We start from the raw sequence: 72089 nt of genomic DNA, 5'->3' as shown, positions 1-72089 counted from the left end.
GAAGTAACAGGTTTGATCTTGAGATTTCATTTCACCTGTTTTCTTTTTCTAGATCCATAGTGAACAAAATTAAATACATCATCTTCAAATGTCAGCTTCACCTTGCCATGAAGTCTTTAAAAACAATTTCATATTACCAAGTGATTTCAGGTGTTGCTCTGAAGGTTTTAGGGTGTTGGGTGTCACCAAACACTGCACTGTTGAAAAGGAGACAGATGGCACTTGAGAAGGCCAAATCTGAGAAGTGGACCCTTCACCCCTTTATACCAGCTCATCCATGGTGTTTTAAAGGCACATTTACAACAACTTGTGGCATAAGCAAACCATCAGGAAATACTTCCACTGTATCTCACTGATCTCTCAAAGACTTGCAGGAACAGTCTAAGTTAAAGACAAAGCAACCGGTTCAACTTTTTAATTTCCTGGTTGTTGTCAGGAGGAATCACAATCATGTCGCTATTTATTTTTTTTTTCAAAATGTCATTTCTTTGGGAGAAGTGTGCGAGATAGCCGTGCAATATAGAAGCAATCTCAGGAGAAAAAAGAGGGGATGTGGGATTTGACTTCTATTTTTCCTTGTTGGTTTTACCTGCAGCAGGAGGCCTCAGAGACTTAAAATACTGAGCTTGTGTCCTCTGGTCTCAGAGACTTCCCTGAGACCATGTTCAGTGTTAGAGCACTGGTTGGAAGTCACAAGGGCTAGACGATGAGACTTAGGCCCTCATCACTCAGAGCCATTGGGAAGGCGGAAGAGAAAGGTACAGAAGGGTCCTGGGTCAGGTAGGAATTTTAGGCATGGATTGCACCCCCTCCCTGTGGACCTGCATGCAAAAGCTTTGAAAATAACATGACCCACAAATACCAACGGTTATCTGTGGATTTTAATTCTCTTTTTTAAAAAATTGTGTTTTAACAACTTGGGATGCAGCATTCAGAGCTTCAGAATTTTGAAAAAAAATAGGTGATTTTAAAAGTGAGGGAATTTCAGCTTCAAACCAGAAGCGTTTGCAATTTAAAACACTTGATCTCTATCTATCTTATCTGTATCAGCTATGTGTCACCTAGCTAGAGATCATTTCTCTCTAGTTATACACACATTACAGATCTATGCACAGACCCGGGGTTAGATGACAACAGGAAGTTGTCTTGGGTGGAAAAAGCACACAGGTACTTTCTTTCCCTTTGTTTATATTTTGTATTTTTCTGTAATGAAATGTTTTGCATCTTTAATTAGGAATGTGGCTTACTTTAAATAAAGCAGAGAAACAATTTTCTGTAAAATGATCAATCTAACAAAGGATGATAGGATAAGAGAAGATGGGAAGAAAATGGCCCCAGGACAGATTTTTAAAAGGGTTGTAAAATGTTTTCACTGAAGTGGCTGCAAGAAAAATAGAAATAGATGGTCACTTCCTTATTTATCAAATTTGTCGAATGATTTTCATGTTCTTAAAGGGCTAAGACGGGGCAGGGATGACAGAACAGAATAAGAAATGGTTCTTGTTCTGAAAGCGTTCACATGCAATTGGTAGAGATCATAAGTGGACACATAAAAGCTCTTTGATCACCGTCACATTTTAAAGGACAATGTATTCTCATCAGCACCCAACAATTCCGCCCACCCAGGTAGGTGCCTGTCTTTATAAAAGTATGCATAGGAAGCTAGGAGGAAAATAATTTGATTATGTGGACACAACACAGGATTCTAGGAGCTTAAAGGTAATAGACAAAGTTAATATGAAAAGACGGAGAGATTTGTTGTACTTTAATTTCTGTCCTTCAAAAAAATTGTCTTAAAATTAAAAGAAAAAAACAATTTTTCCCCCACAAATAGGGCAGAGTTGATTTCCTTCATGTAGAAAGGTTATAGAAATTGACAAGAAAAAAAAAATCAAAGGATCATTTAGGCACTGAGAGTTGAAAAAAATCTGGAAATTTTATTCAAACCCCTTAATAAGTAACTATAGAAGTGCTACTTAAAGCCAAAATTCAATCCTGTTTCTTCACCTGTCCAAACAGGAAATGCCTAAGAAATGGTAGTCCATTAGAAGTAGAGAGACGCTGGAGAGATGTACGCATTCTCCTTTGGAAAGAGGCTACTGCTGTAGGAAAGGGAGTGGGGAGGTTCAGGCCTTTACAGGCATTTGAAATGTTTTATTTCTTTTGCTGAGGTGGGTGCACGGTTTTGACTACATTCTTCTGTATAACTTTTCTATAACAAAAGGAGTTCATTTTTAAAAAGAAGAAAGAAAAGAAAAAAATAGAAACCTAGTATTTCTCCATGCTGGTGGCTGTGGTGGTGGCACGGATGGCAGGACCTTCCTCAAAGTCCTGGCAGAGCATGTGAAGGGCGGTATAGATGGCTCTGCCCATGTCTACCACTGGGGGAAAAAGCTGGTGCAAAAACCAAAATTGAAGGGCAGCAGTGTTGAACAAAGTATTATTCCTAATAGTAAAATATTTAAAATACCCTAAAATATTTTAAATACTCTAAATGTCCAAGAATAGTAAATTAATTACAGTAAGACTTCAAAGAGGGAGTATCATCAAGTGATTAAGATAATATTCTTGACATTTTTATATACAGAAATGATCAAAATATGATGTGATCAAAACAAAGTCCAAAAATCTATCGATATATACATATGTACACAAAGACATACAAACACTGTAAGAGGTCAACAGTGTGGAAATATATATGTAATGTGAAATTTGGAGACCCTTATGGATCACTTGGGAACTTATATCTTGATATTGTTATTTTCTTCTCCTAAAAAGGGATCAATTCTATTCCTTTCTTTCAAAGAAGTTTTCCCTTGAAAGTGGCTTATGTGAAGAATTGGCCCAATTTTAGGAAATGAGACTAAAGGGTAGTTTTTTTTTTTTTTTTTTAACTGGAGAAAGATGCAGTCATACTGCAGGCACCTCAACCACTAATATTTAATTATGAAAGCCTTAATAACTCCAGCCTATTTTCACAGGCTTTTTTTTTTTTTTTTTTTTTACAGATACAGGTTTTGCAAAGTATAGATTTTGTGTTCATAGTATCAGCAGGATATTTAATCCTTTTGTATGTACAGATACCACAAGAAAGAATGGCATGCAGATATGTCCTTTGAGTTCAGGAATGTAAACACTCCAATGCTCCTTGGGTATTAATGGATGAACTTCCTAGAGGAAGCAAGCCCTTCCACATCACTGAAGGTAGCACTTGTAAGAAAAACTAATCAAAGTGCAGGTCAAAGAAAACCTTGGCAATGAAATAAGCTATGTGGTTTCTGCTTTCCCAGAATTATGTCCTTTATAATTTGTTGAGTAATTTCTCATAGATGAGCAGTTTAACTATAAAAGAAATAATTTGAGGTGATTGGGAGGGGTGGAAGATGTAGAGAAAAAAACCTCAAACTTGAAAACCATGGTGTTTTATTCCTTTGTGATCTTTTCCAAAAAGAAATTCAGGTACAGGTCTTTTTTTAGTATAATTATAAAGGTAAGGGACTGCCTCTTACTGGTGGAAACAGGCACATGTCTTGTGCTAGCAAAGGGCTGTGTAATTTCCTCATATTTCTTATTTCCTGAAGCCAGGAGAAGATGACACTGGATGAGTTGGTTATTGAGATGGTTGGTAATGTCCCAACTTTCTGCCAGGGGCATGGGGGATCACATGCCACTCGAGTTCCCAGAGGCCCTTTCTCTCTCTCTCTCTCTCTCTCTCTCTCTCACTCTCACACACACACACACACACACGCCATGTACATGCATACATCCTTCAAGAATCACACAATGTTCACAATCTGTGCACTTTATTCTCTGGCAAAACACAAACGTGAAATAAAGATATATGTAAAGGATGTTCAATGACAGTTTGATTTTAATTTTTCCCTAACTGAAGATCAACAGAGGACTGATTTGATGGATGGCAGGTAAATGATTTAAACTTAGGTCTAATTTTTAGAAGGTCTGACAGCTTTGTATAAAATGGATCACCAAGGAGCAAGAATGGAATTGCCAGTTAGGCATTGCAGGTACTTTATCTAACAGGATGTTTTTTCCTATGACTTTTCAATATTTAGAGGTGGTATGAGGTCTTTCACTTTTACTTTGTCCTAGGCCTTTAAATGAATTCAAATGCCATGAGTCCCCTGAAGGGTCCTATTTTGCATGTTAGCATCTAGTAGACCTTAAACAAAATTGTCCTTTAATAAATATTTGTTAAATAAATTAATAAACCCCTATGATAGCACCTTTTATATTTTGTTGTTTTGTTTTTTTTAAAGTTAGGGTCATTTTTTTTTTACTGGGGAAAAATGTAGCCATGGAGAAGGCAGCTCAACCACTTAAATTTAATTACAAAAGTCATAACAACTCCATTAACACTAATTGCCAGTATGTTTTCTCAGATATTTTACAGATACAGAGTTTGCATGGATACTGTGTTTACACCATCAGCAGGCTCTTTATCCCATTTTGTACATATAGATCCTACAGTGAGAATCTGGCACACAGATGTGTCCTTTGTGGGGTCCTCAATCCTCCACTGATCTCTAGTTTGAGAAAAATTAAAATCAAACTGTCATTGAGCACCCTTTTACATCTATCTTTACTTCACATTCATAATTAGCCATACCAATAAAGTACTTGGAGTGTGATCATTTTATGGTTCATAAAGACTATGTGTGTATGTGCATGTATGCATATGTATGCGTGCATGCATGTGTGCATGTACGTGTCCTATGCTTCTTACTAGAACATTGTTCTTTGAAAGAAGAGGTCAGTTGCTCCCCATCTCTACACCCCCATCACCAAGCACAGTGTCAGGCACATACACAGAAGTCAACAAAGGTTTGCTGAATAAATGAAGCAGGAGTTTAATTTCTTTCTCCTAAGATAGACTATGCTAAGTTCCAAAATGTTGTCTTAAAATAAAGGCATTTCAAAGTAGATCATAGTGTATGGGCTTTACCTCTGATAAAAGTTACTGAGGCTTCTGAACAGGGGAAATCTAATCAGCAATCTGTTAGATTTCTAGGTATGCAAGTAGGTGAGCTTGTGCTCCATATCATAGAAGACATACAAAACAAACAACAAAGAAATAAATCCCGTACAATGGTCCTTTGCAGGAAGGTGGAGAGGAAACTCTGTGTCTACTCCACTCCTTTCATCTCTAGGAACCTACTGGAGAACATAGCATTACCTCTGTCAAGAGCCTAATCAAGGCCACAGTTAGCAGAGTTAGCATCTGTAGCCATGGTCCTGTCTAAACCTGCGAATACCAGCTCCCTTGCTCAGATACATTGTGCTGGAGTATTTTTTATCTTCTTTATTTCTTTCGTTGTTGTTTATGCAAGAAAATCCACTAATATGTTTTGGAGAAGTTAAACCCATTTGTCCACAAATAGAAAATTCCAAACCAAGAATCTCTAAACTAGGGTTTACGGTCGCCCCAGGAGGCTCCCCAGTTGCTGGAGATTCTTTATTGGCATGCTCTCGAGAACAGAATGGTTTTAATCTTATCCTTTCATGAGAGTTAATATTAAAACAGAAACCTGCCATCGCACTGGCTGTGTTTAGAGTCAGTGGCAAGGGCAAAATGAGAAATGAGGCTTTTTCTCTTCTCTTAAGGCAGGAGTTTCCCTGTACAAATCCGAAGGCATTAAAAGCAGGTCTAAAAGCAAAGCCTCATCGACTTCCACTTAAACATGGTAGATTGAACATGTGTTTATTTCTGCTTCCTCTCCCAATCCCACTGAAGTAATGAGAATAAAAAAGAATAATAAAAAAGGAATAATAATAATAAAATAACAAAAACCGTATAAACCCATAAGGAAAAGGAAACAGGAGAGACGATTGCATTGAATGAGAAATGTCAACGGTTGTTTGGGAAAAAGAAAGGTAAGGTAGGAGCAATCACTGCCCCAGCAGAGCAGATGAGGCTGAGCCAAGTCTTCAGAGGGATGAGGAGAACGTGGGTTCTCCATGTAGAATCCCAGAAAGGTTAAAAATAGGACTGCTGAAAGTCTGTAGAAGGAAGAGTCAAGGGTCCCATGTCCCCTCCCCAACCACCCCCACCAACCCAGTTGAATGCTAAGAAGATAAAATTAATTTCCCTGAAAGCAGAATTAAAAAGGCAACATAGAAGTGAAGGTAAGAAAATGAGAAACTACATCCAGGTACGTCCAACATTTCCTAACAAAAGTCTATGCTAGAAGAAAAAAGAACCAGAGGTAATGATCAGAGAGCTATATCAGGAAAGCTTCTCTAACCCAAAAGATATAAAACTTCAGATTAAAAGATCGTAACGGGTGTCCAGCTCAGTGAATGTGAACACACCCACATTTAGGCACATTGTTGTAAAATTACAAAATATTGGAAATGCAGAGAACATTCTAGATGTTTCTAGAATGGAAATGGTCATAAAAAGCAAGTGGAACCAGAATGGCATACGTGCTCTCAGCTAGGCAACATGTACATACCTTAAATAATCTGAGATAAAATTATTTTCCAACTAAAATTCTATATCTTAAGTATCATGCTTCAGGGTAGAATAAAGATCATTTCAGATATTTTTAATGTTCTCAAAACATTTACTTTCCAATACTTGCTGAGGATCCAACCCAGGGCCTCGCAAAGGCCAGGCAAGGGCTTTACCACTGAGCTACAATCCCAGCCCTCAAAACATTTTTCTGAGGAAGCTACCAACAAGGTACTCCAAGAAAATGAGAAAATAAGCTGAGAAAGAAGAGAGTTTAAAATCCAGGGAAGGTGACCCCAAATTCCACAAGAAACAACCAAAAATAGCCAATAGGGTATGGTGTCTTCAAGATGATGAAAAAAGATTGAGATCAAAGGGACACAATTGTGAAGGAGCCATAGAAAGTAACTGCCCGTGCTGGAGTGGAAATGCAGAACGGTCATAGATCCACCACCTGACAGGTCTGAACTGGTGGAAGATTTTAATAGGAAGGGGTTGGAACATACAGAAAGAATTGCCGAGAAAATTAAGCAAATGCAAAAAATAAAAATACTGTGTAAGGAAAGTAAAATAACTTTCACAGAATAAATTATTCCACTCAGCCAAGAGAGATGAACCTTCATACGGACTTCGGAGGCTGGGCAAGGGGAGGCCACGGTGATGTTTGACAGGACTAAAATCCTTATCCACTGAAATGGAAGCTGCGATGGAGTGGGGTTTGAGGTATCCTCCAAAAGCTCCCGGGTTAATACAGGAATGTGTTTGGGTTAAATGATTAGATTATGAGAGTTGTAACCTAATCTGTGGATTAATCCATTTGGTGGATTAATTTGAACGGACTAACCGGGTGACAGTTGTAGGCAGGTAGGCTGTAGCTGGAAGAAGGGCATGACTGAGGGTGGGCTTTTGGGTTTATATTTCATTCCTGGCACTTGCTCCCCCCCTGCTTCCTGGCTGCCACGAGCCGGTGGCTTTCCTCCTCTCTGCCATGATGTTCTGCCTCAACCTGGGCCCAGAGCGATGGGGTCAGCTGATCATGAACTGAACCTCTGAAACCATCAGCCCCAAATGAACTTTTCCTCCTCTATGTTGTTCTTGTCATATATTTTTGGTTACAGTCATGGACACTGACTAAAACCTAAGCTCAGTGATCATGTCTCAAATGGATAAACTGAGGAAGAGTGGCATTACTTGGAAACACAGAAATAACAAACTAGACAAATGAGAAATAGCCTCCTTTCAGGGATAGGATGAGAGGTGGATTAGGGAGGTGCTATTTGCATGCATCCATAGGACTTTTAGTGTGATTTGATTTTTCAAAACTATGTGCACACATTACTTTACAAAAATAAAAATCAGTAAGCAAAAATCAGTGTCTGCAAATTGGTCTCTCTACAAAATCTCCAGATGTAGATGAAGGAGGTAGGGCTGGTTCCAAGCTTGGGTAGAGAAAGGGCAGGTCCACGTGCTCCCCCAATGCCTTTTTGCAGGGAGTACGGGATTCGGGCAGTGTCGGGGAACCCTCCCACCTCATTTGTTCCTCCTCTTCAAGGCAGCTGCTTAAGTAGGGAAGGTGCTCCTTGGGCCTGGGTAGCCTCGGGTCACAGTGATTCATGAACTCAGAGTTATTTCAAGTCTCTCATGAAAGCAGCTCTGACTCCCAATGAAACTCCATCCTCTCTGACTTTATCAGGCAGTTCATCAGACTTCCTACCCTAGGCATGATCCTTTGCCTGCAGCTCTGTGCAAAGTCTTTGAGAGGCGACCGTGCCTCTCTGTAGCTTTTCTGGTTCCTACCTCCTCATCTCCCAGCTTCAAGGATCTGCACTCTCTCTCTCTTTGTACCTCTGCCGTATTGGTGTGCTCAGTGATTTCAACAGGAAAGGGATCTATCCACAGGAGGATGCATGAGGGCACAATCAATGGATATACCCCTCTGTTCATTTAGAACAATTTTGTCGCAGATGTGTTTGAAGATAAACAGCTGTGTTAACATCCATGCAAAATATTCAGATATACCAAAATATAAAATGGCATATAAAAATACAATGCACACACTATTTGGGTATTCCTGTATGTGACAACGTATCACATAAATACCCTATACCTCCTGCCCCCAGAATCTAGATTGAGTGTAGGGCACATCTGCTCACTTCCATGCAGGCACCCCAGAATAGAACAGCCTGAACAGACGCTGTTTTTCCTTCCTGACAAACGGGCATGAAATAACAGGCTGACATCTGCCTGTGCAGGTCATTCAAGTCAGCCTGCTACATGTCAGATTTCAAACTGCTCCATCCATCAATGGCAGACCCAAAATTAACGTAGCTTGGAAATTCTGCAGCAAGACAGTAACAGTCCAATTCAAAGTCTGACCTTCGAGGAATGGTGGGGTACGATGGAAAATTATTTCGTGCCCCGCACTGAAGCCAACAATACGATTTGAAGAGATTTTCAGTTAAATTAATTTTAAAGAAAAATCCCCCCGAGGAGTGGTTTAACTCTTAGGGTCACATAAAAGCAGGAAGCCCAGAGGTTCTGCTACCTGGTAGCTCTGCCAGCACCTTTTGCAAAAGAACTAAAAATAATATTTTAGGCAAAAAGAGTTTTTAAGGCATTTATGCTGTAGTGCAGCAAAGAAGTCATCAAGAGACTTAGTTCTTCCAAGAAGTTTTGGAAAATGGCTGTTAGTTAAAATAAAATCCTAAGTGAGATCAGCCTTTCTAGATTACAAATACAAATGAACCCTTTTCTGGAAATAAGTTTAAGAGTAATGATTTTCTTCTGTTCAATTGTAACAAAATTTGTGTTAGAAGATTTTATAACCAGTACCAAAGGTGACCACCAAATTAATCAATAAGCCAAATGTGATGCATAAAATTATTTTACCTACTACATTGGCTAGATACCAGGCAAAGTGTAATACTTAAAAAATACTATTCATTTTTAGCCAGAAGCACATTGAACTCTGCTTAAATTGATGTTTTCTTAAAGCGAAGTTTTGTTTTTCCCCTACTGACAGATGCTTCAAAACTCAATCTCTTCTAGTGTTCTTGTCCACCAATTCCAATGTTTCCATTAACATGGGGTCCAGGTTAAAATTGACAGAATGTTTCATAAATTTGTTAACAGAACACTCAGAGTCTCAAAGTCCTCTCTCTCTCTGCTGGGTCCCTTCACCACCTCTTTTCTCTGTAGCCCTTTGTCCAGAAACAAGTGTAAGATGGCCCCACAACAAAAGTCCTTCTCTGGTTCTACCTTTCTCTTAGTCGAAACTTATCTGCCCTCCAACCCTCTTCACTTGTGAACTGCCTGAAAGGGTAATCCACGCCTTGTCCCACCAAGTCTTCTGCTCAAAATTGTTTTGTTATGTGGCTTCTATTCTTACCACCACATGGAAAAAAAAAATCTCCAAGTTGTCTAATTCAATTTTTAGACCTGAGGTTAGCTGATCTATCTATGAATTGGAGCATTATGTTCTTTTGTAAAGCTTACCTACAAATCACATCCCTGTTTTTCCTGTTCTAGTTGATCCTTGTTGCAGGGAGGTAGGGGGCTACCCTGGGATTCTGGCCTAATCCCCTTCCCTCTTCTGTCTTTCCGTATACTCTTTTGGGTGCAAGCACAGACCAATGACTCCCAAGTCTTTTCCTTGCTCTGAAGCTCCTGAGCATATTTCTAGGAGTACAGCTCCATTTGGTTGTCTTACAGGTACTATAGACTAAAGATACTCCCAGTCTACACAGCTCCTCCACTGTCTAGTCACCAACAGATTGAAAGGGGCACAGTTCCTTCCTAACATACATGCCCCCACATCCCCATGACTGCATGCATTTCTGCTTGTGACCATCTTCCAAAGTACCCTTGGCCCTTCCATGTGGGCAGACATGCCTGTGCCTGTGTTCCTAGCATCTCACACAGACCTGCGTGTGGCACATATCGCTGGAAGTAGTGATCACATGTGTGTGACTTGCCTCACAAAGACAATAAATAGTGTGTTCTTTAAAGAAGTCACAGCAAGAGATCATCAGGAGGACCTTTTAGGAAGAATGACTAGCTGATGACTGAATTGTGCTGAATCCATTAAATCAACCAAGAGTTTGGGGGAAGCAGGAGAAGGCAACAGGATCAACCGTAAATTTTGGTACAGCATCTCTTGGGTCTCAGAGGGTGGGTTTTAGTCAAGCAACCATGATGAGCAGGAAAGCAGGTGAACACAGAGGTTCCCGTGATAGAAATTCTTGGTTATTTCTCTATTAATAATTAAAAAGAAACACCTTCTTGAGGATTTCAAATGTAGCATTTGAATGACCATCTCTAACCATAAATTTACCTAGGTATTTGTCAATTTTACCTAGTTAGCATCCAATAAATATGTGTCCGTGATCAGTAGATATATACATATGTCATGTTTTGTCTTCATAAATGTCAATAACATGGTTAGTGTAATAAGCACCTATTAAAAATTATTTGAGAACATTTATTCAATAATTTTGGGGGTAAAATATTAAAAAATATTAAACAGCATAAAAAGCCATTTGGTTGATTGATAAAAATAAGGCTGCTAAATGTGTTTTCAGGTCAACATTTTATGATTTTCATCTCACTCTCTCATAACCCTATCAACTGTGGCATTAACAGCAACCCCATCAAGATGGCCATACTTTAGCCTAAAACCAGTCTTTTTCAGTGTCCTGGATATAAGGAAATGAGCAAGCATTCCCATAGTATGCAGATATCAGTTTGAAGGTCAATATAATCTTTCTATTGAGAAATTTTGAAATGCAGATTACCAAAAGACTAACTCTTGACTGTGTACATACACTGAATTTTCTGCTATTGAAATAAATGAAAAGTGAACAAATAAACTTGTTGTACCTTTTTTTTTTTAACTACAGAGAAAAACCCACAACAGTCTCAACTTCCCAAATGTGGGGATGGATGAAAGAAATAGGGGCAGGTCCTCACAGTGGAATGCAATGACGTTTACTGAAGTGAAAAGATAGCCATGAAGTGTTAACCATTTACAAATGAGATAATGTGAGAGACCTGGCAAAAGCAGTCCACAGGTCAAACTTTATGGTTTACGTTGAACTTTGGAGAAAGTAAATAGAATGACTTATTAATGGAACATTCAAAATAAAAAGCTAGAAAAGATGACAAAGAAAGCAGAGTTGGATGAATGACTAAACAAAAATACGTAACATTTTATAAATGAAATGAAAAAAAAAATCTGTAAGGTAGAGAAGTGTCTGCCCCAAAACGAAAAAGATAATTTTAGGAAATAGAAATGGGACTTATCCACGCAAACATAGGAACTGAAATGATACTTACAATGTCCTTGAAAACAGATGTTTGTCCAAGTGTATATGGATAGATTTCAAAACCTAAGCGAAATGATTTTCTAAGAAAATATTTAAATTTCCAAGTGTATTGAAAAATCAATTATATAAAGATCTTAATGGACAATGACCACCATAAAGAAAAGAAAAAAATTGTGAAAGACCCACACACCCAAATACCTCTGGCATGGCTAGCTCTGCAAATAAATTCATCCCACGGGGACCCTAAAATTTACTGTACAAACTGGGACACTTTGGAGAGTGAAAGTCAGTGCTATTAATAATTAGGATGGGACAATATGAGGAAACAGGAACTGTTTAAATCAGGAGAAATGGCTACGATGGCTGTATCAACTCTCAAAGGAGATATCATTCTGAAGTTATGGAAATGGTATCCTAGTTTAGAAAAAGAGGTTTCAAGTTCATGGTCAAGAAAAGCAGAAAAGAAAAAAGGAGAGAAAAGAAGAAAATCTATGTGTACTGACACATGATTCTAAACAAACACACTCTCTCTCTCTCTCTCTCTATATATATATATATATTATATATACATATATATATAATATATATATTATATTATTATATATATTATATATAATATATATATTATATATAATATATATAATATATATATATATTATATAATATATATATATATATTATATATATACATATATACACACACACACACTTGTGTTAATTAGGAATCACTAAGAAACAAACCAAACAATGAAAATGGTCAAAAAGATGCAAAATCAGTGTGTGTGAAATAAATATGAACAAACCCTAAACATATGAAAAGTATGCTCAAACCCACTAGTCATGACAGAAATGAATAATAACGTGGTATTTTTTGCCCATCTGATTTTAAAAAAACAAATGTTAACAGAAATAGTAAATATCAAAAAGTGTGGTCTTTTGTGATCTCTGGATAAGAATAATAAATTGGTCCTACCCTGTAGAGGATAATCTGACAACTGTTTTTCCAAAGTTTAAATATGCATACCCCTTGATATAATGTTTTCCCTGCTAGGAATCTACTACACTACACTTGACCAAATGCACAGAGATATGGGTGACAGTCCTCAATGCCACGCTGTTTAATAATAAAACTGGAAACAACTTAAACCACAAACCTTTTCAGGTAATAAAACAGTCTCAGAGATTAAATGATTTGTTCAAGTTCATACCCTTCAATGTTTGGCTTATAGGACTTATAAAAGTTAGGCATAAGCAAGGGCTTCAAAAACCATGAAATGCCAGGCATGGTGGTGCACACCTATAATCCCAGTGGCTTGGGAGGCTGAGGCAAGAGGATCACGAGTTCAAAGCCAGCCTCAGCAACAGTGAGATGCTAGGCAACTCAGTAAGATCCTGTCTCTAAATAAAATACAAAATAGGGCTGGAGATGTGGCTCAGTGATTGAGTGCCCCTGAATTCAATCCCCGGTAACAACAACAACAACAACAACAACAAAAACCCCACAGGAATAAAACATGCAATGGTTTATTACTAAAAGTGAGAATATTAGTTTGATTTGCCCAACATTATAGAATTTTAAGATTTCCATTGGTTGTTCACAGTCCCTTAATTAGAAACAGATAGTCTTCTCTCTGTATCTATGGTTTTTGTATCTATGGATTCAACCAACCATGCATGAAAAATTTATATCTGTACTGAATATGTATACTTTTTTTAAACCATTAACCCCTAAACAATATTTGACAAATGCGTATGTGACATTGACATTGTATTATACCAGTCATTAAGAGATAACTTCAAGCATATAAGAGGTCATATGCAAATACCACATCATTTCCTATAAGGGACTCTAGCATCAGCAGATTTTGGTATCCACAGGGGCATCCTGATCATAATTCCTTGTGGGTTATCAAGGAACAATTGTACTAACTCTGCACCAGTTAGTTCTTGGCCTCCAGAATCATTTCCACCCTTAGGAGGACAAACTTTGCCCTTCAACATTTTCTGATTGTCAAATGTCTAATGGAAATAAAGACTAATTTTCCCTGGGCTTTTAGGTGCTATGTTAAAAATCTCCCTAGATGCAAATATCTTTGCATTTGGATATTATGGTTATCATTTTCAATGTTACATGCTTTGAAATAACTACTGTACTCAGAAGGAAAAAATCAACAGGAACAAAATGTCACAATAGCCTTAGCCACATGGGACAATACTTTCTAGGTTAACCATCATAACTATCTCTGCTTCATAAAGAACAAGTGTTTTTATATCAATGTTCCATAGGTAAGCAATGATTACTGCGTAATATTAGAAAACACTTAGGAAAATGAGATATCTTATGCTTTTTTTTTTTTTAAGTGAAGCTTGCAGTATTTTAGAAAAGGTTTCTGGTCTGGCTTCCTGTTGGTTTCTGGCTTTGGTTTCAATCTATACTGTTTCCTACTCAACATATAATCATCATTAAGTCACATGACACAATTCAGGCAAAACCTAGCTACAAAACAGTATGTGTGGCATGATTCTCCTTTAGAATATAAATGTAGAGTGTATGTATGCACATGTGAGTTTGGAAGAATTTCCAAGTCATTGTCTTTGGGTATGATAAAAGCTGTTCTCTATTTTCTCGGTTTTGCTCATTTATGTATTCTGATTTTCTGTCATGAATATGTATGAGCTTTGTATTTAAAAATTTTTAATAAACTTTGTGCTCATTCTACCTACAGACTTTAATGTTTACTCATAGAAAGTCTGAGTCAGCAAATCTGATGCATTCATTGTACTTGTGAGGACAGTTTTCTTCTTCATCGTATCTTTGTAACAGAAATAAACTTTCTGAATGGGCTAGTACTCACATTTCTGAGGCCAGAATCAGAGAACTGGGAAAGCCCCCCCAAAACATCAGCTCATGCCTAGTGAAACTGTTTATAGTAACAATTCATGATTCGTGAGGCAAAATCAAAAGGACAGTTAGAATAATTTGGAACCCAGCAAGAGGAAGCACAAGGGTGGTTGCAAGCACAGGCTAGGGATGGGACAGAACAAGTTACACAATGCTCAACAATGTGCCTGGGCCTCAGTATGCTCATCTTTAAAATGAGGAAAACCATCATGACCATACCTATGAGGACTAGGATTCCCACAAAGGTCGGGTTGAGATCTGAAAATAGTAGCCGTGTAGTCTCTGTCCTTGGTTTGGATTTTCTCCAGAAAAACCCTGTTGAAGATCAAGATTTTTTCTTCACAACCTGAATGGTGGTTCAAATAAAAAACCTCTTTTGAAAAGTCAAGCTTGATGCACTGCAGATATAGCTCTATGGTAGAGCACCGGCCTAGGATGCACAAGGCCCTGGGTTCCAAGCATTAGCCCCAGGGGAAAAAGAAAAAGGAAAAAAAAAATCGTGCTTGGCACTTCACTTTCTGTGCATACAGCAGAGTGGGTTATGTGGATCAATTCTACCAGTGAAAAAAATCACAAATGATGTTAGACATCTTATTGAAGATCTGATAAGGGAGTTAAAGAACTCAGTTCGAAATATCAAAGAAAGCAGAAACCCAAGGAGAGAGGGGACAAGGCACTCAAGTTCTGCTTGCTATAAGGGCATTTTCCAAACAAGCAAAACTCTCCAAATTAAACTGACCTCCCAAAGGATCATTCCTCAACTAAGAGTAAGTCAGAAGCAGCTCACCAAGCCCTCCTCTACAGTCAGGGGACTGAATTAAAGTTGTCTGGGCACTAAAGAGGGCAGAGGGGTGGGCAACACCAAGGAAAAAAAGTAAAAGCCAAGCTCACTGATTTGTAGACTACATTCACAAGTGAGTAACCCCCAAATAACATCAAAATGAAAACTCAAATCTAAGGTCAGAATTTGGTTTAGGATGGTCTTGAAAGACATTCTTAAGTTGCTAAGTTGAAGTAAACTCAAATCTTCTATGGAGGGAACCATCTTTATCCAAGTACTCAATTACTTCCAAGAACAGTAAATAGCCCAGAATTTAAAATCATCACTATTCAAGGGAAATGGAAAAATCCACAAGAAAAATAGAAAAGGACAAATGACATAAAAGAACTACATTGGAATTATCAGACACAGCTTATAAAACACCAATGCTTATCAAGGTTAGAAACTACAAACTGAACTTGAAAATACATGTAGGAGCTGGGCACCATGGCACACATCTGTAATCCTAGTGGCTCAGGAGGCTGAGGTGGAGGTTTGCAAGTTCAAAGCCATCTTAGCCAAAGCAAGGTGCTAAGCAACTCAGATAGAGACCCTGTCTCTAAATAAAATACAAAATAGGGCTGGGGGTGTGGCTCAGTGGTTGGTTGTCTCTGAGTTCAATCACTGATACCCCCTTCCCACAAACACACACACACAAAAAGAAAAAAGAAAATACATGTAGGGCACTATAAAAATATGTTCTAACACATTTGATCAAGTTAAAAAATAGAACTTCTAGAATAGGAAATATAATAAATTAAAAACACAACAAATGAGTAAACTATCAGATTAGAAACAGGTGAAGAGAAAATAAGTAAAGAGGAATATAGATCAAGTGAAATTATCCAAAGTATAGCACAGAGGAAAAAGAAAAATATCAAAGAGTTATAGGATGATATAGTGACAAGGCCTAACATGTTTTATGGGAGTTCAAAAAAGAAAGTAGAAAGGAATGGCAAGAAGAAAAATCAAAAGATAATGATAGAGCGTTCCCTTGAAGTGATCAAAGGCAACCATCTAAAGGTTCAAATCTCAAACACCAGTACAAAAGGAGAAAAAAAGCAACACAAGGTGAAACTACAGAGTACCAAAGACTGCACTATTCTTGTAAGCAGTTATACATTCATAAAAAAGACAAATTGTATCCCAAGTGTCAACCACCAGGTGACTTGTGATCTCAGCAGAACTAAAAGCCAAAAGAGTAGACAGAGACCTTCCCTGTGACGAAAGGAAAAACTTGTAAAATAATTTCACACCCAGAAAAAGTATCTTTTAACAGTGTTTTAGAGGCTCTATGGAGAGGCAGGATAGGCCCCTCACCAAAAACTTGATTTTAATGTTGAGACTGACGATGCCACATTCTCACCAAGAGGGTGTGTAAAGGTTTATTATTACATAATTGAGGCTTTCGGGGGAGAACAGGGCAGGCCTCCCAACCTGATTCAAAGTGGCTTCAGATAATATCAAGGAGAGAAGATGGTTGGCGGGATGGCAGGGGGGTGGGGCTTTAATTGTGGCAAGGAACTGGGCCCTGAATGGGCACTTCCACATGTCAGGAAGAAGCACCTGGGCTTTCTCTTCAGTGCCCAAATGAGGACCAGTGGGGAAGAGGGAGAGAGAGAGAGTCTCAAAAAGCTATTTGCCATCAAACATTGAAAAATAGAGGCAGAATTCTTACTACAAACTGAGATGGGAGAAATTTTTTTTTTAATTCAAAAACTTTGAAGGCTTACCAGGCACTCAGGAATGGGCAATCCCACCAGATATGGCCTTATGTTCCACAATCATTTGCCCCCCCCCACACGCCCCCAACCCCTGGTATGGAACCTAAGGGCACTTATCCACTGAACCACATCCCCCTTTTTTATATTTTATGTTGAGACAGAGTCTTGCTGAGTGGCTTAGGTCCTCACTAAGTTGCTGAGGCTGGCTTTAAACTCTCAATCCTCCTGCCTCAGCCTCCCAAGCCCCTGCGATGACAGGTGTGTGCCACCAAGCCAGGCTCATGATCATTCTTGAACCTAAACACTGGAACCAGTTCCCTGGGCTAATGGACCTCTTCCCTGGACAGCAGGGCCGGTATGTACACATCACAATGGACATTGAGTCCTGGGGTGAGGTAACAATGCTGTGGGAGATAAATGGCTGGAGCAGGGTTGGCACAAGCTCAGTTACTCACTTTGACCTATTATGGCAAGCTGAGCAGCAAGCCAGCAGCATCTTCTGAAAATGATGAGGAAGCTGCCTCTAATTCCCACCCCCAAGCCCCAGCCTCGTCCTCCTCCTGTTCCTTCCCGCTCTCCCCACCCCATCCGGCTTCCTCTCCTGTCTCCCCACTCTTCCAGCCCTCGGTCTCCTCTCCAGCTCAATGTGTCCCTCTCCTCCCTGTGTCCCACCCATTTCCTATCTCTGACTAATAATGTCCCTTCCCACTACCATCCCTTGAGGGTCTCCTCATCGAACTCTTCCTTTGTTCCTGCCACTCACGGCCAGGTAAGTCTAGTTCCCTTTCTTGTGACTCCTACATCTTTGCCCCTACTCTTCCTCCTAGTCCTTCTCTTTGGTGCTCTATTCACTAGTCCTGACCAATGGACAATCCAGCCACCCCCAACCAGACCTGATGACCGACAGATCTTATCCTGGGGGTGGTGTCTTTACATCTTGTGCAGCTCAGGAGGGTCAGGCCTAAGGTTTCCTAGCAGCCTGACCTCGTGGACACAAGGAATGCAGGACAGTGGCAAGCCAGCCTTCATCCAGGATCACCTTCCTGGGGCTGTTCCTGTTGGCTGGGTCTCTGCATGTGATCTCCACGGAGAAAAGGAACCCAGAGATTTTGAGAACTATCAGCCCATGTCTTGGCAAGGTAACTTTCAAGAATCTGCACATAGTTTTTGAATCTCACCCTCTCCATGTTGCCCCCCCCCCCCAGGAACCAAGGGAAAAACACCCAGAGACAGGTGCACGGAAGCCAAAAAACTGGAAGGGTTTCAGAGCCTTTGAGTAAAGGCCTGGTTCTCCTAGGTGCAAAGTAAGCATGTGGACATGCTACATGACAGACTTCCAGGACATCACCTGGCAAGCTCAGCATGAGTGACAGGAAAGACAAGTACAGCTGGCCCAGCCAGGTAGCCATGCACAGACCTCCCAGGCCTTGCAGATAAGAGACTGCTTTTGTATTGGTTACAAGAGGCCTCCAGATGCTATAGAACTTCTCACCATTGTAAACTTGTGAACAATGCCATTGCACGGTGCTGGTGGCATAGTAAGTGTGTCCCCCTCAAAAAAAAAAAAAAAAAAAGGATCCAAATGTTGGTGAACCTTGCTAGTGTAATAAAGCTGGAGTTCCAGAATGACATGGTTGGGACAGAAGAGCCTGAGCCTGGATTGGCCCCAATGTGTGGCTCCCTACACTGGGGGGAAAATTTGGATGATTTTGTGGCTTTTAAAATGTTTTTCTCAGAGTATTAAATGTTCTGTTAAATGCATAAGAAATACAAAGCACAAAACTAGAAAATAAAAAGAATAAAGATATTGATTAACTTCAGATTTTTATATGTGTTGCAATTTCTGGAACAAACAATAAGGCAATGAAAACAGAGTGCATTAGTTCCAAACTGATGCAAGAAATAAAGGTAATGATGAAAATAATTAATCCAAAAGATGTCAGGAAAAGAGAAAATAAGCATATAATTGGGATGACAAACAGAAAACATAAAATGTTGGCTAATATAAGTACAAATCTAACACTGATTACATTAAATGTAAATGAACTGACAGTGCTCATTAAAAAACAAATGTTGGATGGGACTGAACAAAAACAAAATTTATGTGCCGTTTATAAGAGACATTAAAAAAATAAAGAGGTAAACGGCTGATGCTGGGGAGACAGAAAAATGTAGAACATGGTATATGAACCGAAAGAATAGTATATTAGAAAAAATACATATTTTATAAAAGGATCGATAATGTTACTTCATAATGATAAAGATGTAATTCATACTTGTCTAGCTAATTACTAGATGGATAGAAAAAGACAATAAGAATACCAGAGGATTTAAATAGCATGATTTACAAACTTAACCTAATAATCTACATGGAATGATGGTCTCAAGAACCACACTATGTTTTTTTCCACACTCCCATGGTACATATACAAAAGTTCATATGCTAATCCATAAAATAAACCTCAAAAACTTCTAAAAAAATTAAAATGCACATAGAATGTTCAAAATTGCAAAGCATTTAGCAATGTACATGAAGAAAAGGTAAATGTAGCAGAGTTACATGAAGAATGAGCTAGAACATGCCTGGATGCTACAATTGTTAGGAAGATAAAAAATGTTATGAAAAATTATCTCTGTATCTTAGATGTCTAAACACCCCCAAAATTCAAAATAATTTAAAGATTAGAAAAGAAAATTAAATTGGGTAAACCTTGCATTGTCCAACTACAGAGAAAATTGATATGGTACTGAAAAATGTTCTGTCTCACCTTGGACCCAGAGCAATGGAAGAGAAAGATGGATTTCTGAATATGCTAAATTTTACATTAAAAAAACCCAAGGATACTGCTGACATTTTATAATTTCAAAGTGAAATTTAATGTACAGTGTTCTAACTACTTTCAAATGTAATTGAAAAAGGCTTAAAACCATAAACATTTTAAACAATTGAATTCTAATTACTCTTTTCTCATTCTTCCTAAATTTCAAAAATAATCTATATCAAAATGTTTAAGACAGTCAATGAACAAAAAAGAAACACATTTTCAGAATTTCACTCTCGAAGAAATTATTTCTTTTCTAATAGAAATGCAATTTCTCAGGTAGAATTCCAATAAGCATAACATTAGCTCAAGTTTTTACCTAAAGTTTCACTCTAGGCCCAGAAAAGAAATACCTTTAAGCAAATGATAGTTTCCTGTTTCAAAAGCAATCAGATGACTTTCTTTGCTTATTAGTATTTAGTTTATCAATATATGATTTAATATTTTCCATGATAGCTCTATTGAGGTATAAATTGTATACCATATAATGCACATAAAATGTACAATTCAGAATCCAGTGGATTTTAGTAGATTCAGAATTATACAACCATCACCACTATCAATTTTAGAACATTTTATCATCCCTTAAAGAAACTGGGTACCTTAAGCCATCATCCCAAAGCACCCCCTTATCCTAATGCCCCAGGCAACAGCTAATCTGCTTTCTATCTAGATTTGCCTATACTGAACATTCACCATAAATCAGATGATATGTGTTATTTTGTGTCTGTCTTCTTACCCTTAGCACATTTTCAAGGTTCATCATGTTGTAGCATGTATCAGTACTTCACTCCTTTCTATGGTTGAATAGTATTTTAATAGACACACACACACACACACACACACACACACACACATCACATCACATTTTCTTTATGTGTTCATCTGCTGACATGCATCTGGTTGTTTTTAAATTTCAGCTCTTATGAATAATGCCACTATGAAAACTTTGTGTATTGTCAATGGGGATATGTTGGTATTTCTCTTACGTATATCAATAAATGGAATTAGTTCTTACATTTTAATATTTGATTCATGCCTGACTTTAACAAGCTATTTCGAAAACAAATAACTTCTTCATAGTCTGTAGGGAGTACATTTTGTGAAATAAACTTATTTTTCTAGAGCTGATGACCACATCACTGAAAAGTATACATAACTTTCACCATGAGGATATAATATTATGATTAACATTATGTTTATTTTTCTGACTGCTATGATTAAATTTGTTCAACTAGAACATATGGATTTCAGGAAAATACTAGTCTTTTAAATTTATGGAAAGTTTCTTAAAATGTTCCAGGCCAACAAGAAAACCCTTCTAATTTACTTTGTTGAAGACTTTTTATGATCTATTAATCAGAGCTCAAGTAAATAAGTCCAATTATGTTGCCATTTTTAATGATACCAAATGTAATGCAACCCTAAAAGATTTAAAGAAGGCTAAAACAAATGAGCAGTTTGAAAACTGAATACCAAACCTATTAATCGAGACTTTTTAAAAAACTATTCCATAAAACTACACCTTTGTTCTAAATTTCCCTCTCTGCTTAACTATCTACCAATCTAAACATTGATTCCCAGCATTACCATTATGATTTTAAAAATAGAAATAAATGGATAATTGGGTATTTACTATGATGTTAGTACTAACTGCCCCTACCACCAAAATCCACATTCTAAAATTCGAAAATGGGTAACCAAAAATAAATGGATGAATTCTCAGCTTCTGTCTTTGAAAACATAGATTTTAGAACTAGCAGCTTCCTCCTGAACATTCAAAGAGAAAAAGAAAGCAACAATAACTAAGAAGAGACAGGAATGTGCAAGAGAGGCCAAGAAGAGTTGAGGTGGAAGGTGGTCCAGAGATGGGGGGGAAAAGGCAAAACCACTGGGGGAGGTTTGGGTGGCTTTCTTTAATGGTGAGGAAGTCTGCCCCAATACCTGTGGTACCCACAGGGTGCAGCAAGCCCAGGTATACAAGTAAGGGATGGAAACTCAGATGGATGATGCTACAAAACAACTCAGCATCCCCTGGGGCCCTGGGCTCTAATGACAGACATGACATCACACCTGCAGCCACACTATAGGGAGGTGCAGAGAAACCACCTCTTCTTGCTGGAGGACTCAGGAATAGGAAGGACTTAAAGAAGCCTCAAAGAAAACACGCATCTTTCAGTTTAATTAAAACCTACTTTTGTTGTTTGTTTAAGGGTGTCAGGTTTGATTAGAGGTCACAGATAGTTTGGCTCTGGGAAGAATGGCATGGTGGCTTTCTTTCATGAAGAGAAGCATGGGGAGAAGAATGAGTTCTAAATGTTACCATGGGAGGTTCCCAGGCCTCCTCACAAGCTTTTAATGTCCCTGGGAAGGGGGCTAAGGGGTCTGCTGTCAGAGGATTTCAGCCTCCCCTGAAGTAGAAATAGTTAATTTCTTAGTTAACTAGACACCCAAATTCATTAGGCAAGTAAAGAATGGCAAATTCTACCCTCCCTTTAAAGTTCTGTGCCCCAAAGGGAGAAGAATGTAACTGTACTCCCTTGGGGTCCTCTTTATCTGTGCACACTCATCTGGGTGTGTATCAGGAAACACTCCTTGCTGCACACAGTTCCAAAATACTTAATGCAGGTTTTCTTATTAGCAGCAAGTGGGTCTTGGTGAAGCTTAAGAAAGCCGTTTAGTAAAAATAGAGCCACCCAAATGAACGTGGATGGAAAAAAAAAGATTTAGATTGATGGAGCGAGGCTGGTCACTGTAATTACGGAAGGTGTATCATTTCCTAAGCTCTCTTTGCATTAAGTGTATGCCATACATTTATCAGGCATAATTAGCACTTTAGGTGACAATGATTTGATTTCTTTCCTTGTAATAAAAGCCCTCTGTGTTGGCATATACATTCAGAATGGGAAATTGAATACTGTTGCTGTTTATTCCCCTGGGGGAAAATTTAGGACGAACTGGGGAAAAGAGGAAAGAGGGCTTACAGAACAGCTCTTTGTGAATTTTGCAAACAGAAAAAGAAAATAGTTCAATAAAGGCTTTTAAGGATCACAGTCAAACGTGTGCTTTTTGAAGGCAAGAGATATCTATGGAACGTTTCTCTACTTTCAAAGTCAGCATTTAACTTTCTTTTAGATGTGAACAAACCCACGCTAAATTGATTCGTAGGCACAACTGCGAAACTGGACACATTTAAATTACTGTGGATGAATCAGGGGAGTATTTATGCTGCCTTCTGGGAGGGGGCAGAAGAAACTGCTTTTTAAATTCTTTCAAATAAATAATTGATCTTTTCTGTTACAATTAAAAATCATATTAATTCATTTTTTCTGGTGGATTAAAGAATTTATATAAATGGTAAAGTTTTGATTGAAAAAACAAAAAAGAGGACAAACTGAAATTCAAGTTGCTGATCTATTATATACGGGTCAGGAAAAGGCCACATCCTCTTGAAATCTGTAGCTCCACGCGAAATGCTGTAACACCTCTTTTGCATGTGTATCCCCTTGAAAAGCCATTTCCTTCTCTTTTTCAACAAAACCAAAATGTGACAGATGGCATGGTTGATTCCTTTGATTACAAAGATTAATTAGAAATCAAGACCCAGATAATTATGGTTAAAACAAGTACCTCTAATGCAAATCTAATGTTATTAATTAACTTAATACAAACCTTCCCACTTACATCAAACCTGCAGGCTTAACCCTAAGATTTGTTCTATTGAAACCCTGCTACATCAATGGAGCTGATCTGTTAGAGGAGGACTTGCAGAGAAGTCTCTCAAATCCTTGAAGTGCCACAGAAGTGAAGAGTCGATGAGAGATGTTCCAACTGTGTCTTTCCCTGAGGATCTTCATTTTATATTTTCTTCAACTTCCATAGACCACTTACTGACCTAAATGACGATAATTCTAAAGAAGGGGTCCTGATTTTAGGAAGGGCATAAACAATAAAGTGAAACGTACAATGAGAGCCTTTTGAAAAAAAATTAGTATGCAGAGCAAATTAGGGAATAAATGTATTTTGCCTGTGTTGTAAGTAACAATAAAAATACGAATTAACTCCTTCAAGTTTGTCAGAGTGAACTCAGTGTAATTTAGAAATCTCTTAAGTAAAAGGAGCACAGCAGTCGGATGCACCATACAGTTTCCTAAGTAGAGATTTAAACAAAGGATGGGTAAGGCCTTAGTCATGGGTTAAAAAAAAAAAAATTTTTTTACCAAATTTTTAATTTGAGCCAGGTGGAGGTTAAGGCCACAAACAAAAATAGTGTGTTTACAAATTCTCTTCCCATGGATGCATATTATTTTATTTTATCAATATAAGAAAGATTTTGTCTAGAAATTCAAGTTTGATTTTTGTAGGTTTGCACCTGTAATCTAGGACCCCTCCCACATACCCCCAGGATAGAAATAAAGGACCAGAATTAAAAAGCAAAAAATGAATTGTGTTACATGCAAACTTGGGGTTACAGGGCAAGACCGAGCTTCATGGAAGGCTGCTACAGGTGACGCCAGTGTGCAGTCTGTGAGCCTGTATTATCATGTGAAAGAGTCATATTAAAGTCCCAGTATTCCAAGGTGATGCACTCACACCTGTCACAGAAATCAGCTGGTTCCTAAACAGGTTTACAGCCGATTAATAGTACCCATGTGTGAATGCAAAGCCTTTCCCTGAGATTCTTTTTCCCTTTAATGTATAATTTTACATTGGTGATATGAGATTGTTTTTCCCCTCTTTTTCTCATGTGAAAATATTAAATCAAACATCCATGACCCATGATCCTGAGGTTCCTCCTATTATTTCTCATCAGATGGATATCTTTTACCTTCATCAAACATGTGCACATATATACATACACATACGGGATGTCAGAAAGCACTTTCAATTTTTCTCCCATACCCCCCCCCCGCCCCCCGCAGGATGATGTGAGAACCTCATGTCAAAAACCCTCACTTTAGAACAATAAATAAATAAACCAGCCACAGTCTTCCTGAGGCCGGCCAACTCTAGCATAAGTAATTCAAGAGGCTGAGAGATGCCAGATAAATTTGATTACTATAAAAGATGGGAATATGTTTCTTTCCTTTGAGAATTCACAAAAAGGGGTCAAAAACAAAGCAATGCTGAAAGCGAACAATTTCATTTCGCCTGCAATTCAAGGCGAAAATTCAAAGGCAATTTTGCAGGAACATTTTATCACAATTTTATAGACCCTCATTTCCTGCACACATCACAATCTTTAATTTCTGAAAGAGGAAAGCAAGAAAAGGGAAAATGGGCGGGGGAGAGAGGGTGAGGAGGCTGAGCACAACCGTGAGGGGGCTTTTTCTTCTTCTTCTTTAAGATATAAATGCAGATATTTATAAAGCAGTGAGAGATTTGTAAATCTTTCTTCAAAGCTGAACCTACTGCTGGGATCATGATTTGCTAAAAGCTGCTATAGGCATACTCCAAAACTCAGCAGGGTCATCCCTCCCCATCCAAAAAAATAAAAAATAAGAACCAGAAAGGGTGGGGAGGGGGAGAGAAAGCCACTCTGATCAGTAACGTCTCGACAGACAGAAGAGTTTGAGAAAACTGTTTTCGTTTTACACCTTCTCCCTGAATGATAGTTGTGGGTTTTTTTTCCCCAAATACACAAAAAGAAAATTTAAAAATTCAATACCTTGCCTCCCATCTTTTGGGTCTAATTGGCTCTCCTTGATGCTGTTTGAAAATGGCACATCTTTCCTCAAGAATAAGCTGCTAGGAGGTCCTTTGGAAGGTCGCAATGCAAAGACAAATTCAACAGCCACCAATCCAAGGGTACCTTGACCACCGCCGCACCCCACCCCGTGATCTTGCCTGGTGTCATGGACCGCGTGGTTGGCTGGGAGCACAAAGCTCTGTTTTTCAGTCCCCATCTCACCACTAACTTCGTGTGTGCTCTCAGCAGAAAGCCACAAACTCCATCTCATTTCCTACTGGGAAGAATGAATAAAAGTTGCTCTAGTTTCCTGGGGTGGTGAGAATAACAGGAAGTAACAGGGCTTGAAAGCAGTTGGCTCCTTTTGTACATCATGGCATCCCCCAAAACCCTGCTCATGTCTGGGATGGAGGAGATACTGAGCAAATATCTGTTAATGAAGAAATGTAGGAAATGCAAACCACGAGGGTCAGACTAAAACTCTAATAGCAGATGCTACATGAAATCAATAGTGCATGGTGCTGAAAAGCTCATTCTCTCAGGTGGAACTGGACTGGCTTACAGTAGGGTGGGCTGTTCTTCCTCACGGGGGGCAAAGACCCCTGTTTTTAACCCCCACCTAACCTCCACCGCAGCCTCAGGAGCATTCACAACCTACACTCAGAAAAGTCAGAAAACTTCTCAGGTGAGTGGAGCTTTGGGAACAGAGCTCATTTTGAGACGTAGCATAGTGATTTTAAATTTTTCTCTGAACAGATCGATTTATTTATTCATTAAGTATGGTGCTAGGGCCTCCCCATGTGGAAGAATCCACACACAGTGGGGGAACCATGGTCCCTACTCTCACAGAGCATGGAGTCTAACCGAGGAGATGAATAAGTATTTAAATGTAGTGTGACAAATGCAATGAAGGGACACATGATGGTGACCAGGGACTACTGAAGAAATATCTCTTCCATCATCATGGTGCTTTTGAGAAGAAAAATAGAGGTGCAGAAAGACCAAGGTGATACAGAGACCACGCCAGCCAAGGGGAGGATGTGGAAGTGGGATTGTAGCATAGAAAAATAGTGTACTTCAAAGTATCTGCTTCCCAAAGACAATCCATTTCAGAAGCAGATGAGATATAAATGACTTTAAATACTATAGGAGAAGGCTTGGCATCGCTGAAGGCCAATCGATGTTTTATCATACCATACGGCCAGTATTATGATTTTTTTCTTTCAATAACCTTTGAGCAATTCAAGTAGAAGTTTGGAAATGGGACTGGAGAGTTTGCCCGGATCTGGAGAAATGGATGTGTGGATTGGTTTAAAGGGTTGCAATGTCCACTTGCTGTAAGGCCAGTGGATCTGTCACTCACATAGCAGAGGAGGTATGTGGGATTCTATCAGGTCATCTCTCAAAAGAGCCATGTATTCACATATTAAACGGTCTGTCTGAAGCTGAATCTTTTAATTTACATAAATAATACTTGTGTTTCAAAGGCAGCTCTTACCATCAAATATAAGGTCTTTGGGCATGTCCACAAATTAAAAAAAAAAAAAAAAAAAAAACTAAAGGAGTTTTAAAGATTCCTTTGAGGGATGATGGAAGTTAATAACCAAAACCTCCTAAGACAGCAGAGCTGCTGGTTTGGAAAGCACTGAAGATTCTACCACAGGGCACAAATGTAAGGTCATCATGTCAGATCTGCAAACATCAGACTGTTGGCCACTTCTTAAAGTTAGGCTTATTGAAGCACAATTTACATGAAATAAAATTCACCCTTTTCATTGCACAGCTGCATGAGTTTTGTTAGATACACAGTCATGTAAACACTACCATCACCCAGATACTGAAAAATTCCATCACTCCCCACAAATCTCTCTGTATCTTTAGTCAAGCACTCTTCCCTGTCCCCGGCCTTGGCAACCACTGTTCTGTTCTGTAAACCTATAGTTTTGCCTTTTCCAGAATGCAATGTAAATGGAATCAACAGCATGGAGATTTTGGAGTCTGGCTTCTTTTACTCGGTAGAACATATCTGACATTGATCTATATTGTTGCATCTGTCAGTGGTTCACTCCTTTTGATTGCCAAGTAGTATTCTACCATGTGAATGTACCACAGTGTATCCATTCATCAGCTCAGAGACATTTGGACTATTTCCAAGTTTGGTCAATTATGAGTAAGGCCACTAAAAATGTTCATATAAAGTTTTTTGTGTGAACATAAGTTTCGGTTTCTCTTGGGAAAACCTGTAAAAGTGGCTTTTCTGGATAGAGAGTACATGCATGCTTAACTTTACTTAAAAAACAAACAGAACTTTCAAACCATTTTCCAAAGTAGCTATACCATCTTGCATTTTGCCCACATATTGATAGTTTGGCTATTTATTTAACATAAGAAGTTTACTAATGAGAAAAAATGAGTGCTCAAGAGGGAGTTCAAGAAAATACTAGGTCCTTAACGATGAGAGCCACGAGAATGTTTAGAAGAATTATATCAGTTGGAGAGATAATAATCAGTAGAAAAAGGACGACTCTAAATTCAATTCCACATAATATGGACTGAGCCAAAACACAAAATCACTCATGATTCTGCAGGTAGAATCCACCTTAGGAGCCACAGAACCTGCTGCCAATTCTGACTGGCACCCTTGACTTGACTTTCACGCTCGGTGCTTCCCCATCCCCTCATTCTCATTCCCTTTATCCAAATATCAGGTTTAATTAATTTAATCATTAAGACATTTAATTTAAGCATCACCTTCTCCTGAAGTGGTCAATAATAACCAATTCCTTCTCTAAATTCTTACTGTCCTCCTTCCATTTCTTCCTAGTTTAAAACCTCATTGTATATACCGTGGCCTGCATGTTATTTATAACACAAAGAACCACTTTTACTTCTTGAGAATCACAAACTTTCTCTGTTAGGTCTGTCACAAGAGATGGACTCTGAGCCATCCTCTAAGCCAGTGTGGCTTGAAGTGTGTCATACTATATTGTGGTACAAGCGTCCATCATGTCCAATGTCAAGTGATGCTACCAATATCCAGGAAGACAAGAAATATATGATTCCAGAGTTGATCCACAGTAATCTAGATAGTAAATACGCTTCAAGCAAGTGGCTTATCTTTAAATTCTCTAATGTGAATCTGCATTAGCTGAAATCAACAGGAGATACTTCCACTCGATGACTAGGCCACTGTTAAAGAGAAGGAGAAGACATCACCCAATATGGCTCATTGGTCCCCCATGTGACCAAGACTCAGGGAAGCATGTGTGATTTTTAAGAGGAAAAGGGGGATATGCTAAAAGAAGCTAGCTAAAGAGGCTAAAGGAAGACGAAGAAGGATAAATATCTCCATGTTATTTCCATACCATGTGATGGTTATATAAAACATGAAGGCCTGAAAGCTGAAAAAGGGAAGACACTTCATGTTCTATCTGCTTTTCCTCTTTCACCAAAGATATACACTAGCCACATTCACTTCACCTTCAACTGGGCTTTCTTCCTGATCTCTCAGATGCCAGCTCAGCGCTCCTCAGTCCACGACAGCATTACGGAGCAACGTCCTAGCTGTACCCCAAATGGCTTTATTGGTGGCATATTTTTAAATCTCAGAAAATCACCTTTTATACCTTTCTTTAAAACTGTGATCTTGAGCTAAGCTGTTGTACTTGACTGTGTCCCTTTAACCTGGGGAACTTGCTGCCAAAAAATATGATGGAGGCCAACAGCTTAATAAGTTTTATAGAAGATTAAATATTTATATGAATAAAAATAGCACCTGCAGCGACACCAGGAAGGATAAAATTACAAGGGCTATGAAATCTTCATGCTTCAGGGCATAAATTGCTTACCAGCTGGATGAGGTGGCTTCCCTCATGACACAATGCTGCGTTGCTAAATATGTCTTCCCGAGCAGCGCCTCGGTGCTGGCCACTTTCAGGACCAAAGCTACAGCAGCAAGGCCATCAAGCTGTGGGCCTGCATCTAGTTCAAGTTTAAATGGAATTTAGCCATTGGACGTGATGGTGTACCCATCTAAAATACGAACACAATGATGCAAGAGAGGCTGACAACCCCATCCCAAAAGGAAGGAGAATCAGACAGAATAAAATGAACAAAAAATACAAGGGCCAGGAGGGGAAGAGGTTTCCTAAGGTCGAGGCGCACGATGAACTCCGTAATCTTACAGCTGGTCAGGTCAACTGGAAGAAAGCTTGCCAGTTTCACTTAGGTGAAATCTTTTTTTTTTTTCCTCTTTAACATTTTCCCCAAAGTAGAAGCAGAACATGAAGATTATCAATAAGACCTTGTTCTTCTACCCTCACTAAAGCAAAGGCCATTCTTTGTTTTAGCAAAGAAAAATGACAGGGAAAAACATAATGAAACAAAGAGACAAAGCAAGAGAAACCAAAAGAAAAAAAAAAGTGTGCCCATTCTTAGGGGCCAAGTTTAAGTTCTCTTTGCACCAAAGGATGTAGTGACCTTTGCCAACGACTCCCTTTTCCTTAAGGATTACAGGACTAACCGGAGATATCCATCCATCTATTTTCTAAATAAAATATTTAGCACAGTAAAGAGTAACATCCAGCCAGGCAAAGCATGCTAATTAATAAGGTTAATAACAGTTAGGTTGGATTGCAAATTCACTTGACTTTGCAAGTTCAGATAACCCAACACGCGTGCACATACGTTCCACCGTTACTAATACGACTTGGTGTTCGGCTGTATAATTAGTTGCTTTCTCCAGAAGGGTTATTTAAGAAACAGCAATGGGCTCCAGGAGGATGCATTGTTGGAAACAGTGTATGCAAGGGCGTGATGGGTGGCCCTCGGAATGACTGCATGAACAAAGGACTCCCGTGGATTTTAATAACACTGATCCACTTATGAATCATAAATCAAATGGGAACCCTCTTGCAGTTGGAAATTTCCAAGATTTCTGGGGAGAACGCTCCAACACAGCAGCATGTTCTCAGCGAGGATTAACCACATTCACTCATATTAAAAAAAAAAATAGTGTTTTGCATCCTCAGATGGGCGTTGGCAGGGACCAGCGAAAGCACAAAAACAGGAGTGAGGAGGAGGAAGGGGAGGATAGCCAACACCAGGGCCTGTGACAGGGGGCTTTAGGATCGGGAGCTTTGCACAGTGATGGTGGGAGCAGAGATGAGCAAAGCATCAGAGGCCATTCATAACACCGGCACTCACAGCCTAAGCCAGAGAGACAACTAAATGGTTGGTATCAACAGGAGCTGTTTCTTATTATTTTTAGAAAACCTTTAATTTAATGCATATTTTCTTTGCTGAAAAGGAAATGGTAATATTAACAAATTGGTTTTATTTCTAACCGGGCAGGCAGCCTGCAGTGAAATGTAAATACAGGTACGGGGGAGCTGGGATTAGCATTTACTGAAGAAAAAGAGTAGTCAATATTTTAATGAGGAAGTCTAAGAAAGCAATAGCATGAAACACTCTGATGTCACAGGGGAGCTTTTTAAGTTAAGCCAACTAGTTCCAAATTACTACTTTCCTCAGCTTTCCTTTAAGGGAAGTTTAGGCTGACTTAGGAAAAAAAAAATACAACGGTGGCATTTAGTTTTAAATATCATGAAAGAGCTGTAATATTCCTCTCTATAAGTGCATACATTAACCCATATACATCTCTCTCTACTCCGTATGTACAGAGAAAGAATGTCTGGCGCTCAGTTATATGGCCCTTTAACAGCATCATCCTTGAGGATTTTTTCAAAGACAGACACACCAGGTAAAGAGAATTGATACTACCTAAGAATAAGGGGCAGAACTGAGGAAATAAAATAACATAACAGGAAACACAGGTAACCAAAGCAAATAAAAATCAACGACAGTTTAAGGACAAAGTAGTGCATTTAAGACTGATTGGGATAGCAGATCAAATCAATTACAGAAACACTATCTATGATATAGTCTCGCTCTGGCACCCCTACGAGGCATATTTCCATCTTGAAATGTGATTTCATCAAGAGCCAGGGAAAGAGAAAGGAGCAAAGACATTCTAGGAACAAGGGGAGTGTGATAAGTTGGGGAGATAAATAAAAGTCCTAAAATATCCCCAGTATCAACCCGTAATCAAGGGAGCCTACATTGTGAAGAGCTCTCTGTTAACATTTCTGAACTTTAGGACACCCAATACCTATCTATTTTAAAATGCATATTGAAAGAGCATTTCCTAGATTCCAGTGAATGTCATCCAGAACATTTCATGTCCGGCCAATATTTCACCATTCTATGCTCTTCAGTTGGCCAAACTGTATCTACCCTTCCAACCTCCAAACCAGTATCAAATGAGAAATAAAAGCAGAGGTGAGAAAAATTAAGAAATGAATATCACGTGAAATGATCAACAGAACCCAATGTTGTTATTTTTCCAAAGGGCAATAAAATTGATAAACTCATGATGAGATAGAATCGTAAGAGAGAAGGCAGATAGATCAATACTAAGGTTCTGCAGACATTAAAAGGATTATAAGACCATATTAATCTTTTATACTTTGTGTATTTATGATTATATTCTTTTATGAATATGAGGTATCTATATATCCAAAAGAAATTCTTATATGTTAATACCAGGAGAAACATACCAGAGTATTAAAAAGCAACATTATCTTATGAGATTAAAATGTTTTTAATTTAATTAACAGATTGAAAAACATGAGGCATTCACATAAAGGCTACTGTACAGTAGTAAAGTGAATGAAGTAAGTGAAATATAAGAACCTGAATGGATCTTGGATATATAATATTGAGGGAAAATTCATCACCTGTATTCAACCTACATTCAGTGTGATGAAATTTTTATGATACTCAAAAATTTCAAACATCTCAACATATTGTTCAATTCAACATAGATACTTTTTAAAAACCTATTTTTTTTAACAAGGCAAAAGAGTGCTGAGCACAGTATCCACAATGGTGGCTATCCCTTTCCAGGGAAGAGGACATAAGGAGCAGGACTAGGGAAGAAGTGCATGTGGGAGAAGCCACAGTCCCATTAATGTCCCTGTCCTTAAGCTGGGTCATGCATTTATGGGTATTCATTTCATTATTCTCCTTTGTAATTTACATACATATCACATATTTCATTCTGTATGTATATTACTAATAAAGATGGTGGCAAAAAGTCATAAGAGCATGTACACAAAGAAAATAGGAAAAGACCTATTCTCCTACTGTCAGATGACTCACCCCTGCCACCCTTGTCACCAATAAGTGAGATTCCCTGGGCTGCACAGTAGGCCGGGCTGAGGAAATCAGAAGACTGAGCGGCTGTCTACAGACCAGGTAAGAGCTATTTTATGAAGAGCTGGTGTATTTTCCCAAAAATCTACTTATTAGTAAACAACAACAAAGCAAGATACATGAACTAAGCATATTACTTAAGAAACTAACAAGAAAACAGCTACGTAGGGCTAAGGTTGTAGCTCAGTGGCAGAGCGTTTGCCTATCATGTATGAGGCACTGGGTTCGATACTTAGCACCACATAAAAATAAATAAAGGGACTCTGTCATCTACAACTACAAAGAAAAAAATTTTTTTTAAGAAAAAAGCTATGTAAATAGTAAGACAATTTAAGAGCTAGTTCCTTAAAACTATCTGTGGCATGGCTAATGAAGATAATGTTAATTCCTATCAAGAACTAATTTAATTAACAATGGATTTATAAAATTATTTTGTAAATTATGACAAGATTTTGTTTGCACCTATGTTAACAAATTTAACCTCCAGGTGAAATGATAATTCAACAGAAAAACATAAATTACTGAAGTTGATTCAGTAAGAGATTGAAGGCATCCTGAACAGGTCAATAATTCTGAAAGCTAATTAGAGTCTTCAAAGAACTTTTTTTGCCCAAAATGAGCCAGATACAGTTGCTAATTCTATCAGATCTAAAGGAGGGAGGTCACTCCATGCTATTTAAAGTGCTCTGGAGCCTGGGGAGGATGGAGGAATTTTGCTAATTAATATTATGAAGCCACAATTACTCTTTGTCCAAAATACAGCAACAGTGGTACAAAAAGGGAACTGTACAGAGAGAACTCTGATAGGCAGAAGCCTGACTAAAACATCCTCATGACTTAAGGTGACTTATTTCTGCTATGTAAGGCTGAATCCATATGAGAAAATCCAAATACAATTCCGTCCCTGTCCAAATTCAATGTGAAACACAAATGTCAGTCAGGAAAATTTGGGAAGAAAAGAACAGAGGCCAGTTTGGCATAACCAAATATACATCACAATTAGTCAAATCACATGAACAATACTATGTAACACAGGGAATTATCTACATTAGCAGAATTAGAAAAAAAGGAAATATACACCATTCAATAATAGGATGAGCAAAACTTATCAGGACAACTGAGGAACACACAGGAATTGAAAGTTACGCTAGAACACCATGGAAAGAAGTCCAAGTCCTGTTGGCGACTGGCAATAAAAATTCACAAATAAATTGATGGGATGAAATTTTATAAAAAGAATATCTTATCATGAGGGAAAAATATCTCCAAAAATATATACTAAATGTTAATTATTTCTCCGTAATGGAATTAAATGATTTCTAATTTTACCTCTTGGGCTCCTTAGCATTTCCCAAATATTTCAATATAAAAATATTGATCTTGATCTTCCTCAGAATATTTTTAAAGGTCAAATCCTCTAGAATGCAGTATTTATTAATTTAAGGATACTTAAACAACACTGAAATGCACTTGAAACCTGTATAAAGGAAATCTGAGCTATGTGCCAATGGCAAGCTTCTGGAAATGAGTCACCAAAAAAAAAATTACTATATGTCTGAAGGAAATATTAAAACAAATAGCCCAGTACTGCAGTGATTGCATAGAACTGTATATATTCGCTCTGTGCACTGGACAGGAATTTTTCATTTCATACATCATTTACAGCTTGCTGCAGTGATTCTGCAAAATCAGTCCATACCATTAGCACACACAAAGAGAAACACCCAATGTCCTCATTGTTAGGAAATTCAAGTGCTTTGGGCTTCGATATGCTTAAACATGGTTGCTCTGTCTAAACAGATGTCACTCTACTAACCAGGATGAAAAGCATCAACTGACCACAGGTTGGGACTACCTATCTGGGGTCAGGCACACTGACTTCTTCAAATCCATAGTCCAAGCATGGCTTGGGCTCATAGATACACTTAATTTTTAAAGCTACTTGAAATGAATGAAAACAAAATGGCCAAATGTATAAGCCAATCTCTCCAGAGAGAATTATTTTTTTTAAAGAAACCAGCTCTGATTTCTAAAATACTTGATCAAGGCATTTGATACCAAGCATCTAGTCTATTCCATAGTTCAACAAACGAATGCCCTTTATATCCACCATTGGGCCCTTTCTTGTGATTAATAGCATCACCCTCTTCATATCTGAGCTTGGAAAAGGATTTCCCAAGGCAACACAACACTTTGCCTTGTATATCTCAGGCCAGTGAGAAAGACGTTTTGCTGGAGGATGAAATGCTCCCTGGGCCAAGGGTGTTTTCTGAACAATTTCTTTCTCTACAGTAGCCAAGAGGTTGCAGGAACAGCCAATGTCAACTTCATTCTGCCTCCATTAACCCTTGACACTCCATACCCCCTTCTATTCCTCTCCCCTTATGTGGGAAAATTTGGACCACAACTTGCTGGTGAACGAATGTGCCACCTCCTCAACTCTAGCCACAGAAACAATCCCCAACACCCACTCCTGTATGAATCTCTTCATCATTGTGTTTCATTCATTTCTAGGACAATAGAGACCCAGAGTCATTTTCAGTCTCAACAAGGAACAAAACTATGAACCATCCACAGGGCACCTGCCCAAACCAGCCATGATAAACGTCAAAATTATGAAAATTCACGTCTTGTGATGACAGCACATTCCCTAGAAACTGCTGACTGTTTCTTCTTATATGCAAACAGAATCTCTAGCAACTGGATTCATTTTTTTTCAGGACCAGATATTAAGCAGTTAGAAGTACATCATCTTAGCAGGCAGATGCCATCAGAGCTGCGATGGCCAAAGTCAAACTCATGCCAGAATATTCGAAAGATAGATAGGTATTTCGAAAGTAAAACCATTAAAGTTTAAGTTGCTCATTTTTATGTCACACATCTTCCAAATCATTGTCAAAGAAATCAGACAGGAGAATGTCCTCCTTGCTGAAATCAACCTTCAACTACTTTGAATAAAACAAAGCTCTCTGAAGGAGATTCCCTAGATAATTTCTAGGACATCCCACCTGGGATGTGTCTACATACCAAGGTCAGAGTTCTTCTTTGATTTATTCTTCTTTTGGTCTCAGAAGAGTTCAAAAAATCCAGAAGCCTATAAATATGAAAAAAAAAATGGTTTAAGGAAAAGATCTAGAAACAGCAATCAAAATTATTGGGGGAGGGGTGGGAGCTGACAGTCATAATATGCAGCCTTAGTTAAAAATGAGCATATTCCAAATGGAAGTTGATTTAAAATCTGAAAGTCATAGAGGTTATAGCTATAACAAACACTGAAGGCTTCACCACATTTCAAAATGTTTCCAACTGCAAAGAAAGCCTGCATCCCCCCGACACCGAGAAAGAATAGAAAATGGTAAAAAAAAAAAATCATTTCTATTAAACAATTGCTAATGATGGTCACATTTTAAGCTATCATTAAACACTTTTCCTAGTGTTTAATGACTTTGTGATTTTCTCATTGGTCTCCATGTAGAAAAAGTACAAAGAAATTAAAGGGAAACTTCTCCAAAAATAGAAAGGAGTTTTAAGTTAAGGTTGAAACTCAGAGGCAACAGCATGTTTTTTGTGTGTGTTTTGTTTTTTGTCTGTGTGTGTGTGTGTGTGTGTGTGTGTGTGTGGAATTTATCTCATCCTAAAACAGACAGACAACATCATATAAATATGGCAAATCTTAATCTCTATCCTTTTGGAAAAAGATGTAGAGTTAACACAGACTTGTCTGTGTCACAGATAAACTTCACACTTACTATGTAGAAACGATCATCACCCATACTGCATCATCAGCTTGTAGGATGAGCATAGGTCAAAGATGATGCATGTAGAGTGAGTGCCAAGGAAGAAATTCCAAGTACAGAAATTTGAACTAGTGCAAACACAAACTGATTCAAAAAATAATTTTTTCTTATGCTACAGAATATAGGAATTAGACTTCCTCTCTATGAATGTCTCAGTGGATGGGGAAGAGTAAACTACTACTCATTATTTATTTTTCACTACAAAGATGAAAGATGAGATGTCCCAACATGGCGGAACTTGGTTCCAGAAGCATCTTGTCATCATTCCTGGTTTATAATGGGTATGAAAATTAAGGGAGCATGGAACAAAAGGGCATTTTTATAGAAGATAACTGTTTCTTTAGAAGAGTGATAAACAGCTACTGATCCAATTGTTAGTTTTTCCCCAAGAATCATTGTCCAAAGTCAGGGTAAAAATGTCTTGCCAAATTAATGAAGCATGCAAAAATGAATTATAAAAGTAAACCATGAACTTCAAAAGACTTGTTTTATTAAAATTATAGTTACAAGAAACACAAGGAGATTCAGTTTAGAAAGGAGGGGGATGATGAGAGAGAGAGAGAGAGAGAGAGAGACTGACTGACCAAGAGGTAGAGAATGAAATTTAATTCAAAACAATCTAGAGTCTGCAGCAAGTTGAGCCCTGGGCTTCTAGTTAGTGTTCCTAAGTCACTGAAAAGTTGAAAACCCCTGGCTATGAGCTAAGCCTGGTTAGTATTATCAAATATAGACTCCTCAGGTAGCAGGTGCCCCAAGGTAAGTACCTGATCCTGTTCTCTAGATTTAATACCCAGTGCTTTGCTCTATGTATAAGTTACACTCAAAATCGAGTTTTTATGCACAAGACTCCAGTAATGTTGCTTTGAAGAAAGATTATACAGAAGGCTGTAAGTAACCCTCTAGAAGAAAATTCAAATCCACTTCCCTTGGAATGGCCATAAGGAATGTCATCATTTGCACAGTTGATAAGCTACCTGTTACATACTGATATAAAAGAAAGATAAATAACAGCTGTGAGATTTTTAGAGCCAGACTATACCCTAGAGATCTCCACCAATTTCACTCTTAGAGGTGTCTCTCATGTTTTTGTCTAGTAAATAAATGGTATTTATTAAAATGTCATTCTATTTTGAAACCATCAATAATGTGAGTTATGAGTGAGCATACAAATTATCATTAGATTTGTGAAATATTAATTAGCTCAAAGCCCACTCACTTCTCTCTTAGCCTTCAGAAATGGAGCAGTGGGGAACATGGGGTGGTAATCACTGATGAACAAAATGTAATTACTCTTAAGCCACTGCATAACCTCTTATAAATATGTTGATACAATCTGATTCAATAAAACAAACATAATTTTACTACCTCATGTAATTTTTATTAGGTCCACACTGTCCCAAACTCTCTGGACAATTATACAAACTCTACTAAATCCAAAATCTAAGAGTAACCCAAAAAAGCTAACTAATGCACAAGTTTCAAATACTTCAAGGGACCTGTCACAATGACATACAGAGAAACAGCACCCCATTAAGTCTCAGAGGGTCTATACCAAGGGCCACATATATAGAAAATATTTCTTCTGTGGGAGCCTCATAGTTTTGGTGCATGACTATTCAACTCTACCTTCACAGCAAGAAAGTAACAGCTATGTTTCAATAAAACTTTATTTACAAGAACAAGAAGGGAGCCAGATTTTGCCCCAAGTGGTAGTTTCCCATTATCTATTCTAGAGGTTCGTTAGTAATAGTGATTACTTATATTAAGGTATTATGTATAGATTTGGGGCACATGCAATGATGTGAATTTTAGGAGAGAGTTAGGATATAGGAAAATAAGATTATGAAAATAAGATGAAGTATGATACATTACTAGATGGCTCTGAGCATTCGTGGAATCAAAGTAAAGAGAGTGATTTCAATGATTGATTATGGATTATAGTAGGCAGAATAATAAGCTTCCCAAAGATGTCCATGGCCTAGTCCCCAGAATATGATAGGTCTCACGGCAAGGGGGAATTAAGCATAGAATTAGATGACCTTAAAACAGATTGTTCCAGAATATCTGAGTGGGCCCCTGAAGTCACATTTCTTGTTTATTAATGTGGAAGAGGGAGACAGCACAGCTAGAACCAGAATTGGAATCTTGACACAGACTGACTTCTCCTGACTTTGAAGATGGAGGGAGTCATGAGCCAAGAACCAAGAAATGCCAATAGTCTCAAGAAGCTGAAAAATGAAAAAGAAGAAGAATAAGGAGGAGGAGGAGGAGGAGGAGGAGAATTATTATTATTATTATTATTATTATTATTATTCTCCCTTATAGCCTTCAGGAAGAATCATGGCTCGACAACACCTCGATTTTAGCCCATCTGAGACCATCTGAGATTTCTGATATCCTAAACTATAAGATGATAAATTTCAGTTGTGTAAAGCCAACGAGTTTGTGATAAATCAGTCATAGGAAACAAATACATGAGTCAAAATATAAGGCAGACATTTCATGGTACATCATTAAAAGGGTGTATTACAGTTTGGATATGAGGTGTCTATCAAAAGCTTCTGCTAATTCAGGAATATTCAGAGGTGAAATGGTTCAGTCTTGAGAGCTGTAGCAATCAGTCCATCCCAGTTTGAATGGACTTGCTGAGGAGCAGTGTGGCTGGAAGAGGAGGGCCACTGGGGGTTCCCTGGGAAGGTTCATCTTTCTGGCTGCCCTTCCCCTGCTCTGCTTCCTGACTGTGGTGAGGGGAACAGCTTCCCTCCGCCGGACCCTTCCCTCATGAAGTTCTACCCTGGGCCCAGAGCAATGGAGTTGGCCATCTATGGACTGAGACCTTTGAAACCATGAGTCCCCAATAAACTTTTCCTCTTCTAAGTGGTTCTTGGGCAGTATTTTGGTCACAAGGATTCAAAGGCTAAGTAAAACAGGGGTTATTAGGTGCTAATATGGATCATGTACCAAATCTGACATCTACAATGACTATAATGGCAAGGCCCCCTGTACCTCATTCCTAGAACAACCCTTAAGCAGGCCAATGGGCATAAGAACAAATCAGAGAATAAATGTTCTTCCACAAGGAGCCAACACTGAGGATCTTGTTGTGTTGTTGGCCAAGAGTCTGGCCTAATATGCAGATTAAACAGCTGGTCTGCAGCAACATCCTCTGAATTGTGGGATATTATTGCGTGTTGGGAGAGAAAGAAATGTGCTCACATTATCAGTAAGAAATATGACTTAAGCAAAATTAAATAGTCCTCTTTATGCTGAACTTCTCTGAATCGTTAGTGTGCCGACATGGACCTCCAAAATATTTCCAGACCTAACTATGAATCCATCTCTTTTTCCTGGAGTAACATGGGTTTGTGCCCTACATAATAGGTTTCGGACAACAAAGATATTCAGTGATGGACAAACTCAACCAACTTATAGTAATTCTTGCATGTTCTCTGGAATGAGAAGGAAATTCATGCCCAAAGAAGGTAACTGACTGGTCACAAGAGCTGCCCAGTATGATCAATGCAAAAAGATCTTAGCCTCTCCCACGCTCTTCAGGTTGCTTTGCTCTGTTTATGATGGGCCTCAGGCCACTCCTAAGCAGTCAAATTCACTGTACTAAGTAAGACATGTCTGAACTCATGTGAGAGCCATGGGATAATTATAACATCTGTGGCATATATTTCTGGATTCCAAATCTAATCTACATCTTCATGCTATATAGTGAAAAAGAAGTAGACCATAGCAGAATTGTTTGGGGAGGGCTGACCTCCTTGTCACCTGTACCAGAACAGAACCCGCTTTGTACATATTTGGGAAGTGGGAGCTTAATTGTTAGCATCGCCATTTAGGGGAAAAATGGTTAGAAGAGAGATTTTTTTCTTTAAATTATGGTTTTTATTTTTTTAAATATCCAAACTTTTGGGTCTTTTGTTACTAGATAAATTTGTGTGATGCTGTTAAAGGTCAAGAGGCAAAGGCTAAGCTACAAAGAGGCCCCCCGCAAAGCATTTCTGCTAGTGTGCACCTCAGAAAGAGAAACCTCATTAGCATCTTAAGACTTAATAATATCAATATTGAAGATTACTCTTCTGTTCAACCTCCAAATTTCCACATGTGCTATTTTGTCTCCAACTTAAAACCCAAAATTCACAAGAGGACATAAACATTTCAGTGTACACATGACATTATGGCTGCTATGGTCTGAACATTTGTGTTTCTCCAAAATTTATATTTTGAAGCCTCATGACCAAGGTGACAGTGTTAAGAAATGGAACCATTTGCAGGCGATTAAACCATAAAGTTATCATGCTCATGAATAAGATTTATGCCTATATATAAGAGGCCCTAGATAGAGAGCTGCCCTTTCACCTGATGAGGACACAGTGGGAATGTATCATTCATGAGCCAGAAATCAGGCCCTCACCAGACACTGAATCTGCTGGTAACTTGATTATAGACTTCAAAGCCTCTAGATGTGTAGGAAATCAATGCATATTGTTTATAAGTTACCTGAAGTATTTTGTTTTAGCAGCATGAATGGACTAAGACAATGGCCAAAGGTCAGTGAGTTTAGTGCAGAGCAACTCATTTAAAATGATCTAAAGAGTACTTCTCAAAGGACTGATGCTTATTGTTCCAAGACATAATCAATTAAACTCAGAGGTGTCAACTTAAGAGAAAACCAGATGATGTATTTCTTTCCCTTCAAAATATCATTATCAGTACTCTTTACTTGAAACTCCTAAGGTTCTATGTCATTTACTGCTGTGATTTCATATGACGCTGTGGGGAAAGTAAGATTCTAGGAAGGCCTAGAAGTTATGAATGGACTCAAGACATCCCTGAGAAGTAGCCATGTGGTCCTATAGGTTGACTTCCTGTGGTCACTGATTTCCCAGCATGTCAGAGCTGTGTGGTGCGAGGGGGCACTTCTGGCACATTTTCTAATCAGTCAGGGAGAAGGCCAGACTCCATTCAGAAGCTTCCTTGGCTCTAGGAGAAATTATAGCCCTCCTTCACCTGTTCCGCAGCTAGACAGCTGCTTGACTTAGGTGAACAATTAAGGAGAGCCCTGTGTGGTGATGCATGACTGTAATCTCAGTGGCCCAGGAGGGTGAGGCAGGAGGATTGCAAGTTCAAAGCCAGCTTAAGCTATTTAGGGAGGCCCCTAGGCTATTCAGAAAGACCCTGCCTCTAAGTAAAATATTAAAAAGGGCTGGGGATGTGGCTCAGTGGTTAAGTGCCTTTGGGTTCAATCCCTGGAACAAACAAAACAAAAACAAAACAAAAACAAAGAAATATTAAGGGGACAGGAGTCACAGGGAGATGGGCCAAGCAGAACATGGCAGCTCCCTGAGAAAGCCTTATAAGGAGTTTTATGTTATAAGTCAGATGGAGTAAGTGAAATTGCTGAGAGTTCCTGGGGTTTTTAATTTTCATAAGAAACCATGGAAAAAAGAAATGACTATCAAGTTTCACTAGCAAAGCTTAGCCAGCTCTGGAGACATACAATACTTAAGAAGCAAAAACAAGGGTTTGCATCCACCCCAACAGGCCAAAGCTCAGTTTGCAGACGTAGAGATCTGGTCTCATCTTAGCATGTAAGCAGGGGATGTGCATTAAGGTTTCTGTGATCCCCACTAAAGCTGTGTGATCCCCTAGGAGCCTGCTTGAAGCAGTTCCATAATAAACACATTACAAATTAATTTGGGGCCAGTGTAATTTTGAGTTGCAAACCCTTCAAAAACTGGAAGAACTTGCTTCACACCTTGCAAACATGAACTTGAAACCTGTTTTTCACACTGTGGTCATTGTTTACAAACATGGTTATTATGATTTCTCCTGTGCTTTCACACACCCTCTGCAACATGCCCCTTGGCTCCCCCAATCACATGGTGGTGTCTATGCCTTGAATCTGGGCATGGCCTGTGACTTACTTTGGTCACAGGATATTAGTAAACATGACACAAGCTGAGGCACTTGTGTACTAGGGCCTTTCCTCTTTGGGCTGCCGTTAAAGTCCTCAAGTCATGATGTAAATTAGCCCCACTAGATACCAAAGATATGGACCCCACCACCAGCCCAGAACTGGAAAAATGAGGGATGTTATCTTGGACCACGTACCCGCTACTACAGCCAACCAGTACTAAGTGAGACCAAAGCCCCAACATCCCAGCCCAAATCTCTAGCTTAAAGATTAGGAACAGATTAAATGGTGGTTGTCTTCAACCTATAGGGTTTGGTGGGTTACTCATCAATAGATAAATCACATATAGATCCATTGCTCCCACCTATAAGACTAGACAGTATAAAAGTAAAAGGCCAAAAGAAACTGTCGTCCATCAGCTATTAAAGGTTTCTCACTTGCTCACCAACTCCTCTCAGTTATCAAAACTGAGTTGGAATGAGCTCTTCCTGCTGCTACAGATCCTGTTGTGAGTTCATCAGTCAAAACAAGTGGGTTCTAGAAATGGTCCTGATGGTATGATTACTGGTTATTATCTACGAACTAGCCTAAAAATGTCTGCTCCATCAGTAGACCTTGAGCAGCCCTGTGGGCTCCTACAGCTGAATAGAAAAGTCCAAGACTTGGTTAAAAACTAAGTGTTACAGTGCTTGTATCCAAATATTGACAAAGGAACTCCAAGTTAACTATTACTGTCCATGAAAGAGTATCATCCATGACCTCTGGTCTTGAAAGTGCAGAAGTTAAGACCATGAGATTTAGAACAAGGCAAGTATGAGTACAAATCCCAAGGGTACCAGTGAAGAGCTGAAGAATTAGTGAAAATGGTTATAATAATAGGTAACCTGTATTAAGTATTTATCATGCATTAAGTATTTGCCTAAAATCAATATCATGGATCCCATAATACCTCTATAGCATAGATTCCATTAATACTCCCATTTTTATGAGGTTCAAGGAGATTAAGAAACTTCTCAAGAAAATATACCTTGCACATGGTGCAGTCTGATTTGACCCAAGCAGTATCATTCCTGTAAAGCATCTTCTCCAGTATTTTGGAAAGCCTCTCTCTCAAGTTATGTAACACAATCACTTGTTCTTCATTATTTTCGACTTACTGAGCTACTGATTCATTGATTTAGTGATTCTAAAAATATTTAAGGAGCACCTGCTATCTGCAAGTGATTTGAAGAGCCGAGAAGCCAAGGTGATATGGTCCTTGGCTTAATAGGGTTTCAGATTTAATGGGTAAAGGAGATTATAATGAAATAGCTCAGCCTCTCCCTGTGTCAGTGTGGCCTGCACCCTATCTTCATGTCAACCTTTTCCTGTTGAAGACTGAATCATCGCTGTGCCTGAAATTCTCCAGGATTCTGGTCACTTTAAAATATGTCCACAAATTACTTTTTACTCCTGCTTTCGAGAAAAGGAACATAATTTTCCCTCCCCTGGAGTGTTTCCTGGGTTTAGAGATCCTTTTCTAATGAATGGATGTGTAAGGAAGAAAAAGGTGGAGGATGGGAGGGAGAATTCTCTCCTGAACTTTGAAGCACTTGGGGTCTTTTAACAGAGATCAGTCGGGAAGCTACAGAGGTGACCCCCTCAATCCCGCTGGGAATTGTTTGAGATCCTTTTCATAGGAATGAATCAAGCCAGATATACAGCCAGATCCCGACTACACTGGATTTCTGTTTCATTTCTTAATTATAGCATTTCCAGGGAGTACTGAGGGTAAGAGAGAATTCAAGCAACATTTAAAGGAAGTAACTAGTTTTAAAGGGTCAGGAGATTTCAACACAGTCACGAAGGTCACTTCTGTATACTTTTAATTGCAAGTAATTACTAGGAAAATGTAATTACTACCACTTCTCAATGGAATTACAGTGGTATCATTGGCCAAGAGCAAATATTTTGGGATGTACACATTCATACTCACAATGGAACACTTTACCATCTGATGTTAGAGAGGAATGTGAATTAGAGCAGGTATTCTTGTAGTGAGAATTTCAAGGAAAATATGCCATTTCATTTCTAGCGCATCAGCACTTAATTGTCTAATTATTCCCGGCATGAAAGAAACCAAGTTAACACACGATGGAAGGAGAAAGGCAAACTGACTGCGCTCCAAATGGTGGGGGGGGGGGAAATGTTTTGAATTGTATAAATAATTTTGAACTATGCCATTTTATTTTGGCTGGCAAACAATAAGATTCTTAATGTGTGAAATTAGACCCATTGAAGAAATGAAAGAGGATTGCAGATGAGTGCCAAGTTGTTCGGCAAGAAATCACAAAAAAATTTGGCAGCAGTTACAAACCCTCTCAAGGGCTCCACAGGTCTCAGAAAGTAAAGTTAGCAGGAACTACTCTGCAATCAGGGAAAACAAGAAGGACATCTAGGAGGACGAAGAGCCCTTGAGCTCTATCAGCTTATAATAAATAGCATTTCAAAAGTAGCACTTTTCAGAGATAATATATAAATATTTTAAGTAGCAAAGTATAGGTGTGCGCTATTTTTTTCCTGTACCATGTCTAGAAAATCTGCACATACACATCAAACTCCGCATCTAGGGAATCTGTTTTATTGTGATGTTTGCATTTTTAAACAATGTGCCTGACCTATTTGGGGGTTAATATAACTAAATGGAGCCTATTTGCTGTTTATTATTTATAGAAGATTCACTTTGGATTAGGGCTTCTCAGGACTTTTGGGGCCTGAGCTACATCAAGAAGTATTGCTGGATGGCTTTCAGTACCATAGTTAGCAAAGAAATGACAAGTGAGAACACAGACCACCAGATACCCTGCACTATAGAGGTTAAGGTGAAAGTCAAGTTCTTTTCTCTTCATGTAGGGCACAGGAAAGAGAAGAAAGAATTCACCATGAACTCTAACTTAAATTGCACAAACTTGGGTTCTTAGGGTCCCATAAAGGAAATTTCTGCAATCCACAAAACAAAATGCCCATCTTCCACTTATAAAATTTTCTATACATCTTCCACTTATAAAATTTTCTTAGAAATCCTTTGTCTATTAGTAAAGGAAGCAACCTATAGTTTGCCTGTCTCCTTATGGGTTATGAAACGGTTGCCATTGGCTGTCAACCTAAAAAGAAATGTAACATTATCAATGAACTAGTCCCCAACTAGATCTGCAATTAAGCCTGTTGATTTCATGGTCCTATTCTGGACAACACCATTTTCATTTCTGAACACTCAAATCATCATGAGATTGTTTTGCTTTGTTCTTTTAAAATATATATATATTTTTAACACGGGTTTGCAGACGTCTTTTCATTGACGGACTAAGAACAGGGAGCGAGGATGACACCTTCCAGCATCTTCCCGAGTCTTTGTGTGAACAATACAAACTTCTGTGGATGGAAACTGGCCTACTCCCCTCTGCTCTCTCTCTTCGTATTTCTTTTTTCATTATGATAATGAATGCTGGAAGTTTTCCAAAATACAAAGCCAACCTGACAGTGACTAATATGAAGCAAAAAGGCCACATAATGATAGAGCCACTTACTGACCAATGGAAAAAAATGGCCATGATTTGACCCGAGAACTCAACAAGTCAAATACTCTACTAAGCTGAGGCAGGTGAGGGCCATGGGGTGGCCACTGTGGAGATGGGGGTAGCCTGCCAGGCTGCACAGTTCTGCTTTATTACTGCAGAGCTATTTGTACAGGGTAGTGCCAATGCACCATATGTTTAACGGTTCGCCACGGCCCTGCCCCCATGGGTTGGTTTATCAGAAAACAATTTTCAGGAATTCTTTTACCAAAATTTATCTATACTACTCTTTTTTTCGTTGCTTGACAATGACCTGCTTGGTGTACCTAATGGGCTGAGACTGAATAAGACTCTTTATGATAACAATCACCCTTTGTTATTTCCCATTTTAGAGATGAAAAAACATATTCTAAGAAGTAAAATTAGTGGCCCAAGGTCATAGAACTAGTGAATAGGAAATATGGAATTCAAAGCCATGTTTTCTGGCTCTTGACCCAGGTCTTCTTGTAAAAGGGCAACACAGTAGGAAAGAAAGAACATCAGCTTGGGCTCCAATCCCAGTTCCACTGATGAGCAGTTTTGTAACCTTGTGTACATCTCTTGGGCTCTATGCACATCACCTTCATTCATCTTCAAAATAAAAATAAGACCCATCACCTCTCCTCCCAGGGCTGTCAAGAGAATAAGAAAAGATAACCTCTATACAGCACTTAATATGAAGTCCAGTGCCTGGCTCATAGCAGGTGCTCAGGAAAATAAGTGCATGATTCCTCCTCCTCCTCCTGACTTTACAATCTAATTTCCCTGCCTCTTTCCTGCTCACCTGCTCATACCCAAGATCTCTAGAAAGGAATCAACTGAATGAAAAACAAGAAGAAAAAGTAGACATATATACAGGAGCCACTACGAGAGAACGTAGGGGGTTTGGAAATTTTTATAAGAGTCAACTTCAGCTTGGCCTGGCTATAGTTTGGATTCCCCCCAAAGCATATCCCAAGATGAAGACTAGAATACAAATGGTTTATTTGGGAAAAACCAATAGGATTTTATGGAGTGAGACAAGCAAGAAAAGGAGGTCAATGAATATGGGCTACATTTACTGAGAAAGTGGAACATTGGAGGTCAAAGCCACTGGGACAGTGTGCTGCATGCCTCAGAGTTACCGCAACCATGAAAAGAAACAGGTGCATCTATTGAAGACAGACCTTCATTGGTCTTCAGATAAGGACTGTTTCTGATGGCATTCAGGCTCTGGCAATTCTGGTTTGCACCCACATGCTGCCAAGCTGAGCATATAGCCAGGAAAAAGAAAGAAAAAAAAACTTGAGAGTCACAGCTCCTCTTGATAATCAGCCTTCCATGTGGACAGGTGAGTACCCATAAGATGTGGGTGGGTCAGCAGAATCTGCCACAGTGACTAACAGGGCTTTTGACTTACAAAAAGGTTGCTGTAAGAAACAGCACCTTAAGATTCTTCCTGAAGCTGACACTGTGATACTTGACACTTTTAGAGGCTGTTGGAATTAACATTAGCTAAGGAAATAATCTGTTGGGTCAAGAATTCTGAACCAAAGAGGCATCCCTAAAAGATATACAAGCTCTCTCTAACTCCTATTGCCCATTCAACCTAGATAACTCCTCAATTTGGTTCTTAGGATCTACCAGTGGGCTGGGCTCAGTGGCACATGCCTATAATCCCACTAACTTGAAAAGCTGAGACAGGAGGATGGCAAGTTCAGGGACAACCTGGGCAACTTAGGGAGACTGTCTCAAAATAAAAAATAATAAAATAAAAAGGGGCTAGGGATGAGGCTCAGTGGCAAAGCCCCCATGGGTTCAATCCCCAGTACTGAAAAAAAAAATACACCAATAGGAGCTGAAAGTAGCACATTGCCCATGTCTGAATTCATTGCCTTCCGCTGTGTAGATTTGTGTGTGAGGTTAACCCAATCAACACCATCAGATTTGTGAGCATAGTAAGTGGCATTCTGATTTCCTCTTTAGTCACTTTCCTTCTCCTGCAGCAAACCTGGACAACAGTCCTTCCTTAATTTCCATCTATCTACTTTGTAGTGACTTTTATAACTTCTATACTTCCAGACACCTCTGGAAAATGGGGAGACTATTCAAATGTTGATTTTAGTTAGGAATGAAGTGTTGGTGAACTCTGAGCTTCAGCTACACAATAATCAATAGTGACCATTATATCCAGCTTGTAGCAATTAATCCTAATAACACCTATTTGCTTACACATCATCAAAAAGGGACACAATAGTTAGTGTCAGGGAATAAAGGAAAATAGGAAATCATAGAGGAGGAGGAAGAGAAGAAGCAAAGAGGGGGAACTTATTGAAAAAAATTGTGGGGGGTCAAATTAAGATAGTTTGTTTTCATTTTATCTTTCTCCAATTAACTTTTTATTAATTTTTTATTTATGACAGAATATTTTACCACTGATATTACATATATAGAGCACGACTTTTCATATCTCTGGTTGTATACAAAGTATATTCACACCCATTCGTGTCTTCATACATGTATTTTGAATAATGATGTCCATCACATTCCACCATCATTTCTAACCCTGTGCCCCCTCCCTTCCCTCCCACTCCTCTGCCCTATCTAGAGTTCCTCTATTACTCCTAGGCTCCCCCTCCCTATCCCACTATGAATCAGCCACCTTATATCAGAGAAAACATTCAGAATTTGGTCTTTGGGGGACTGGCTAACTTCACTTAAACATTATCTTTTCCACCTCCATCTATTTACCTGCAAATGCCATGATTTTACTCTCTTTTATTGTGGAGTAATATTCCATTGTGTATAAATGCCACATCTTTTTTTTTATCCATTCATCTACTGAAGGGCATCTAGGTGGGTTCCACAGTTTAGCTATTGTGAATTGTGCTGCTATAAACATTGATGCAGCTGTGTCCCTGTAGTGTGCTGTTTTTAAGTCCTTTGGGTATAGACCAAGGAGAAGGATAGCTGGGTCAAACAGTGGTTCCATTCCCAATTTTCCACGAAATCTCCATACTGCTTTCCATATTGGCTGCACCAATTTGCAGTCCCACCAGCAGTGTAGGAGTGCACCTTTTTCCCCCACATCCTCGCCAACACTTATGGTTGTTTGTGTGCATAATAGCTGCCATTCTGACTGGAGTGAGAGGAAAGCTCAGAGTGGTTTTTGTTTGCATTTCTCTAACTGTGAGCGATGATGAACACTGTTTCATATGTTTGCTGATTGATTGTATATCATCTTCTGGGAAGTGTTTGTTCAGGACCTTGGCCCATTTATTGATTGTGTTACTTGGTTTTTTGGTGCTTTTGAGTTCTTTATATACCCTAGAGATTAGAGTGAGGGGTAAAGGTTTGCTTCCAAGACGTAGGCTCTCTATTCACTCACAGTTTGTTTCTTTTGCTGAGAAGAAACTTTTTTAGTTTGAATCCATCTCATTTATTGATTCTTGATTTTAATTCTTGCACCAAATGAGTCTTACTAAGGAAGTTGGGGCCTAATCCCATATGATAGAGATTAGGGTCTACTTTTTCTTCTATTAGACGCAGGGTCTCTGGTTTTATTCCTAGGTCCTTGATCCATTTTGAGTTGAGTTTTGTGCATGGTGAGAGATAGGGGTTTAATTTCATTTTGTTGAATATGGATTTCCAGTTTTCCCAGCACCATTTGTTGAAGAGGCTATCTTTTCTCCAATGCATGTTTTCAGCACCTTTATCTAATGTAAGATAATTGCAAATTTGTGGGTTAGTCTCTTGTCTCCTATTCTTGAACCATTGGTCTACCAGCCTGTTTTGGTGCCAATACCATGCTGTTTTTATTACTATTGCTCTGTAGTATAGTTTAAGGTCTGATATAGTGATGTCACCTACTTCACTCTTCCTGCTAAGGATTGCTTTAGCTCTTCTGGGTCTCTTTTTTCCAGATGAATTTCATGACTGCTTTTTCTATTTCTATGAGGAATGTCACTGGGATTTTGATCAGAATTGCATTAAATCCCTATAATACTTTTGGTAGTATGGTCTCCAAATAACTCTTGGAAATGAATTTAACTCTCATATGCTATCACTTATTTCCAACTTACTTAAAGACTGAATCATTCTGTGGGTTTATGGGGGGAAAAAATCTCTATTTCTGAATTATTATTTTTTTAACACCAAGAAATAATCAGGAAATAAAGATCATGTGAATGTCATGAGGCATACAAGATTAGTTTGAAGTATTTATGGAGTGAATAAAGTTTAGGAAGTCATTGATTTTTGTCACAAATTCATGTATTTTGAAGAGAAATAAAACAGAGTCACAAATGACATTTGCAAACTATTTTGTTCAGCACAAATATTTGCAGTTGGCCCTCTGTATCCAAGGGTTCAATATCCACAGATTCAACCAAGTGTGGTGTTTTAGACAGCTTTTTTTTTTGCTGCTATGACTAAAAGATCTGAGCATAACAATTTTAGGGAAGAAAAGTTTATTTGAGGGCTCAGTTTCAGAGGTCTCAGTCTACAGGAGGCCAGCTCCATTTCTTGGGGCTCGAGGTGAGGCAGAACATCATGGCGGAAAAGTATGGGGAAGTGAAGTAGCTCACATGATGATCAGATAGCAGAGAGAGAGACTCTACTGCCAGATACAAAATATACCCCCCAAAGCTACACCCTTAATGCCCCACCCCCTCCAGCCTAACCCCACCTGCTTTCAGTTATCAATTAATCCCATTAATTAATTCACTGATTGGGTTAAGGCTCGAATAACTTAATCATTTCTTCTCTAAACCTTCTTTAATTGTCTCATGAGCTTGGGGGGGTGGTGGGGATACCTCACATTCAACCTCACATAACATGTCGACTGAAAATATTCAGAAAACAAAATCTTCTCCACTGAAACTCTCTTGTTTTTATTTTTAGAACAACACAGCTTAACAATGATTTCCATTGTACTGAGTGTTGCAGCATTTACATTATGTTAGGTATTATAAGTGATCTGGAGGTGACTTCAAATATATGAGAGGATGTGTGTAGATTATGTGCAAATAGTACACCATTTTATATAAGGGCCTTGAGCATCCATGGATTTTGGCATTTTTGCAAGGGGAGCGTCCTGGAGCTAATTCCCCAAGGATACGCAGGAATGACTGCATCATTGTATTCTCTCAATTACTTACTACATTTTTATTTGATAAATCACTGGTGAGGCAATGTTCCCAGGTTGCCAGATACTACACAACAGAATTCAAGATGAGTCATCACTGGGTCCCCAAGACACAGATAGGCAAGAAGAGTGAGAAAGTTCTTGTTTTTGTTTCATATACTAAAGAATCAAGACTGAATTCTTCTATGTTCACAGTCCTAATCTGGATATGGGCTAAATTTCAGTTTTAGAATGTTTCTACTTTATTTTTCTACCCACTAATTGTCTTCTTTAAATGCTTACACCACATTTTTTCTGCAGTCATAAAGAAAACTAGAGACAATTCTAAATGACTATGATCCATTCCACAAGTACGTACAGACATGGCGCATGCATGGGTGCTATGCACAACCGAATTTCCAAGCTCTCCTTTCCCAGGCAGCCTAGGAGCAAAGACATGTAATAGGGAATATACCCGAAGTCTACATCTTTCTTTGTAAATGCTATTATCTAATGAAAGGAAACAGAGCTCCTTAAATCCAATATGAGTCTAGAAGGTCTCAGGGTGCCAGAGAAAAAGGAAGTTCTCACAAAAAGCTGAGGGCACAATGAGATGACAAAGCTCTCGATTTCAGAAGACTAAAATTATTCAACATGGAAGAAACAAAGGAAACAGCCAGTTACCACCAGATCACCAGAGATCTACTGCAGGTCAGGTATATGCTAAAATTGATAGGCAAAAAAAAAAAAAAAAAAAAAAAAAAAAAAAAAAAAAACGAGAACAAACAGGAAATTTGCATCCTCTCAAGGAATCTCCTTCAAAATCTTTATCTTGATATCACCAAGGGAAAACAGAAATTCTGCAGTTACCATCCTAAACAAGTAATCAACGCCACCACTAATAAGTCATATCTTGATGTCACATCCCTGTGATAGGGTCTGACAAGTCACATCACTTCTGGCCAACGTTCAGTCCAACCATGAGAAAAAAAGTCAGCAAACTCTTGAACTGAAGGGCACTGTATAAACTAACCGAACAGTATTCTCTGAAACCATCAAGCCCATAGAAATCGAAGAAAGATGGAGGAACTATCATTGGAGGAGACTAGAGAGACATGACCACTAAACACAATGTGGGCTCCAGGTGGATCCTGAAACAGAAAAAGGGTGTTAGTGGGAAACTCCATGAAATCTAAATGAAGTTTTACATCTGTTTGATGGTATTGTATCAGTGTTAATTTCTAAGTTTTGCTGTTCTGCCCTGTGGTAGAATAGACGTCAGCCTTATGAGCAACTCGTGGGGAGTGTTTTGGGAAACCTCTCTACTGCATTGCAATTATTCTCTAAGCCCAAAATTATTTGCACAGTAAAAAAAAATGAGAATTGAATATGAAATGACAGAATGACATTTTCACACACATGAAAAGGCCACATTTCGTAGATCATCTTCTGATTAGTCTCATTCTCTCTAGAGTGTTTCTCCACTGGCTCTTCTTTCAAAAGCTTTTCATCTAGGACAAAATTTAGATGGGCAAGTTTTTTATTATTATTATTAAAGCCCTTCAATAAAACAATTTCTGTCAATATCTGTCCAGTGAAGACAGTCCTGCACTGTAATTATAAGTAAACAGAGGAGCCGGTATTTCTTAGGTGCTTACTGTATACCAAACACTGACGTAAGTACTTCCCACGTGTTAACTCTGTGCATGTGCTCAACACCCCTGGGAGGCAGGTGGTACTATTACTCCAGTTTTCAGAGATGAGGAATAGTTCCACTACTTGTCAAGGCTGTGCACTATCATGTGCTGGTAACCATCACTAAGCCTACCTGAAGAACAGTGTCGGGGCCACCACAGAGCACCCGTCCAACACAAGTTCAGAAGATGGAGAATGAATAGAGGATAAGAAATATCGGGTTCATATTGAAATGATATCCAGAAGGCCATCTTCAAATAGCACATTTTAAACATTAAAGTGCACTCCTCTCCTAAAAGCCGAAGCCATCGAGGGTATGTCTCCCCAAAAGTTAGATCCCAGACCCCCCAGATGTGTTCTAAGAAATAAAGACGAAATTGCCTAGGTGATTATGATTCTTAATAGGTCCTTCCAGGACATTTTATATCTCCTTGTAGTTAGATAATTCCTCACATATGGGTTGTTATTTACTCAGGGAATGGTGCTGATTTCTGCTACTGAAGAAAACACAAAAAGTGGAGAATACAGGTTGTTTTCTTAATACACCTCCAGCCTATTATGTAAATACACAGTGCATTTTTTGAAACACACATTATTTACCCCAACAGATTGGATGTTTAGGGAAGAAACTATTACAGATGATTGGATAAACAGATATTTACACCCTTTTCAATCAATTATTTAAAACACATGCCATTAAAAGTTTATTAACTTGATTATTTTTAAAGAAACACCACCAAGATCATTAAAGCAATCAAGGTTCTAGGGATTCAATTAAAATATAACAATAAGTGAACAATTTGAATTACAATAAATGTAACAATCACATCACAAGTGCAAGATGTACTCTCATTTTTTTTAATAACTCAACTGTTTAATCTCTCTGCTCAAAACACCAACTGAATTGGCCTTATCGTGATACAAATCTTTGGTCAAAATTAGTTTTGTGAAATCGCTGACTTCATACTGAAAGCTTGTGAAAGGTCTTTTGTTTTGTTTTGTTTTTTTTTTTTTGAAAGCAAAAGACTCCATTCTTAAACTTTCCATCTTGCCAGCATTTTTCTATTTCATGAAAGATGAACAATTCATATTCTGCATTTTCCCTTCTGGTTTATGTGTTCATGACTGTGTATTCATATACATATCAGACCCCAAACTCACCCCAGGGAGGTACAGAAGTTTAGATACAAAGGAAATTACTAAACAAAAACACAGGGCCACCTTCATGGACGAGAGCCTCAATAACAAACAACAACAAAAGGAAAATCACCTATTATCTTAAAATAAATCAATCAGGTATCATTTGTTTTGTTGTTGTGATTGTTACCAAGGTAGAATTTCTCCAATTTGAGTTGCTTGGAAGCACATTGGCAAATGTTTCCAAATGTACACTGGTGCACATTAAAAACAAAAGCGAAAGATTTTAATTATATTTTTAAAGTCTTCAGAAACGTTTTTGACACATCAAACTCAAAATTCCTATGCCACGTCTTATCCACAAAAGAAAATGAGAGTTAAATTAGAAAACCCCTGAAACACAGGATAATGGAAAAGCCGGCAAAAGGCAGGCTGCAATTGTTCTCCGCTGTAATACAATCTATTCCAGAATAATTTTTCTTTTTATTATTTCATTAAGTTGTATCTCACTAAAGTTCCTCTTAGGATCTCTCGGCAGCACCGAATTTTTCATTGAGAAAACGATAAATCACTGGCCTAAATTACAATTTAATTATAAACGCCTTTGCCTCCTAATGCTGCCTGGGACCTTTTACCCTGCTACATAATTCTAAAAAATGACCCCTGTCATAATTTCCTTCACTAGAATAATATGGAGAGATCTAATCCTGAATCCTGCTGTCTTATAATTTAATATAAGAGGTAATTATTATTCAAAAGATAATGTTGCAGATATTGAAAATATTCTGAAGTTTCAGTCTGAAAAAAAAATAAGAAGAAATCTCAGGTATGTGGGAGCTTTCTATCATTGCACCTTTCAAGAGAAGCAGGCAAAGAAGCAAAAGGGTTTTTAATGAAAAAATATTAGAATCTGTATACGTGCAGCTGGTGTTTTGTATTGTGTGAAATGCATTTATATAGTCTTCAAACCATGGTTAGAAATGAAACGCCTCATTTCCAAAATCAAGGAAGCAGGGAGAGCAGTTGCCGTGAGCAGCAATTTCTTCAAATTCAGAGTCTACTTTAGTGCAGGGGTAACAAAAACCGCACCCCTCTGTTCACATGGGTGAAGGGAGGATTAGGGTGGCAAACGGCTGCAAAATCGTAGGAGCAGACCACACCGAACGGGCCAAGGGGAGCCTCCTGAGCTGAAATGTCAGGATCTGCAAAGATGAAGGGCTTCCTCTGGCTGGGGACATTCTGTTAGCCGTAGTGGCACAGCCTGGAAGACACCTTTGGTTTCCCCAGCAATGTAGAAAAACTGTGATTAATGATGGGGTTCTCTCTCTCTCTTTCCAGGATTCACAGACAGTCAAATGGAGAACAAGGAATATATAACTATACATTGGCCTGTTCTTGAAACCCAGTGAACAGGAATGTAAATTGCCTGAGGGTGTTGCCCCAGGACTCACATTGTTCCTACCAGTGCAGATATGAACCCCTTCACCAGGAGCTGCATTGGCACAAGTACCAAGATAGTCACGCTGGGGGGGGGGGGGATTCTCTGTTCCTCTGTACCCTGAAATGATGAGACAGCCCAAGGCTCAGCACATGGGACAGGCCCTAAGCAATTTAGTGAGACCTTGTCTTAAAACTAAAAATTAAAAAAAAAAGTTTAGGACAGTCCAGAATACCAAAATTCATTGACTGGGTGTTAGAAGTAGCATTTTGGTGGAAATTGAACTGAATTTTTAACCACTTTTCATAAAAAAGGGGGACAGACAGTTTTTTAAATTATCAATGTTCCTGAGATCATATATCTAAGAGCTGACCCCGCTGTGCTGAATTCTGTGAAATAAAGAGATTGCTCTTTCACCTCGTTTCCACCCCCAAATTCAAGTGGTGGTGCAATCAACCATTAGAACTAAAGACACTGGTGTAATTATGTGCAACAGCGCCAAGACTGCCCAACCTGGGTAGCCATCGTGGTGAAGGGGCAGGAGAAAGAGCCAAGGCATACAGAAGACAAAAGAGTGATTCAAATGAAATTATAACTCTTGACTCCCGGTCTTAGACTAGTAAGCGAACCCCTCTCCAGCTCAATAAGCAGTAGGCAGACGCTGCTCCACAACCTGTTTTGTTTCATTTGTTCTTGCTTTGGGAGCAGTTCATTTAAGATGTAATAAATTGGAAGGGTGCATTCCCCTCCCACCCCCATCCTTCCATAAATCTCCGGATAGTGCAAATGAGGTATGTCTCATTATGGACAGAAAGAAAGGTCCTCTCTAGGCAGGAACATCCCAGACTACCATTAAAGCAATCATTAAAAATAATAACCCACCTAAGGAAAGAAAAAAAGTCATTCTTCTCAAAGATATATATTAATTAGCCAATAATATTAAAAACAGGTTTTCTGGGTTCGTATAGGAATTGAAACCCAGAATGCAAGAGAAAGCAGGAAAAAAAAATTGATGTGGGGAGGGGAAAGGGCAGGTTTATAGGAAGAAGGTCTATAATTTCCTACAGCACCAGCAGAGAGAGCCATGAAATGGTATCTGTAACGAACTAGTAATAAAGAAGTGTGCGGAGATTGGTAGACTGCGCCTACCTGAGTCATTTCATGAGGAAGAAAGATTTAAGTGTCTCGGGAGGTTCGTGGCAGACACTGGACTGGACTTTCCAATAACTAAACAAAAGTACATTAAGGTAGACACACAGGTAGATGGACAGAAAGCACAGATAGGCAATCGGTAGGTTTAAGATGCACTAAAAATTTTTCTGCTTCACTGTGGTATGTTTTTAAGAGATCAGTTATAACAAGGCAAGGCGAGTGAGTTAAAAGCAGGAAAATAAAAAGCCAGGTGAAAGGGAGCATCCAGTGACCCTATCAACCAAGCCAATTCTATCTATATGGCTAACTGTGGCACGCCCATCCATACTTAAAATTACTCTTCGGAATTGAGATCATACTACCACGCGGGAACTATCTATAGATGTGACTGAGCACAAATGTGTCTCCCAGTAGCAGACACAAAGCCATGCAAATTATACAGTTTCAGAATATACAATTGCAGACTGAGAAATAAATACTCTTTGGTCACTTGTACTACAGGAATCTCAATATTAAAAATGAACGAATAAAAAAGCATTTGCAGCTATGAAGTGACTTTTTCTCTGCAGTGGTAAATTTGGGTGGACTGGAAATCACCATTTCTGAACAGTTAAACCACCACTTGTTCGCCATCCTACTATTCTTCAAGGAATGAACAAGAAGTCGCATTCACAGAGCACTCTCAAACATAGAAGAGAGGGGGGAAAAAGTAAGATTAAAAAATAAAATGAGGTTGGAAGCCCATCATTTTAGAGTTATTATGACTATGCTTCAGAGAGAGAAGAAACCTGCTGGCTAATCCCCAGCATATCACCCATGCAACCTGTCAAGATCCTGCCACCCATGGGGATGTGTATGTCTACTGTCCTTGCCCTGTCATTTACCCTCACCAGAAAGAGGAGCAGTCCTTGTTATTTGTCTTAGTTTGAGCTGTCCTAGGAGCCTTGTCCTTGAAACAAAGATTTAATTGTAAGTGGTTTATTTTAGCATGAGCCCAGAATTGCTGGTAGGGGAGTGTGTCATTAAGAGAAGGAGAGGGAGAGAGATTGAGTGAGAGAGAGCCCCAAATGATGCGTTATCAAGTAAGTTACCACTGTTAGAAACCTAACCTTCTACCTGCTAGAGAAGTCTGGGACCCAGTGCAGAACTGCATCCTAGCTGCCCCCCCCTCCCCCAGAGGTGAAGGAGCTCAAGTTTTCATTTACCAATTCCATTGTGTGCTGATACACTTTTAATTCTCAGAAGGGAGGGAGGGAGGATGAGGGAACCCTGATTTGTGACACTGTCCAATGCCCATGGTGTAAACACCTGCACCATGGCTGACTTCAGGCTACCAGCGTAACTTTATCAGATGTGGAGTGAGGAAGAGAAGCCTAGTAGCCACCATTAAATACTTCTGCCAATTTACAGACGCAAAAGATATCATCTCAAGACGAGAGCAGTAAAATAATTGGTAAGTGATGGTCGATTACCTTTCCTCTTAATATAATTTATTTAATTGTAAGTGTGTGTAATTTAATTTTTAATAACGACTGTGTTTAACAACCGACATGCAAAATTCCTGCAAATTTAGCAATCAGATCTTGAAAGCCTGTATGAGCCAGCTCTGAGCCACCATTGCACAAATTCCCCCCAGTCACTGGTTGAAGGATGCTCCCAACAGGGATTTAATGGAGTACTTCCAGTCTGGTGTGCAGGAAGCAAAGTGAACCTAAGAGGCCAGACACAGCAGACACGCAGTTGGACATTAGGCCAGGATAGACTGAACATGTAGGTCAACGTGATGGGACCTGGGCTGGTTCTGACAGAATCTACTAGAAAGATCACAGAGAGGCCATATTTCCTCCAGGGCCTTGGGGTGCTTCTTTCTGGTTTGCTGTGGTGTTGCATTGTCTTCCGTGGAACTGAATTCTTTGCTGGATGTGCTCCATCTCAATGCTTCCAAGTTCTAAACCCACACTCAGTGAACTGCCCTCCCTTGTGCTTTAAAATTAAGTATGTGCAAAACAATTTTGTCCCCTCCCTTCTCTCCACCCCACAAAGCATCACTCCTCCCATCCTCAGTTTTTTTGAACTATTGCTCCCCAACACAGCCTGCTTCAGAATCCCTCACCTCCACTCTCTTAATACTACATGTTCAGCCCCCAAAGAAGTCCGTCTCCACTGCCTGCCACCTTTCCTTTGACAAGATAGTGCTTTGGACACTTGCAGTATTTCACAGAGATTCTTCTCAGCCTTGGAGAGCATGATGGGGGCCACCAAGGAAGGACTTCAAAGGAGTATTTGAGGCCCAACCTCCCACCTTCCCTTGCATTCCCTGAAGACCTGACAAACTAAATTGCTTGCTGCCCCACAACCATGTCCACTTTTTACAGTTCTGTGCTTTTGTATGAGATATTTTCTTTAAGAGAAAGTCCTCCCTCCTTCAGAAGCTATTTGCCCAGGTGTCCATGCACCTTCCCTACCCAGTCCAGAATTCTCCCAGCTTCCACATCCAGACCCTCTGGTCATGCAGGCTTGGTGCTTTCACCGATTGGTGTTTTAATTACTTGGCTTCTGCCCATTCTTACTTGACTCATTTTTTTTTCTCCCCTAGACTATTTATTAGTGTATTACACATAGTAGGAGTTTAATGTTTGTTAAATTAATGCTTTGTCCATTTCAAACCAAATCAGCTGGCTGGGAGTCAAAAGCCTAACTAAAAAGTGGACATATTCTATTAGGATGCCTTGGATTAAATTAATAAAAAAATTAAAAATCTAATTATTCTTATTTAAATGAGTTGTCACCTGAGTTTTAAAAGCACTTTCTGCCCAACTTCCTCAGTATTGCTTTCCCTGTGGGATTCAGGCTAAAATCACTGCACCCACAGTAACCCCTGTGTTGACAGCCAGTTAAAACAGGTTTCCCCAGAGTATGGAGAGGATGATAGTGGGGTTATTTGGAAAACAGGCCTTTGGAATATTCTACAGAAACTAAAGTCCTACATATATGAATGTGGAGATATTTTCAAAATATTATAAGGAGTGAAATAAAGCAAGCTGCAGATGAATGCATTTATTATAATTTTTATATGAAGTTCAAAAAGAGGCAAAACAAAAACTACATGCCATTTATGGTGACATACATGGGTCAAAAAAGAGGACCATGCAAACCATGATAAATGCCAAATTCAGGAGTGATTGATTCTTTTGGGGAGGGGGGAGAAAGAGAAATAAGATCAAGGAGAGGTACCCAAAGAAGGCTTCGTGTGGACTTGGAGCTTTTATATTTTAGAAAAAGGAAATGGAAGCCAACATCACGAAATGCTCAGATTTGAGAAAACTAGGTGGTTGAGACAGATATTTATCTCTGTGCTTTTATTTGCACACTTGAAATATTTCCTCATTTGAAGAAATATATATTGACTGGCATTGGAAGAATTTCCAAATAGTTGTACATGAGATGGGTCACTTATCAAGTGACCCGCTAGAGCGGCCTGGGGTCAGATGTGAAAAAGTAGAATCTCCACAGGAATAACTGGAGCCTCGGTTTTGTCAATACTTTTTGATCTTTTAATTCAACTAAATTGATTATAATCATCTATTTTTGGTTGACTGCTCAATATTCATTTTAACTAAATCACTCACCTCTCAATTAAGAATATGCAGCTGGTTTAAAACAACAGAAGCCCAGTGAATTGGAAGACTAATAACACAAAGCCCAAAAGACCAGGGTAGCCCAGGTAGGTGAAGGGATGCCTGGTACTCTACTGCCAAGGGCCTGGGGCAAGAAGGAAGGAGTCCCCACAAACTCCCCATCTGTTGCATAGTCTTTCCCAAGAATGGTGGGATTCCTCTCCTGGAGTACTTAGAGTTACTTCATTCCCTTAGGGAAACAATAATAGTTCCAACCCCCAAACCCCTGCCAGGTTGTTTTTAGGGTTAAAATGAGTTAATGCCTTGTCTGGGCTCAGAAAATAACCCTCCAGGGTGCTCTGATCTGAAGGGAAAGGGGAAGGGATCAGAAGCAAGAACCTTTCACCAACCTTCCGGGCCTTTCTGGGTGAAGCAGGCTCCTGAAGGAATTCTTTGACCCACCCGGCCTCAAAATGAGTCCTAAGACCCCCCCCCCCATTCCAGAGGGATCCTGCCCCATACTCAGGAAGAAGTACCACAGTGAGGTCAAAAAGAACAGGGACAAATGGGATCCACTCAGTCCCCCAGCTTATTCCCGTGGTCATGGCCCTTTTTTTGGTCCAATCATGTTTCTTCACACTACCTACTTCTTTCATCCCACTTAGCATAAAAAGTCACTTTGTCCTTTTGGGTGTTCATTTCTAAACACTGTCATTTCACATGAAACTTTGATAAATAAATTTGCTGGGCTTTTTTTTCTTGTTGGCCTGTCTTTTGAGGGGGCAGCCAAGAGCCTTGGGATGGATGAGCAAAAGATACAACACTTTCTTCCTTAGACCATTAAGCATTTACATCGGCACCCATGATCCACACCGTCATCCTTAGTAGTGACTATCTGTAAAATGGGAATGACAGCGGGATCCCTCTAAAAACTTGCTGGTCTTAGGGAAAAGTCGTGTCCTTTTCCTGATCGCTTGTCAACTCTACCCAAAGCCCATAACAGAAGCTCATTTTCATTCCTAATTCTACCTTTTTTACCTTTTAAGAGTATGTCTATTTTTTTTTTAGAGAGAAAGAGAGAGAGAATTTTAATATTTATTTTTTAGTTTTCGGCGGACACAACATCTTTGTTTTTATGTGGTGCTGAGGATCGAACCCGGGTCGCACGCATGCCAGGCAAGTGCATTACTGCTCTTTCTCACCCACAACTCCAAGAATTGCCAAAACCAAAGTCCAGTTATCCACTGATATCCAGCACAGAAGTGGGAAGGGAAGGTAGCCAACATCTCAGGTTTTACCCCTCCTCTAAAATTAAGGAATGCAGGCCCACCCTAATGGGTGAGCTATGAGGGATGCAGAAACAGCCCTCCCACCACTGTGTGCTCTTCCTAGGCGGACAAAGGTGGTTTTCCAGGCGATCCAGGCCTGTGCCTGCCTCCCGCTGCCTCCTGCCAAGGACTCCCAGGCCGCTCTGTCCTGTTTAGTAACTGGGTATCAAACAAGAATAATTGACAGCTGCTCCCCCCAGCCTCCCCTCTTGGAACAGCAGTTTCCCAGGAGCCGTCTTGTACAACCTCAAACACTTTATTACTGGTCAATTTGGGTTTCCTGCCCACTTTAAGTGGCCGTGCTGAGGGTCTCCAACTCTCTCTAGCCCTCACTGATCAATATTAACAGTCACTTCCAGGGCACTTCCCTGCTACTCAGCAAGGCCAGGGACTGGCTGTAAATTACCGCATCGCCTGGTCATTGTACTGAAAGAAATGCTGTAATTCAAAAGTTAGGGCTAATTGTGAAAAGCATTTTCTTTCACGCTTTTCAGAACCAGCATCAAAGAAAGAGAGGGAACAGAATGCAGAGCTTGTCCATTTGGGGTTTATTTAACCAGGGGATTTAACTGTATCCATCCTTCCCCCAAAGACACTCTATCTGCTGTTCTCGTCCATTGGTCCAAGTATTTCAAGTTCCTACAAAGAGATGAACCTTCAGCTTTCCAGAGAAGGGAGGAGAGAAACCATTCTCCAATAAAGTTAAAATTGTGGGTTTATAGTCAATACATTATAGGGATATAAAAAAACAAAAGAAGTCAGGATTAAACAATTATTGGCTGGGGCTTCCAGAGTAATATTTGTTTATGAGGTAAAATTTAACAAGAACCAAATAGCGAGCATTGTTTATAAGCAAATAAGGAATAGAGAGGGGCTTTGTGAATGTAAATCTTCCAACCTGGCAAAAAAAAAAAAATAACAACAACAACAAAAAACTCAATGGAAATTCCCTGCTTACTGGCAGCTGACTCTGCATATTCATGGGGACAGAGAAAAAAGGTCATCAAGAACCGGCCTCCCCAAGACAAGGTACAGACATGCTACAGAGGGATCCTCAGGGCACACTACTGAGGGGGCAGGTGGAGACAGCCCTGGAACCCACACTGTGCCCTGCATTGGGAGGCAAGACCAAAGTGCAATACAGCAGAGGGCGAGAGACAGGAAAAATAAGTCTGATGGAAAGAAGCAGTAATTATTTTCAGACCCAAGAGGGCCCTTCTCCTGCAAAGATGGATTAGGTGTGTCACCTAGAACCACCTCAGCTGGGTTGTTTTTCTGTCGCCTTCCAAGCGCTGCCACAGAAGGCTCAGGAGACAGCCCTCACTTTGGCTGGAAGGAAGAAATAACAGCAAATGTATAGAAGAGCTTCCAAGCTGCTGAGAAGTCCCAGGTCCAGCCCTCGGGCCACACCCTCTGGGAAGCCCTGGGCTCCCACAGCTTGGGAAGGGAGAGAGGGTAGGAGCCTGTCAAGCCCTTAAAACAAGTCACTGAAAAATAACCCTTCTGCTCTCTCTCTCCATACACGTGGCTGCGGTGGAGGTGGAGAGGTGGGGGAAGTGTGGTCAGGACAAGTCCTGACACCCAGAAACCCCTAGGGGTCACCCTGGGCCTCATTTTCCCTAAGCTTTGTTACCACCAAGTTTGTGACACTAAGTTTGAGCTCAATGAGCCAGTCACAGTTTTAAAAATACAGGTCTACCTGGCTGAGGTAGCACAGACATCTCCTCGGCCACCCTAGTTAGCCTCAGGGCTCAAGGTCCAGGCCACACTGCTTCAGGGATGGCCACCTTCCTTTGGGTCCTCTCTCCAGCCACTCAGCAGAATGCATCTGAACTCAAACTCAGTCCCTGGAAGTCTCTGGCCCTCCCCTAGCCCTCTGCCCAGGTGGCCGGGTGAAGTGACCTCTGTGGGGCTCAACTCTGTCTCCCTAGAGAGCGAAAGCTGCATTTGACCCTTGGTTTCTGATAACAGGGCCATGTCACACCGGCCTCTCCGGGCTCTGGTGGCCTCTTGGAGCATGGGATCAAGGGGCTAGAGGGGAGGAGAGCTGGACGCTGGTAAGCAGCTGGCTCCCCCTCCCTGCAGGAGCTGTTCTCCTAAACACTTCTCCTCATGGCCCAGAAGGAAACCAAGTCAGGGGGCACACAGGGATGACGCTCTCCAAACTTAGCTGAATCTCTGTTAGGTTTTCCTTCTCCCCTTTGGTTTTTATCCCGAGAGGGAAGAGTGAGTCATGTTGGCTTTGCAGAAACACACCATAAAGGACACCAATTCACAGCCTAGCAGGAGGCCACTAGGGGCCTGCGGAGCTCACCCTGGGAGCATGAGGCGGAAAGCGCTGCCTGCTAACATGGGCTCCGCTGTTGTTCAGAGCCCTGGACGCTGCCCGAGTGCAGGGACTGGCCCACCAGCCTGGTGACAGGCTGATCCCCCAGCTCACGACCCGGAGGGGAATTAGACACCAGCCGCCCCATGCTCTCTTTTGTTTAGAAAAGGGAGAGAAAGAGAGAGTGTGAAAAATAAAATCCTCGATCGTTTAGTACAAGTCATTTTACATGCTGGGATAATGAAGTATAAAAATGCCTTCAAAGAACTGATTTCCTACTTTTAACTCACTGCCAGCCAAGCTCTTTGTGAGGCCTCTCTGGAACATGCATTCCCGTCCCACTCAAACAAAAGAGCTGCGAATTCATTAAACTATTTAATTATGCCTTTTTATTTTTCTCCATTAGCAAGTCCTACCAGCACAAAGTAAATAAAGCCACCGTGGTCTTTCCCCGGCAGACACACTGACTGGTTTTATTCTTTATTCAGTTTACAATATAAAGGGCTATTTTTCCCCCCTCCTCCTTTCTTGGCCAGTTTCCTAGTACAAACCCTGCAAACAGAAGCACCCAACGGTACATGCAAAGCATGAAGCTGGCGCAGTAGCATTCAGAATTGCAAGCACATACCCTAGACAGCTTTCAAAGTACCCGCAGCCAACAGCAACCAAACAGCACTTTACAGCAGGCGCGGAAAAGATATTAGCTTTTTTTTTTATACTCTAGTAAATTTGCTTTTTACATCTATTTCTTTTCAGAAGGGCTTGTTATTGAGCTTACTGTCCACAAATTCCATTGATCTCAGGCTGTGACTCAATCCATATGCTCACGCTTTGACACCAGCACAGCGAGCGAGCGATACAAATCCTGTTCAGGCTACAAACTTATTGATTTTATAGATTTCCCCCAAAGTTGTGATAATGATATATCATTGTTAAATTTGGTAGAACAAACTGCTTTCCCAATCTGTCAATGCGAGCATGAAAACCAATTCACAGCCTTGTTTAGAAGGCTCTCACATCAGAAGAATAAGAACAGCCAGAGGAAGCAGATCACCAATACCCAGCGGCTGGCACCCGAGTGATGTATGATACCTTCCTCGCTGCCCTTTTCTGACCCGCAGCACACTGGGCTGCCAGACTTGTACTTACTGGCTACAATTATCCACAGTGATTCCTCCCCAGGACGCTCAGTATTAATTATTAACAACTGGGAGCCTGCTGCTTGGGTGACCCACATCAGTAGGTTTTAAAAGACAATTTTGGTAATTTTAATATGCTATTCAGATGCATTTGGATACATTAGGATCCTGGGATTATTGACTTTAATAGGTCAATTTTTTTCCCTGCCATTGCTCCCTCTTTCCCATCTTTAGGAATCAAGGCAGCTGCATCCAGCAGGGGGCAGACATCAGGCAATGTTTCATTTTTTTTTTTTTTTTTTAAAGATGCACCTTTACTTCTGGCCTGTTCTTAGATTAGGTGACTCCATTCACCTCAACTCCAGGCTCATTTCCTGTAGAGAATGGCTTGATCTTGGATTCTTAGTAGCCTGGTAGGATTCCATTTATTTGCTCCTCCCTAAGAGATTTGTGACTCTTGTTTCTAAAATTGCATCCTTAAGTATCCATCCATCCAAGTGCCCTCCCAATCACCCCACATTCTGGCTCACCTTCTATGTAGTCAAATTCTTTAATGCATGGAGATATGAGCCTAACTCCCTCAACGTGGACACTAGCATCTATTCCCAATTTCCTAACCAACTGGCACATGTTTCCAACATTACTGTGTGATTACCTGGGGTTCTGAGGATGGCGATTATTTTCAATTCCCCAAAGTGAATAGTCCTCCTTCTTTCTAATATTCAAGTCTTATGGTCTCCATTTTTTCCCCTTGTCTCATCATCTGTCTTTTGCTGCTTTTAACTTTCTTACTTGAGGATTCATAGCAATTCCTTGCATGCAATGTGTTATTCTTCCTTCCACTAATTTAACAGTTTAACGAAATAAATGGAAACCAAGACAGAGTGTCATCTCTTCAAATGGAATTTAGGTCGGTCTCTCTCTCTCTCTCTCTCTCTCTCTCTCTCTCTCTCTCTCTCAGAAGCTTACATTGCCTTGTAAAAGTGTTTTGTATTTCTCTGCCCCTGCCCCAGCTCCTCTAAAGTCATAGCTACTTCTCATTTGAGGATACAGTGTCCACCCCTAGTCTACCTGCTGGGCTCAAGTTGAAGCCCATGGAAATGTGATTCTGTCGGATGATGGTTCTCAGCTAAATTTCCGATTGCTTGTACCCCCACTTTACATTCCCTACCAATGTATCTGCTTAACTTCAATATGGGTTGACGCGTAGGTTTCTTGTAAGCCTTGTGTATCATAGGAAACCAACCTTCATGAACAGGTTCCCCAGTCCATAGTGTGGCCACGGACAGTCCCACTTGGTCTTTCCATTCAAATACTCCCCCAGGTCGAACTTGCTTATCTTCATTAATGCTCAAAGTAATTTACATCCACAGAGTGCCTTAACGTTGGCAATGGATTTTCACACAACCTTCTTGCCCACCATGAGGGAGCTTATGGATGGGTCACCCCCATTTTATAGATAATATCACTGATGCTGAACTCGGAAAGAGCAATGCTGATTATTAAACCTCCGTCTTCTACTCTCCACTTCGAGTGATCTTTCCAACAGAGTGTATTTCCACTGTTTCTTAGTTACCTACACAACAACCTCCACAAAACCTTTGCATTACAGATGTTTCACTTCCCTAATCTAAAGCATGGAGTTGAAAACTATTTTAGTAGACATTATTTGTCTATTCCCATCAAGTTGTTGATCAGTAATTAATTTTGAGGCATCTCCTGCTAGGAAAAATAGCAAATGGAGCAATGGCCCCCAAGAATCATCATGATGAAAATGACTCCAACTCCCTCTGCAAGTTGAGCCTGGGATGGGTGGGCTGGGAGGAAACGGTCCCTAAAGGAACTTGAGATATATTATCTTTTCAAAGATCATTCAGATGAGAGATTTGGAACTTAAAGAAGATTTCAACACAGCCCAACATACAAGATTGTTTACAGACACAGTATGGAATTCCCACAGCCCTTACAAGAGAGTTTTCAGAAAAGCATCAGAACAATTAAGTCCCCAGACAGGAAATCAGCAATTAAATAGACTGGCTATTGGCCTTAATCCACCCATTGCAACTTCCTAAGGAATTTAAGGGTAGACCCAGGCCCTCCACCTCCAAAGGACAGATAGAATAACATGCCTTTCTGAGAGAAGTGGCAGACAATTAAAATTTTATGATACCCCCCCATGCACAATTCTTACTATGAACACACACACACACACACACACACACACTCTCAAACCTAACCGCCCGCCTGTTCATAATTGCACTGGTCCAAGTGTGCAGAGCCTTCACACGGAATGATGGTTTCCCCTGTCTCCTGCATTTGTTCGACTCCTTTGGGAGGAGCAATTTACAGAAAGCATTATCGATTTTTGCCATAATAGGTACAGAGATGCCTCACTGTCCCTACTCAGCTGGCTCGCTCTCCGCATCACAACTGTCAGGCCAGTTTGTGAAGCCCCGTCATTATTTTTTTTCAAGTAAATCCATCACAGGGTTGGGGTAGGGGGAGGAGAGGGAAGTGATGAAAATAAAATTATTTTCACCTTGCCATATGAAAGAATGTTCACGTCCTTCCTTGGAAACGAGTGCAAGCACCACGGAGCAGCAGAAAAATAAGAGGAAAAGGACATTTGCAGAAGCTCAGAAAGAAAACCAGATGAAAGACAGAGAAAGCTGGTTGGGGCCTATTTGAAATATTCTGAATGCAGTTATTCCTGCCTGGGCTGCAGCTCATTCATTCCTCTACTGGGCGAAGCACCCCCAGACATGTCTTTGGTGCTCAATAAAGGGAAAGAGGATCATGTTTACATTTTTTTTTGTTTATTTCTGTGTGCAACCCCCCCTCCATGGATTCTGTCTTGAAACTCGTTTCTCCATGGACCACCCACCTTTCAGAGACCACCAATTCCCATCTGACTTCATTTCTTTTTGCCAGAAGTTTCCTGTGGCTCCCTGGCCCAGTCCACCCTTCATTGGTCACCAGAGGACACAGCCATTTAGTGACTGACTGCCATGTGAATACATATTCCTTGCTTCAAAAATTCCATGGGAAAAAAAAAAAACAGAGGGAAAAACCACAGGAAGTGCATTATGGACCTCAAACAGGCCTTATGTTATTCATGTCCCATCTCCACTGGTCATTTGTGGGTTCTCCAAGCAGGTTGCTAGGCTCCTGCAGAAGATGGGAGCCTATCATCCTCCTCTCTTGGTTCCAGTCTCCTCTTTACCCCCAATTCCAGCCTTGTTTGAGGCTCAGAAGATTTAACCTAGGAATCAGCTCTGGATCTCATTCCCAGTTCCTGAGTTCATTAGACAAGAGAAGGGAGAGCTGCTTAAGATCTTTATGAGATATTGTTCCAGGGGCTGACCACAGAGGACTGCACAATTGCAGGGCCCTCTGCACACAGCCCACCAGCCTAAGGCTCAGGTGTAAGCAGCTCATCAAAATGCAGATGTAAAGGAGCCATTTGTTCTTGGGAAAAGGCAAGGATTTGATATTAGCTTCCAAGTGGTGCTTTCTTGAAAGAACATTTATTCTAATATAAATTCAATACCTAGCATGTTCTCCTTGCTATGCCCCCCCAACAACCCCAACAACCTCCTTGTTGTCCAACTACAAGAAGCTGCACTTGAAACGATGCTCATCTCTATCTACCTCCTTCCTTGCTCCTTTTGGACCCTTTGCAAATAAGCAAGTTGAGATCCTGCTAAAATAGACCTGGATTCTACTTAGCCACTAATCTTTTGTGGCCAGAGCATGAACCTCATTGTGTTGAAAAACAAAAAGCCAGCTGTCCTGTATCAGACCACTCTGAAAACACACTGTAATGAGGGGCAGGAATTGGATTAGTCCCATGGAACCTGTAATTCTGATTAAGGTTCCGTGATTCTTTGTTACATGTGATGCCAACTCCAACCTGACACTGTGCACCTGGTCTGAAATCAAGGAGAAATAAGAATCTTGGCCATTTTGAACTTTTATTTTTTAACTGTTTTTCAATGATCCCACCTACGTGGGGTGTGGGTGATGCTTTCCAAGCTCTGGTTATCTGCCTCACCCAGGGGAAGATCTCCCAGAGAGAAAGGAGCACAGTCAAGAGTCATGTTTTTGCAAAATCTGCAAAAGGAAGATAGGTTGAGCCATCAGGTCAGGATTAACGCCTCTTTTCGTGTTGGCTCTGTTTTACTTCCCCTCAGGTCAGGGGGTGTTTGAGTCGTCACAGGTATTTTGGGATCTGGTTACATTGTTTGTCTTTAAAGAAATAAATTTATATGAGGTCCACAGTCATACCCAGGAAAATCTAGGTATTGTTAGCCAACTCCATACAGGAAACTTCCAGCAACATCCCTGCTCACAAAACAGCATTTGACGCGATTAGTACACACTCACATCTATGCCAAGAATGATAGAAAATAACTTACTGAAATTTTACATGAGCCAGACATTATTGTATTTTAAAAACTTACATTATTACATTTAAATGTGACAAGAGCAGATGTTTCCTTCTCTCACTCCTGTCTTCCCAATGCCAGGACAGTTCCTGGGACATTGTAGCCATGTAATAAAAACTGATGAACAATAAGAAAGAAGACTCACCAGACCTTCACATTTCAGCTAGGATTTCTGTCCCAGAGAATGCTGAAGGATGGTATTAAAATAAGGTTCGCAAAGAAATATAATGGGCTGATAAATACTAATAATCAATGAAAGGGAAAATAAGACAAAAAGATAACATCTTCTATCTCACTGGCCAAGTTTCACTCGTTTCACTTTTTACTAGATGTGGGCTGTGTGGGTATAAACTGTGACAGCCTTTCTGCATGACAACCAGACAACATCTATCAACACTCTTCAAAATATTCATCCCCCTTGACCATGAGTTGATCCTAAACATCAGAGAATTACATAGAGCTGTACAGGTAAAGAGTTTATATCACAATATTATTTAAAAGAGAGAAAAATTATAGAGACTCTAAATGTCCATTCACATGGTTAACTGTTAAATGATGACATAAAATTTGGCCCACTCACCTGATAAAATGTCATGTAGCTATTTTAAATCATGCTTTTCAAGTAGCATTTAATGACACAAGAAAATACACTATAATGTTAGGCTAAATGAAACAAATTTTATGGCCTGGTCTCAATTTTGTACAATTCTGTGATGTCTATATGACTACATGGGCACTGAGAAAACTCTAGGAGAATGTGGTTATATAAAGGGGTCACCTCTGGGTGATAGTACTATAAGGTAATTTTGTCTTCTCTCATGCTTTCTTGTTTTTTTCCCCCCAAAGTTTCTTCATAAGCTATTTCTGTCCACAAACATTTATTGAGAACTTTTAATACTGAAAAAACATGAAAAAAATTTTTAAAGGAAATTTGAGGTACAAGATTTGTTTTTATTTTAATCAGAGAAGATCAGATAATTTATCTATTGTCTTCTCAAGTTTATATCCTCCACTTTCTCATCAGGAATACATAGTATTGGATTCATTCTTCGGCAGCAGTGACAGACAAGGGGTCACATGTGGTCCTCAGACATAGGGTATTGTGCCACATGATATTTTTTAAATTTGAACTTGAATGCTTCTGGGAAGGATCTACTTTTCCCAGTTCTCCATGGTCCTCACTCCTTCATTTTTCTTACACAGTCCTGCCTGGTCCCTGCATCAACTTGATCTCCCAATCCTTGGATTTTCCGGCTATTTATCTATGTTAGTGAGTGTGCATCTAAATCTGTGATAAACAGAAATCCTACCTGAAATGCAAAGGTCTCAAGACTCTTCTCACTTATCGCTACACCTACCTTTGAAATATCTACTCCTCACCTGGATAATGCTTCCTCTGGTGGCTTTTTTGAAATCAGAGACTTATAGAAATTTTAGAAAGCCTCTCTCATACTTCACCAGCAGCATGGGAAACACAGCTTGTGGTTGTTGCTATTTATTACATGCCTAGAATATGCCAGAACACATGCTAAGCATTTATAAGCATCTTTAATCCCCCAACAATCCTAAAAAGTTATGAATTCCACTGTGTAGATGACTGAACAAGCACATAAGGATTAAATAATTTAAGTCAACAAATGACTGAGGACCTAGTGCAGCTGTCCCTTGGTATCCATGGAGGACTGGTTCCAGGACACCCCCCCCCCCCAACGATACCCAAATCCAAAGATACTCAAGTCTCTCCTGTAGAATGGCATAGTATTTGCATATGACCTACACACATCCTTCTATATACTTTACATTGTCTCTAGATTACCTATAATACCTAATACCAGGCAAATGCTATGTAAATAGTTGTTATATTCTATTGCTTAGGGGATAATGAGAAGAAAAGAAGTCAGTACATGTTTAGTACTGATGCAATTTTTAAAAAACATATTTCCATCTGTGATTGGTTGAATCCATGTATGCAGAGCCTGAAGACAGGGAGGGCCAACAGTATATGCCATTCCCTAAGCCAGTGTCTACCATGCCACAGAGCTCAGTGCTTTGCTCTGCACCACACCTGCATTTGCCACCAAGGGTCCTCCATTTTAAATCCCCTCACCTCTGCCCACAAGGACATCCCTGTTCAAAAGATGGCTTAACAAATTACTATTCAATTTTTTTTTTTGGTACCAGGGATTGAACTGAGGGGCACTCGACCACTGAGCCACATCCCCAGCCTTTTTTTTTTTTATACTTTAATTTTGAAACAGGGTCTCCCTGAGTTGCTTAGGGCCTCACTAAGTTACTGAGGCTGGCTTTGAATTCGCCATCCTCCTGTTTCCGCCTCCCAAGCCACTGGGATTAGAAGCGTGC

The sequence above is a fragment of the Spermophilus citellus genome (genome assembly GCF_964194105.1).
Source record: "Spermophilus citellus genome assembly, chromosome: 18".
Taxonomy (NCBI): domain Eukaryota; kingdom Metazoa; phylum Chordata; class Mammalia; order Rodentia; family Sciuridae; genus Spermophilus; species Spermophilus citellus.
The sequence above is the reverse complement of the archived record's forward strand: the minus strand, read 5'-3'. Positions refer to the sequence as shown.